Below are 71,120 nucleotides of genomic sequence, written 5' to 3' on the forward strand. Positions count from 1 at the left end.
AGGGAGGGAGGAGGAGCAGGAGGATGTATTGAGACCACCAGAAGCTTCTTCTGAATCCTTAAAGAGGGGAGGAGCAGATTCCTCACGACACCAACACTTCTGACGTCTGCGCTGCATCTTCGTCCAAACACAGGATGCCTTGTTTTCCTGAGTCCAGACCACAACACTGGAAAATGTGCTGCCCGTTTCTTCATTCAAGACAATAAAAATCTATTCATCCCCAATGGAACAAAGCACTTGATACATACTGTACTGGAAAAGTACTGGCATCTTTGAACTCATTCTGTAACGAAGGGCGCTTTTTTTAGGTGTTACATTCAACCTTTGGTGCAGATAAGGCAGCAATGGCACACAATTAATTAGCTTATTATTCCAGGTCTGTCCGGCAGTAACCTATATTTTATTATTAAAACATCCCATCACAACACACAATATTAACACATGTCTTTTTCTTCATAGTTTTTACCTTCCTCAGCATGTCTGTGACAGCATCCGCACGGTTCCTGACTTTTGTTTACTTATTTATTAAACGATCGATCGAACTGGATCAATTAAATGATGATCGGTCCAATGTCACAGATGCAAAGTGATAAAATGAATACCTTTTGCCAGTAGTGAGTGATAGCGTGAGCATATTATTGTCCTATAAACTGTTAATTCAATCATTACAAATCAAAACACAGAGGAGAAAAGTATTTGGATCAGAATTTCCTACAGTAGCTTGTGTAATGGCACAGAGGAAAACATATCAAGCTTTTTATAAAATACTACTGATTCTACCTGCTGTATCCTTTCATAGTAGCTGAGATAAACAGCATTTGAAGTAAAAGCAAGAGTCCTAAAATCTTAAATGAGGGGGAAGAAAAGCTATCATTTTCCATATCTATATGGCTTGGCACTGTGAAAACAAGAGCCCTAAGTGCAACCCTTTCAAGCCTCTTTGCAACCACGCTGATCGCAATCAGGCTCCTCGTGCTTGTTTACCATGGTTACCTAAAGCTTGGGCTTCATGCTCAGTAAAATCCGCCTGGATACCAAAGACAGGTTCATGTAGAAACAAAACAACAACACCACAATGAGAGACAGGCAGAGGGCGTACTGTTAAATAGAGGTTTTCTTTAATAAAACATATTATAGTGTGACATTCAAGATGAGCTGGAATGATATTGCGTCTGTTGTTGACAGTACAGCCCGGCCAGTGTGTGTTACCACAGTTAGACAGCAGTGTGTCACCAAACATACAAATCCTCTGGAGTCTCTTCCGTCGGTTAATCTACATTCAAAACCATTTACAGTGAACAGAAACACGACCTACGATGGAGAGTAAGAGCACAAATGGACGGACTTACACAAGCACCACACAATAAGATGAGGCACCATCACACAGGGACGAGGGGAGGAGATATTCTGAGTATAGGACATGCGGCAGGAAGGGACTGAGGCGAGGTACAGCCAGGTTAAGTGGGCCGAGGAGTGTTTTCAGAAGCCTTAGATACCATGCAGAGATGGGCACACTGGTGGCCATTTTTGCTCCGTTACAACAGCCTGTAGTTTGTGCATCCTTCCTAAATGTTTGCTGCCATTTTATAGCTACGCTTGATCTTGAGTTTAATATAAAAACCCTTCAAAAGCATCTGAAAGAATGCAGTAATCTGGGTTTGGTTTAGCCTCATATCTGCGTATAGATTATATTATATAGAGAGGAGTACTGTAGGGAACGTAGAGGGGGGGTGAGATAAGTAGTGGTAGTGAATGAGAGATTACATAGATATTCATAATATCTATGGGAACAGAGTGTGTGGGGGGGGGTTTGTGCATGTGTGTGCCCAGAGGTTTGTGGGGGTGGGGGTGGGGGGGGGGTCAGTGTCTACTTGAATTGTTTAAGGGGAGGGGGCACCTTGATGTCCTGGCCCTTCTCCAGTCTCTTCTCACACTCGATCAGGTAGTTCACGCCATCGATCACCGTCTGCACCAGCTGAACCTGAGGGAGGGGGGGGGAGTTGGTAACGTTTTAAATACTCTTAAATAAAAATATGACCATCAATGGAAACAAATTTTGAATCAAAGCAGGGGATTTTTAAAATTGTATACATATTCTTTTGTTACAAATGCATTCTTATTTCGATGATGTCCGTCCTTGCACCACTCTCCTTCTATCCCTCAACAATAGTCTCCCAGCATATCCTTATGTCTTAAACTTGTCTTTATTTGATTTCTAACAACCTATTTTTGCCCTAATGAAGGGTTCAGGAGGCAAAGCTTTATACTCTCTGTAACTGCAGACACAGAGCAGTTTGTAGCACTGACATCTGCAAACCTCTCACTACTAAAGTAAGGACCTTACTGGCATTACCAAATATCAACACAAGCAGTCTGCACTCTTAACCAAGCAGCATGAGAGCAACAACAAGCGGCCAGTAACCTTTGAAGGAATGCCTCCTCCAAACAGAAGTCAAAAGTAAAACCCACCTCTAAAACAGAAACGTGCCTGCTGCTCTCATTTAAACTGCAACATCTGTAAGGTTTATAAACTGTGGTTGCAGACTATGTACTCACACTTATATAATCAGGTTTTTATTTAAATCAGTCCCTGTACAACTGATGTTCTTTATTGCAACTCCTCACTGAGTCAGACCATCATGAAAAGACATTTCTAAGACTCTTTTCCAAAGTTGTTCCACATCCAGGACCCAGCCTCTGCTCTAATAATTATTCTCCTCCTCCTCCTCCTCTTCCTCCCCCTCCTCAATTTGCTCCACCTGCTTTATCTATTCCTGCCTCATTTATTGCTTTGTTGACTCCACCTTCAAAGTGCTCCTTTCCTAAGTGGAAAACATCTGAATGATGGAAGACCAAACAGAGACTAACAAGTCCACTCTCTCAAAAAACAAATATCTTGGAGTCAGACGGCTGCTTCATAACTTCTAACATTAAGACTTCTCTAAAAGCGCTAAATTTAATCTGCACTGATAAACAGCTGCTTGTGTTCGGTCAATAACAAAGACACATCTACATGTATTAGTAGTTACTGAACACTCATCTGATCCCTCCACTCAGAGACAGTGAAGAGCCATCTCCTCTCTCAATGTAATCAGAATTAAATAAATGACCACACACACACACACACACACCACACACACACACCCACACACACACACACACACACACACACACACACACACACACACACACACACACACACACACACACACACACACACACACACACACACACACACACACACACACACACACCAATAGAGAGCTGCTCCATTGTAATGTATGACGGCATGAACAAGGACATGACAAATACTAACTACATGTACAGAGTGTACAAGAACACTTCTATCTTCTTCCTCTCCCCCTCTACTTTGTCTCCCCCTTCATTCTTCTTCCTCTCCTTCTCTCTTACTCTACTCTCTTTATCCTCTCATCTTGAAATCTGTGAAAAAACAGATGTAGCTTCCTTTGCTCCTCTAAAACAACAACCATCTTTCTTCTGTGCAGAAATGTAATCGCTACTATCACTAAAAAATCCTTGGCACAAAACATTCATTTGGCAATGGTCCAGTTGTTTTAATATTCATTATGGCTTCAAGGCAACATGGTTTCTGATAAAGCTGACACAATACATATTGGATCTGTCCACACAGAGGATTAACTGAACAAGCATGCATATGTCCTGCAAATTACTGATATATATCACCACATTCTATCAGAACAAATCTGTGCCCCAGTGCTATTGATAAATCAATCGATAAATGTAAATGAGCAGAAACATGCTTTGTGCTTTACCCACTAGATGAAAGGTAGACGATTACTCGCACCTCTCTGTGTATTTTTTCTAGCGGTTCCTACCTCAGACAAACCCAGGCGGTCCAGGTTGGAGATGTCGTACGTGCCGCCCACAGCAGCGGTGTCCACGCCACCGGTCCCGCGCTTCTGCAGACGCAGGTTGTCCAGGATCTTACTGAGGCGGGGATCCTTGGGTGTGGGGGAGAGGAGTTATTCTGTACATCTTCACAGCACTTTAATTACCATAATTCTCAATTTGCTATTATTAGTCCTGAGTAAATCTCTGGACTGGCTTTTAGTTGTTGGCGAGAGCCTCCTGCATTAACAGACAGACGCTGAGCTGGCCTTTCGGAGCAGTAAGTTATATATGCGTGCTTGCTATGACTTGTATTCCTGCAGGTGCTTGATGTTTGGCTGTGTAAGCAAGGTTCTCCATTTGTTAGCTTTTCGATTATGTAATCATGACAATGCAGCGGTCCATATTCTGAACAGCAGAGAATTGCAGTATGACATTGTATGTGTTCCTAATTGCAAATACACAGACTGATGGTGTAACAACACATTTTACACAGTAGAGATGTTGTAGTTAACAGGCATGTTGGAGAGAAATCTGCAAATAATGTAACAAAACAAGAGAAAAACAGAACTAACTCATACTCATCTGTAATGTACAGCACAGTTCAATACGATTCAATGACACTTACAATTTCAGAACTTATTACTTAACACCAAAAGCTCTGATTTTAAATGCGCAAAACAAGTTATAAAGTGGCACAGAAGCTGCCTCATGATCTACTGAAATATGAATACAACATCGTTTTTCTTTCCATTGCAACTGCTGTGTTTACCTTGCTCAGCAGCGGCAGCTTGACGTGCACGCCGGCCCTCAGGCCTGTGCCCAGGTTGGAGGGGCAGGTGAGGATGTAGCCGAGCTTCTCGTTCCACATGAACTCCCAGCCTCTCTCCTGGATCAGACGCTCCACCTTAGAGACAGAGGATGAGGCAATCAATTAGCGTGTTTAATGTTGTGCCACATGTGTCGTTAGCATGGATGTTTAGTGTTCTCATTTTCTACTTTGTTGTTGAAACACCTCAAACAACATGCTTTGGCTATACTATGTTTTTGATATGGTCATGCCAATAAAGCTCCTACGAATTTGAATCAGACAAACACAATGAGTGTTAAACAGTCTCTGACTTTTGGTACGTTTAATAGATGTGTACGTATTTAGATTCTTAGTAGAGTTGATTTTGTGCTGAGAAGTTGAATGAACTCTGGTGGAAGTGGACTGGCACAAACACAGGCATAGTGTAGGAGTTTAATCCACTTTATTGTACAGCGCACTACCAGATGTTACACTGTTTGTCCTTTCTCTCTAATGGGGAACTTGGACTGCTTGGGTAAATAATTTATGTTTGCACGGCCATGTTTGGACAGTTTCATTTTGGTGCATTGGTCTACAGGCTTTATATTGACAGCAGGGAAAGTATAAGCAGATTATTTTAGCCTCTGCCAGCATCTGTACCTTAAATCCTAGACTACACACACTTGATATCTAGGGATCTTTTTTACTTTCAGCTAAAACCTTCACTAAGACTATAACTTCTGAGCTTACAACTTTATAGCTCCCCTCATGAGCTATCTATCCATATCAGCTTAGGCTTGACAGGGCCTCTGATTACTATAGTAAATGGACACGCCCCATAGTAACTGCCTTATCATTTTAGCTCTTGATAACGGCTATCCATACCTACTTAGCGCTGGGGATATTAACATTGGGATGTGCACCAAGTTTCAACTGAAATGTCTGTGTTGGTCCTAAAGAGACATTTTGGCTGTTTGTATTAAACTAACACGTCCCCCAAAGTGGAGTGTAAGACTTTTAATCCAGGTAAATACACTCCTTGTTTACGTGCGACATCCTGAGATGCATTTAATAAAAACCTTAAAATAATTCAAAGTACCGAGTCCTCTTTCTCCCTCACATTCACAGCCTCTCTCTCCCCTCTCAACATCAACAGTCCACACTCTTACACAAACACAGCTTTACCTCCTTGAGGCCTTTGCAGAACCTCTCAAAGACCCGCTTCATGTTGCCTCCCTTCTCCATGGAGATGACCCTGGTGTGATCCTCCTCATTCACCCAAACCAGGAACGTGTTCTCGTTGTTGTGCCTGAACAGAGAGAAGTCATGTTGAGTTTTACCATGTGAATCCCTGTGGGTTAGGGTTATCTGCCCCATTATTACATTTTTACATTACAGCGTTCATGGACAACTTAATGTTACTGATTCCGAAAACAAACATGAGGCTTTTATACTCATATCAATATTTGAAACATTTTCCCGAGACAAAATCATTCATAATGTCATATTCTGGAAGGGGTCACTGCACATGAGGGTGTAGGATAAGTTAACAATAACTGATGGAAGATTGGGTTTATCTATCAAAGGATCAATAAGACATTGATAAGTATGGAGGAGGCCATCAACCATTGGATATAGTGCTATTTTCTGCCGCAGGTCATTGACAGCTGGGTTGCTCAAAGTAGTCTGCAAGGCTGCACGGTGGTTATAAGCCTGGTACTTTGGTATTGATTTAATTCACTTTACTTTGAGGAAGCTATGTCTCAATAAACAAAAAAAACAAAGTAAAATGTCTTATAAAAAAATACACTGTGAAGAAAAGAGAAACGCTTAAGAAAAAAGACATTTTTACTTCTGGAAATATTTGAAACAAGTCAATATACGAGTTTATCTTTAGCCACACAAGCAATGGGCCTTTATGGATGGTTATAAAACTGTGGGTTGGATTTATTTTTGCAGACATTCACGTTCTTCAGTTTATTCCTAAACCCCTGAGTCTTTATTTATAACCCTTAGCAGGTAAGACATAGACATGTTGCACATTACACACTCAATATCACTGTCAAGACAGAGTACACATAAATGTCTTAATTTAAGGGACAATTTGGCAACTTATTGGAGGAAAATATTTTGCTGAAAATATTCATGGCATGCAGTACAGTTCTGACCTTTCCTAAAATGCAAAAGTAGGGCTAACATTTCAACTTGCAAATCTTAAATAAAAATGAGGCAAAGCAAAATGACATTTGCTGAACATGCACCCTAGAGGAAGCATCCATTAGATCTTGATGAACCGATGACCCCTCCGAACATCAATGTAGGGTCAAGAACTTTTTATACATGACATTTTTAATTGTGAAGTGCACATAGCCACTGTCAGCCACTACACAGACTTTTTGTCCACACTGACCTACTTAACATTGTTAAGGATTTAATGAGGTAATGATAGGTTAAGAAGACAGCCGGTTGGGGAAAGGAAGAGAGGAAGAAGAGTTAGAATAAAGTAGTACAGGATGACAGGAAAAGAAACATGACGAAGCAGAAGTGTGGGGGATGATAAGCATAAAGGAGAGAAAGTAGAGCATGACATATGGGAAGTTCAAAAATGAAAGCAGAGAGGAGGGGAGACGGAGCCAGAGAGGGAAAGAGAAAGCTGCCAGTAGACCTGAAAGAAGAGATGAAGGAGGGATGAAGTGAAGGTGAATTATTGAGGAGAGGCTGGCTGATACGGCAGGCAGGGGGGAGGAGAGGGAGCTGCTGATTGATTTTGTTTGGCCGACACGTTGCATTGGGCTATTTCTGGGCACAAGCCGAAACTCAGGGCCGAGGGAGTATTGTCTGCATTGCTAATACACCTCTCCCACAGCTTTAGCAATCAGGACATTACTGCTGCAACACATTAAAACGTAAAGCTCATTAAGTGCCGAGAGGCATTACAACTGGTACATATGAAAAACTAAACAAAGGTTCTTACAAATCATAGCTGATGTCAGAATTACAAATCGTTCAATTTAAAACACAAAATTAAAATGAAACGCCCTCCGTCTCTGATTACTGATTACTTTACTCGTGTCGAAACACAACTGTCATAAAAGCAACAGCAGCACCTTTCGAGAGAAAATGGTGGGGGAAGTGAGCATGCTATAAAGAGGAACTTCTACAAAAGTCACAAGGTTAAAAAACACATAGAATAGCATCGATTTGTGATCTGTAACTTAGTTTGAACTTCCAGGATCTCCTATGTTTTCATTGAACGTTTTACATTCTTTGAAACAAACTTTCCTGAGGAGTTCCACAAAGGTCAATCCTGGGACCATTTACAACAAAATGATGATGAGCTGTTAACTTCAGATCCAAAGTCTCTGTATTCACATCCCAAACTGTTTCTGGAAAAATGGTTCATGCACCTATCACAGGTCACGCATGCTCAATGGCTTTAGTAGCAGGTTTAAGTGTAACACAAAGCACTTTGAAATGCAAATAACAACAATACCCTGCCTTGTTTTGCCTAGTTTTAGAATAATTAGATTTGCTCGAACAGCCGGACACTATTATAATCAGGTATTACTTACCAGATACCACGAGCATCTGGCCAATCACGAGCCATGCCTGCGCAGGTCAGGAGGGGGGACACAGGCTTGTCAAATAGGAAGTGATCCTATTGTACAGATAAAGGACATTTTAGTCTTAAAGTGGCAACAAAGTCAGATGATAACATTGGTTATTACTATCAATTTGCAGGTTGTTGTTATCATTTCTGAGAGTGTCCTGGCATGACCTTCTGACAGGTCATGTTTATTTATTGAATGTATTAAAACACGGCAAGTAAAAAGATGGTACCTCCATAATGTGCAACATGTTCATAGTATGCATTCAGTGGCCTCCCTGCTTTACTCACATCGATGAGCTGTTGCTGATCTGCGTCTGTCATCTGGGTAAGACTAAAGTACTTTCCGGCCAGGTCGTCCTTCAGGCCGGCGAGGGCGTCCACCACCACCCTCTCCACCTCCCTGCGCTCCGCCCGGGTGCAAGCAGGGGGAAGGCTCAGCCCTCGGATACTGCGGCCCGTTCTCACCCTGGACGAGAGCACGTAACGCGGGTCAAAGTTGCCCGAGTGGATCTGAAACAAGGGCAGGAAGTTAAATAGAGTAGCACTGATTGTAGTTTCCTGAAAATGAGAAGTTCTGTGTGGCAGTGAGATAATACCTTGCTGGAATCCAGGTCGGTGGGGTGCGTCATGGTCTGTGGGTTGTAGCCGTTGTGCCTCTCTTTAATGATAGGGTCCAGCAGGTCTCCAAAAACCTGAAACAGACCCATCATTTAAGATTTAACGTTTGGTCATTTTAGTTGGGATTTACCATCACTCATTTACACAACTCACGAGTTCTGCAAGGTAAATTCACTATCTGACTGCTGTCTAGTCGTTAAGCGCTTAAACTATTCTAAATGTGGCTTACACTTAACTCGGTATGGATTTTCTGGGCCTCTGGAAAGCATCCAGTATGAGGATGACTCTTGGAGATGTGCATGCGTGTGTTTGGAAACAATGATATCTGACCTGGTAGGATTCCTCGTCTCCTGCCACCATGCCCACAGTCTTGATGAAGGGATGCCCGGGGTTGTCCACGCCCGTCTGGATGGCCAGGTCCAGCGTGTACCCATTGGGAGTGGCCTTGTCACACAGCTTGGCATAGATGGCCGGAGTCAGGTGAGAGGCCATGCAGTTGTTGTGTTTGCGCAGGTCAGGGTACTCCGCACTGCACAAACACAAAACTCAAGATAACATATGGGCTGCATTAATCTTTAAAGGAGGAAATGGGGTTTTTTTAGCAGTGTGGGCATAGGGCTGTGTCCTTGGAGCAGGTGCCTAGTGAGTGAGTCATTCAAGGACACTTCCACATGGCACAGCTCACTGTTCCTTCCAACCTGTTACCTTATGGCTATGGGACACCCTGCTGAAAATGTGTCTACTCACTTTATTTTAGGTCATGATAACAGTGTAGGTTTTTTTTCGGCTGAAATACAATACACTCCACCCTGCATACAGGATTCTTATACAAGGTGATGCGAGAACAATGCTAAAAGAATAATTCAATATCCAAATGACAGCTTTTTCTCTCTGCTTAGTTCGGTGTGGTATAGGCTCAGGAATAGCCAAACCCAATAACACACATATACTTATTAATATCCATGTCAAGTCTTTTGAATGCACAAACTGAAGGAACTATGATCTGATCTTGATTTATAATAAATCAAATCAATGCCCTCTGTGAGCTCTTAGAGTTTTGCATCTGTTGAAACCAACTTTTCTGAGGAGTTCCACAAGGGTTAATCCTGGGAACCTTGCAATTAGTACAAGCTTGAATGTGGTGTGTGTCTAAATGTATGTTAAAGAAGACACCTGAATGTCTTACATATTAAACATTTATCTTGTTTCAGTAAATTAATCCTGCTGATGAAAACACCGGTTTCTGATTCTATCAGGCTTTACATTAATTATTTCGTGTTTAGGCAGGAAACAAAAAGACCTGCTGTCAAACACTGGCTTTTATCCAAACACAACGAGAAAACCCTCTTAAGGCCAGGGCTGGAATTAAATTGGGTTTGGCATGACAGAGACTAAAGTTGCCGAAGCAGCGCAGACTAAGTAGCTTATGGGTTCCTGTTTCCGGTTGTCTGCCAAAAGGTAAGTAAGTCTAAGATATGCAGATTTAAATTATCCCCAAAAAACTGTAATTGTCGCACTAATATGTGCAGGTAATACAGTATGCATTGGTGTACTTTTTCGTGCATGATTTCATACTGATATATATCTGCCGTCTTCCGGGTCAATAGTGTTATATTTTCCCATTAGGAACAATGGATGTATTACTGTTCAACACTGAATTTCAAAACTAACTAGGCGATTTGCAAAATGATTATAGCAGTTATCAATCATAAATATATCTGCTATATAAATAAACCATATACATATTTGATGTTAGTGCTTTATTAACAAAATGATTCATAGCCATAAATGGTCATTTTTTTCCTCAGGCTTCTCGTTTCTCTAGCACGACTCTACGTTTAATGATTAATGTTAACATGGAATAGGGCGTATCCGGCTGGCAGGACTCGGGTTATGATGTTAGATTATGATTATGATGCCTGGTAGTTGTGTCAATAAGGCTTGATAAGAAAAAGGCATTAGGGTCCGTTGGGTAACTCAGACAAAAGGTTGGCGCCTTAAATCTCTAATCCAATGTCCCTGCCTTTATAGTCAGCGGTGTAAAGGTAACTGAGTATATTTATATTCTACATATGCACACATGTGGGGTACTTACTGTACTCGAGTATTACCATGTTATGCTACTCTATATGTTTTATCTGTACCACATTTTCAGAGGAAAGTATACCTTTAATCCACTACATTGGAGCTAATGACTTTAATTGGAAGAAGGAACCCTTAATCGTCCCACAGAGGGGAAATTTACATTCTGCATTTGACCCATCCTACTGTTTGGAGCAGTGGGCTGCCATTTATATTGGGCCTGGGAAGCAATGTAGGGAATGGTGCCTTGCTCAGGGACACCTAGGTAAGCACTTGGTCTTTCGGGGACTTGAACCGATGACCCCCCGGTTTCCAAGCCAAGTCCCTACGGTCCCCAAGTCAAACACCGCCCCAAAATGTTTAGATACTTATGTTATCCAAATTGAAATCTTTTTATCAACAAGCCATTGCAAATGAGATAAAAATGTAAAAAATAAATCAAAATAAACATTGTAGATATACATACATTAGACAGACACACAGCAAACACACCCTCTTACACTGCAGGAGCTCTTTCAGTGTGTTATGCAACATTTTTGGCAGGGTTCTCTATCTGAGCAGCAGATAACATTTTATTTACCTTTTATTTGCACCGCTTTATCATGCGGCATGTAGTTGGGCACGTACGCATCACCCATCCCATCAGTATGCCTTCCATACAGGCTATAGCACACATTTTGGGTCATATGTATCTGACATTAGCAGGTTTTAATACATTATTATAAAGGGATGGTTATAAATGCATCTTCTGGCCTGTTTTTGCTCGCACTTAATGAGGAATTTAGACGTGATTTTCCACATTTGGTCCCCCAAAATCCCTATTGTACCCCTACGGGACAACAGTCATACAGCTATCGATGTCGGTTCACTTAAGGTGACCGCTAGGTGCCTCTGAGTCATATTCCTACCTTGAGAAAATAACAATAATAGTAATAATAATAACAGGCAAATAATAATAATGCTAACAACAATAACATATATAATCTTACAATTAATAAAGTATTCGAAAAACAAAGAAACAGGCAATGGTTTTCCAACAATCAAGTGTTTTACTTTCATTAATGCCATGTTTTTAAGGCTGTTGGGTGGTGCATTGTTTTTGTTCATATGGCAATATTAACATTACTTGGATGTCTCCCAGCCTTCTTCACCAGATTTTTAATTAGGGCTCTATAACTGTTTGTAAAAAATGTCAATAAAAATGTTACCTGGCGGGGTAACTCCTGCGGACCGGAGTTCCAGCCTTGACATGTTCCCGGTGCATCAGAAACCCAGCCGTCACTGAACCCCCCACCGCAGACAGGAGACCGATTTTCCGGCGGGTGGTCAGGATTCTGGAGAAGCTGCTTGCCATTTTTGTATATTTTTTTCTGTTAAATAAAACGTATGATTCCCACGGTGGCAGCAGAGACAGGTGATGAAGCGCCTCTGATGGAATGACAGCACAGGGAACCGGATTAACCGAAAGAGGCGCAAAGTTGCATGGAGAAACACAGACCGGAAGCGTATCCTTCAAAATAAAAGATCATTCATTTTTCAGGTACTCTACGGTTCCACTATTTACTGCACGCTGCATAATTAAGGTAATGTTTGCCAGAGGTGGGAGAAGTACTCAGATCTTGGACTTGAGTAAAAGCAGAAGGACTACTGTGTAGGGATTCTCTGTTACAAGTAAAAGTCCTGCAGTCAAAATGTTACTTGAGTTAAAGTACCAAAGTATTACAATCAAAATATACTGTAGTTATTAAGTAAAAGTACACGATTTACCTCTGAAAGTGGGGTAGAAGTACGAATTAACAAACAACTGAAATACTCAAGTTAATTACAAGTACCTCAAAAGTGTACTTACATATAGTACTTGAGTAAATCTACTTACTTTACACCACTGATGTTTGGACCAATATGCAAGAGTGTGAAGGCTGTAGGCCTCACAACCAACAGCACCTCTTAAAGGTTTCCTGATTCTGTCTAACATCATTCAGCCAGCCAGACACTTCTTCAAACCAAACTTATTTGACTAGATTGAGTGCACGCAATCTTGTCTAACTCAATAATTGTTAATTGTGCTAATCCATCTATAGTCAGTGTCCAGCAGCTCAATTTTCTGGCAAAAAGCAGAGCTGCTGAATCACCCTTGCCTATGTAGATGTGACTTCCTGGTTGGACTCTGCCATTCACCTAAACCCAAGGGGTGTTCAGCATACTTCTTCATCCAAGCGACCTGGAGAGCAATGTTTCCGCCTCCCTGCAATCAACTATGGGCTGGCCAGCTGGGTATAAAAACCTGCAGTGTGGAGCAGAAGGCAGTGTTTCTACGACAGAAGAGCCCTCAACATGGTTTTTAACATCTATGTTAATTCTGTTACACATAAACTCTAGAGCACTTCTCAAAATTCCGTTAGATGGCCCTTCACCTTTTCAAAAAGAATATGCTGAATGGGTAATTTTTTACTGAGAGATGTCCATTGATGTTGCCCAGAAACCTAGCTCATCAACATTTTAAATTCAATATTTAATCAGAATGTAATATTTAATCAGACCAAGAACTTCTGTTACCACAATTTACTATTTTAACCTACCTTGCGTATGTGCAAAAATTATGGATTGATGGCAGCTAGTCTTTACAAAAAGAGCCTACAGGACAGTGCTAAAAAATAAAATATTCAGAGTGTGAATGAATCTAATCATACTTAAGAAGGCAATGGTTCAAATAGTATTTTAAAACATTTCCGTTTTTCTATTTTTGCATTGTAATTTAAATGCACACACTAAAAGGTGATGAGGGTTTTATTTTGAAACTTGCATTGTACCGGAAGTCACGTATCTGAATTTGGCGGTTGACAGTGGCAGAGAAGTGCGTGGTGTGAAAACTGAAGGACATCAGTGAACAGGGCTCCTTTAAAATGCGTTATATCCCGCTGAGGTGTTACCAACAGGCCAAAAACACACAATGAAGTCACTCATGAAGTCATGAATTGTTCCTTTTAAGAATAAGTCATCTTTCTCAGCTTTACAGTTTATCACAAGGTCAATCCGGTCATCCTACTGGAACTTCCTTATGAGTCATGGCTGATTTGGCTTTACTCTCAGGGAGAAAGTAGAGGCACTCACTTTTCTTTTTCCAAAGTTCTTATCACTGAAAGTAACACAAAGTAGGTTAACTATCTGTGACCTCCAAGCAACCATACGCATCAACAACAAGTACAACATATTTGGTGCTTCCCCTGATCTCACATTCGTCCTGATATGATTCTGAAGTATTACAAATGATGGGCTGATAAAAAAAGATCAAATAGTTTTAGACAGTGACCTGGTCTGGTCTTTTTCAATCATCCTGCACTTTTTGCACGTATGAAACTCCCACTGAAACTTTGAATTAAAAAACTGCACATGCTTAATGAAGATATTATCCTGTGTTGATTTATTACAGTCTAACGTGTTTCCCCTTTATTGTGGATTAATTGTGTATTCTATGGAAGCTCTATATATACTGTATACAATAAATGTATCTTTGAACTGTTGATATGTATATGTGATGAAGGCTGTTCTTTGTAAGTTCAGTTTGTACTTAGCCTGCAGTGTATGTATATATTTACTTCTCACTATATTGCTTCTTCTTCACTCCTGTACAAGGATTTCTGTGGTAAACATTTTTTTCTTCTATGTGGATCAAAACAGTACATATACCATGGGCATTTTCACAGCTGCATGGTGATATAAAGATTTAATGTGCCTCTTCTTTGTAAAAAACACTTTTAAAATGAACTCATTGGTCAGTTACAGGTCCACTTCAGGCTGTAGTTTGCAGACAGAGGCCAGACTGTTACACACTGAGCGCCTGAGCTCCTTATGTTTAGGAGTCTGTGGATTATAGAGGAAATAGTGGGCATACAATACTCAGATCAAAGTTCATAACACAGCAGGGTGTATTTGAACAAATGATGAACTACTTTACTGGACTTCAACTACCTACATGATAAAAGATGTAACAATATGAGGGAATAACGTGCAGTGCAGGATTTACACAGCCTATGAAAAGGATTCACCTCACTTGCACTTGCTTTATTGTTTTACGACACTGAAACACAGGAGAACTACCTAGAGGCGTTTGTTACAATGCTAAACATGAGTAATACATCACGTTTATTTAGAAAAAGTTTAACAAAAAGATCCTGCATTTACAAAATAATATTTTTGAAGCAAATGGTCGCAATTAAGAAATGAACTTAAAATAAGCGGTGAAATAAGGGAGTGATAAGTGATTAATGTTAAAATACATCTGCATCTATTAGCTGATCCACTGAATATCCCTCAGAGTCGGTACGGTCCACCATAAGGAAATGGTTAGAATGTCATAGAAGTACAGAGCAACAATGTTAATGTTGTAGAGAAGTCAAGAGCTCAGACCATAACATAATCCTTCATATGTGGCAAGATTTTAAAGCTGCTGCTGCTGAGTCACGGTCCTGTTTACGACATCACAGAGCTCAAGCTGTTTCGTTTGCAAGGGTGGGGGAAATGTTCAGCTTTCAGATCTGCAAAGTAGAGACTAAACTCTGGACAAAGGCCAATCAAAGTCACATTTTAAGAGGAGACACCTGAGCAGTGACATGTTTTCTGTTTGCATTTCTGCAAAGTGTTTCCCTTTGTCAAATTATCAAAGCAACCGGTAGAAGCAGACTTAATTAAGAAAACAGATTTTTATTTACATAAAGTATTTGCAACATGAGATATTTACAATACAATACCCATCAATCATCAGGCACTTACCTTTCACATAAAAACCAAGATCATGACAAAGACAAACTAATAAATAAACATGAATATTCATAGCAACACATTTGGGCTTTAGACTTGATTGTAAAATTGCTTATTAAAAAAAACACTGATGACATAACATCACCATTTCAGCTTCAGAGAGACTTGGACTTTGATAAAATCATTAATAGGAACAATTTTAAACATCTTGAAGAACCGTTAGCTTTACAACTCACAGCTAAACATATCTATCATCTTAAAATCTCCTGATTGAAACAGAAACATCTGGTTAGGACAGAAAATATGAGGGTGGAAAGTGTTAGTGGAGACAGAGAGGGACATTCATGCTCTTGCCTTTCAAGTGGCGCTTGAAAGACATCCTTCAGATCTGCCATCAAAAGCGCTCGCAGACAAAGGCTCATAAGTTCACAGTGAAACAGAACGGACGATGTTCTGCTTTGCTTCCAGACGGTTCTGAGGCTCAGTGCAGCAGCCTCTTCCTGCTGTAGGACCGTCCTGTGTTTGAATGTCTGATGGGCTGGCTGAAGGGAGAAACCTCCACTGCTTCAACCTCTATCCTCCTCCCTGATGCTGCTTCATCTACAGATATAAGGAAAAAAGGAGGAGTGTTTGGCATGTAGTATAAGAGGAATGTCAAATTCCTTGGATTTATCAGGTTATTTCTTCATTTTTGCTAATAGGCTCGTCAAAGAATGCTAAGGCAATGACCTACGGGCTCACCTCAAGTAAAAAGTACATGATATGACCAAGAATATGTGGTCAGTCCAACATATCTTACCAATGCTTCATTAACAATGAATTATGCAATGACCTTTGTCAGTAAAATGCCAGAAAATAGAGAATAATTGCAGTTATATTTCCACAGAGGTAATGTATTTACATTTTATTAACCCCAAAGATCTTCAATTTAATATAGATAATACAAAGAAAAGCAAAGAAAGGGCAAGTTTGAGAGGCCAGGACCTTATTTTTGGGGCATTTTCCACTTCAAACAATAATTTACTGAAGAATTTGTTACCAAAATAGTTGATGAGTTTTGTTGTGATTTACTTATCCATTTGTGACTGTTTCACGGTATTTTTATAAATTCAAATTAGTAGTTGCTTAAAGAAGTGATTTCTAACTGGTTAGTATGGAAAGAAGGAACAGTTCCAGTGAGAGGATGGGCATGTCAGTATAGTTTTAAGATGACTTTATACACTCATATGTAGGTGAGATTTGTAAAGATGTTAGAGGGGTGTTCAAACCCTGCCTTTTATTTTGTAGATGTGAGACTTTGGTTTGTTACCATGTCAGAGCACTGAAATCATACCTTTACAGTTTGGTGTCCTCTTACTAGCAGAGCCTGCTTTGCCCTTGAACAACAGCGGAGAGTGAGTGAGGGCCAGAATCCCACTCGCCGTCACCGGCTTCCTCGCCGTGGAGCTGGGGGGAGTCGCTACTGTCAAGATGTAGAAAACAGAACTGGTATTACAACGGTTTACAGCACGAAAGGAAAATGTGTTGACCCGGTGCACCGATGTTACCCTCCAGAATGAAAGCATTGAGGTGTGAACAGAAGCTTACCTGACTTGACATCTCCCGTCCCAGTGGCCCAGAGGATGTCTTCGTCGTCTCTCTGAGGATCAGCACCAGCCAGCTTCTCAATCCAGCACAAGCCTTCCATCGGAGACAGAGGAGAGGTATCTGCTCCAGCTAGGGGCGACAGTCTGGAGGTCAAATCGTCGTTTGGCGGCTCATCCGTGTCTTCAACGTCCTGCAGTCTGCTAACTCCGAGCTCAGCTTCCTCTATCAACTCCGCCAGCATAGGCTCCATCTTCAGGCTCCGATCTTTGCCTCCACCCACCCCAACCTGAGCTCTCTTCCTGCGGGGCCAGCTGTTCAAGTTGTCTGGAGTGACTCTACCTCCGCTCTGTGGTGAAGGAGTGAGGGGAATTATGTCTGCCATTGCCATTGGAGACATTGTCCCCCCAGGATAGCGTGTCGGGGTGTAGGACTGACAAATGAACGTTTGGACGCTTCCACCTTTTCCAGGCGTGCTCTTTGCCGGGGTGACATGAGTACAGAGCGAGGGTGAGACACATCCCGGATCTCTGTGCTTAGAGAACAAAGCCAAGGTGCTATCCAGCTGGGGAGGTTTCACACCGACTATGGGGCTCCAAGCTCCTGATCGAGGGCCTCCATCTGAGGCCGATTCGCCCGCATTCATGGAGTCTGTGCGTTTGAATTTGAGCTTAGGAAGTCCCGATGTTTGCATTTCCATTTCTACCTGGTAAGTCTTAGGGTTGGGAGTGCCCGTGCTCTTTTGACGATTATGTTTTGATGGACCTCTTGGGGTTGAAATTCGAGCGGATTCATTTCCGTAGCCCAAACGAGCTGCAGCTTCCCTCTGTTGGCGGTCGGGGGTCTGCCGGAAACCGTAACTCTGGCTCGGTGTAACCGGACGTGATTTAGGAGACGACATGTTGGACAAAAAGTCTTCCCCGGACTTTGAGGGCTTTCGTGAAAAGCTGATGTGCATCTTGATGCCTCCACTGAACTGAGTCTTGACCACTGCAGCATCGACGATTTCTATACTCTCATCGTCTGTGGATGCCAAGTTAAAACGTGAAGAGTCGAGCTGCTGTGAATCTGCGTGGGGACTAGAGTCCGTTACAGAGGTTCGTGAAGGTTCTGCTTCTACCTCCTCATTTATATCGGACTGCATGTCCTTTAACACAAGCTCACAGTTTAGTGTCGAGGTAAGATTCTCACCAGACTTGGATCTCAGGTTGTGTCTGGGGATTCTGAAGGACTCTACTGGACACTTTCCTGACGTGTCTGGTCCTTCTGAAATGGTAGTACCTTCTGCTGGTGCAAAGACCGGCTTACATGGAGATGAAATGTTTAAATGTTTGGCTGGAGTTCGTCCAGAACGAGTCACCATGTGATTCGGACTAGGACTCTTGGATTGAGTTCTAGTGTTGGGTTTTGGTGATGCGTCGCGGTTTTGAGGTGGTGTGGATTGTGGAGGAGGCATTACTTTTCCAGGTGTTTTCATCCTGTTCGGTTTTTCAGAGGACATCAAAAGTACTTTACTTGGACTTTCAGACATCCTTACCAGGCTCACCTGACAGTTCATTTCTGGAGTCTTAAAAATGTCTCTTTTAGTGTTTGTGCTTTTGACCGGACTGCAGAACATGTTCGGTGTGTTGCCCAGTCTCGGAGAAGAGCGAGATGCAACGCTAGGCGACTCGGGCACCTTGAAGGTACCATTGGTCTCTGCCACTCTACATTTTCGAGGAGATGGAGACCATGTGACGCTTTTCTTGGGAGTATGGTAAATTGGGCTATTCAGAAGATGCAACCCGGAAGAAGATTCACCCATGGTCTTGATCGGAGTCCTGAGAATACCCTTCAGCGGGCTCCTCAGCGGGCTCCTCAGCGGGCTCTCTAACACCAGAGTCTGTTTGGCTGGAGATCTGAAAGGACTGCCTCTCAGAGCCATACCCACTTCCCGAGAGCTGCCTGCTACAGGGCTCTGTGCAGCAGGGGAAACAAGCATCCTGAATCGAGGTGGGGTTCTGAGGGATCCTGGGGTTCGAGGGGTCTTAGGAGTTCTGGGTGTCGTGTTCCCATGCGTGGTCTTCCCATGTTTACCAGGTGACTTAGTCGGCGTTTTATTTGGACTCTAAATCAAACACACAAACAAAAAGGTCAATAAACCTGCAATAATCAACACCTCTGGAGGCAGTGGTAACAACAACCCCGACATATAGTCACCTTTGTTAATATGAACTCAATATCCTCTTGCCAAACAAAACTCTCCCTGGTTATTTGAAAGAGAGAACTCACCTCAAAGACACTAGAATCTGTGTACAGGCGGGACCTGGTGGCCCTGGTTGCAGTCGGCTGGTCAGATAGACGACTGGAGGACGCAACCGCCCCGAACAGAAGTCTCATCGGGGATCGAACCGCCTTCACATTTATTCCACTGATCTTTCCATCGCTGAGAGAAAGCTGGGAGGCAGAGAGAGCTCTTTCCAGGTTACGGGAGCGAGGTTGAGAACTGGAGTAGAAGACGTTCGACTGTCGTTGAGCAAACTTCTTTATCCTTGGGCTCCTTCTTAGGTCTGATGCAAAAAATAAAATAAAAAGAGAGTAAGTTATGGTACGAGTATCCAATTTGTTTTATCCTAATCATAACTAATCTTAAATTGTTATACACAATAATGAGTTAATAGGTAATGTGGGTAATTGTATTTCCAGGTATATTGGATTCAGTTTCTGTTTATATCTCTGATTATTCTTAATTTCAAGAAACAACACACACTTTCTTTTGTTCTTAAACAAAAGACAACTACAGGATATACTTCTTACTCCATGTAAATATACACTGTGTGTGAAAGACAACTATTTAATAAAGTACCATCTGCAGGTTTTACAGGCGACTCTTCCACAATGCACTCCTCAGATGGGACAGATCTCCTGCAAACCAAAACATTTTAAAGATACGATAATTAGCAATTTCAGATCATTCTTTTAGTTACAATAAAGGCAAACTGTTCATAAATACATACCGTCCCATTTTCTGCCGGTATAGGAGGCGGTTTGACCCTTGCTTGTGGTGCGGTGTTTCACACACTTTCTTTGTCATAAGTTTGTGGCGCTCTGAAAGGGAAGATATTGCTATGAGATAAATAACTGAACATTTAAACACATCCAAGGTCTGTCAGACTCCTATAACTGAAAAAATAGACTAAGAAACTGTTTGTCTTTTAATCTAGTAGTGTTTATCTGAACGTTAAGGTTAAATGCATGAATACTGAAATAAAAAGGTTGGGATACCTCCAGATAAATATTCAGCTTTCATTAAATCTTTTACAGCAGATGTTTTTTTATTCAATTTGCAATAACGCATTAGTTTACCTTCAGATTCTGCAGATCGTTTGCGTTTCAATCCTTCCACTGCAGACACAGACTTGCTCCTCGGCAGCTTGGCTTTCTTTGAGGGGGAAACCATCTCCTGATTGAACAGGTTTCTTCTCACCTTCGTCACCTCTGTGGACAATCAGAAATAAGGTCTGGATTTAGGACTCAATCTTTAAGTAGAAAACAATCATGCCCTGTCAGCTTGAAAAGAAGACCCTCGAGAGTCTTTCTAGTTTGCGTCACGTGAAAAAAAAAAATCTAATTTCAGCAGGAATTTAGTCTGTTAAAGATCCTTGTCCTTCCAAACTACTGGACAGTTGTTGAGCGGGTTATTCTGCATGAGGGGTTTAAGGTTTTAGGATGTTTTAGACACTACTTCAGGACATTCTGGCTGTCCACAGTCCCTGTTCTTCATTAGGAAGCAAGCTACAAATGCTCAATAGCGAAACAAACAGGTGCTTTTTCGTTCAAAAGCCTTTTGGTATAAGAGAGGAGTTGTTTTTAAATGAGTTGTAAAACCGAACATACCTTGTGTTTCTTGTTTCTGAGGTGGAGCTGGAGGTTGTGCAGCAGGTTTCTCCAAAGCAACGCAGACCTTTGATTTGGACTAAAGAGAAGACAATAAAGATGGTCAAATAATCTGGATTAGAAAGCTATAATAATCATGTAACATATGAGCAAATGTCCTCTGAGGTCTCTTAATAGTGATGGTCTTCACACAGGAAAACACAGTTAGCCTACGATAATTTCGACCACCTTTGAAAGTTTTGACTTTAAATAACACCTAAAGAACCAGAGGATCTGCATCTTTGTGTGTAAAAATTAAGCATTTGTTTAAGTAATAGATGTTTTTATTTAACCATAAACAATGTTTTCTATATGTATATTGTGTTTGTGCTCTATACCATGTGATCGGGGTCCTTGGCAGCATGAAAATAAAGACAGTTTGAATGAAAAGAAATGACAAAATAAAACAATATTTTAAAAAACATTAGCAGATCAAAGTTGTGTATCAGATTCATTATCTATCATCATCTTACAGCTCTTGTCGTCCTTTTGGGGATCTCTATTTGGCGAAGACTCTGTGAGGATTCAGTCATACTGCGGTGACGAGTCAGCATCCCACTCCTAAAATTTCAAAAGTAGTAAGTCATGGTTTTATCATAAAATTGAGCAATTACTGTTTCCATTCCAGTGACTCGAATAGCAACATCATCATCTTTACTGACATTTATTTAAATTCCTGAATTTCACAACTGCTCAAATGTAATTTCGGCAGCCTGCCCTCACCTCCTCTTGCCGGGGGAGCGATTTCTCAGGCTCTGCAGGTGATCTCTGCTATCTGAAAGCAGGCTGTGTGTGGAGAGGGGAGGGGAGGAGGCCGAAGGAGAGACGCTGTCCTTAGTAACCGACTCGTCGCTGAAGAAGTCCGCAGGCAGAGAAGCCACCAGAGCCTCGGGGAGCTGAGTGCCCAGACTGTGGTAGACGTCTGCCAGCACTCTGGGGACAGCGGTCAGGAACCTGCCAGGACACAGGAACACCAGAGTATATAACAACCACAGAGGAAAAATCCTTGGATTCAATTTTGAAGTGTTAACCCTAACTCAAACATTACATTTTTTTAACAGTCATGATTTTAAAAACTAACAATTTATGGAAAACAAGAAACAAAAGTGTGTAATAAAATAAGTTGCGTGTACGGGAATTCTAAATAATGTTGTAAATACAAATACAGTATCTCTTAAAAAGGACAAATTGCTACTATTTAAACGTTGACTTTAACTGTAATTTGAGTCTGCAGCCCTTCACACTTACCCCGGCAGGACTTCGTCTCCAAGGAACCTCTCTACGACAACTGCGTCTTTAGTAAGGGAGATTATCCTGAGCATGTCAGCCACCTGAGGAACAGGACGGGTCAGAGTGCAAAGAAATCTCTACTGTGAAATAAATGCATTTCAAATAAATAAACATTGCAAAGCAGTCATAAAATGTATTATTCTGTGTTGATTACGTATGCAATCAATTAATTAGGGCTTGATTCCATTGACATGATTTCCACACTTTTAAAGGCACTGTAAGGCTTGCAAGATTAACCTCAAGAATCTTACCTCCTCTGCCATCTGATCAACATCCAGTGAGTCAGACTGCTTCGCTGAGAAAAGTCTGCATAACTCCAGCCTCAGTAACGCCTGCAGCTTGCACCTAGACGACACAACCAGTGTTACTGACACATAAAGAGTTCATTTGACTTCAGAATACAATCGCAATATGGCTTATTTCCAGTACCAGACAATAACACACTTACACAAACCCAGAAAAGAGCCATTATAACCACAGAAAGGTGTTTAAGTGGCAATGAGCTGAGTTTGACACCTTTTAGATATCTGAGATAAAACACAAAGATAGAAAGCACTCACTCTATGATTTTGCTGTCAACATCAGCAGCCGTGCTATACAGCTGTCGGATGGATTTGCTGGTCTTGAGGAGATGCTGCTGGACAATCTGAGAGGTCTTTACCTGAGAAGACAACATTTCAGATATGGAAATTAACGACTGTCCAATTGGACTTCAATTTCTTTTATGTGATGCACTGAATACTTTTAAGATCTAGATAAGAGGTTTTCTTTATCCTGTTATTCCTACTGTGGACATGCACACTGTATCTTGATAAAACTACCTATCTGACTGTGTACCCAATGTACTAAGGAAATGACCAGCTGTTAAGATGAAAGTGGGTCGGGTCAGAAGCTTAAGGCTCATTTAAAGCAACGTGTCTGACCTCCAGGTCGGACCCTGTCCCAAAGAAGGATTTCACAGCAAACAGGAGCTGCTGGACACCGGTGAGAAGGGACGAGTCTCTCTCTGCCAAAGCCTTCTCGTAACTGCTCTTCAGATGGGACAGCAGCTCCTCCTCACTAGTGAAAGCTAAAGAAAAGGAGAAGAGACATTATTTAATTTAAGAACCTAAGGAGATATGCTTCTCCCCAACATCAGGGTGATATTTGAGCAGGAGAGGTGACAGTTTTAACACTTACTGATGGTGTTCACTCCTCCAGATTTGTTCCTGTTACTGGTCCTTCTCTTCCCCTGTCTGTCAGAGCCCTTTCCCTCGGCCCCCAGCTGCTCCTCCTCTGCCTGATCCTTTTGGGCTTTGACATTCAGCCGTGCCACATTCAGCATCTGCAGAGAGCGGCTCATGGTCTTCATCTTCTGCTTCACCGGTGTACGCTGGGCGCCACCTGTAGATCAGAGACGGGAAATGATGAGAAAAAGCTGCTGCTTTCCCTCAGGTCGAATTCTTAAAAAAACTGGAATTATTTTTCTATTTTCTCTGCTTTTACAAATATCACACATTTGATCAAAATATATGCAAAAAACTGAGTTGAGGTTTTCTCACGTTTCTTCTTGCCCCTCTTGGCATCTGCCCCCCTGGATGTTTGATACAAGTCAGCCAGACCACCGATCAGCTCCTGCTGTACGACAGACAACTCCCCCTCTTCTTTTGGCTCTGGCACTGCATCCAGCAACCTGCAACAAAGAAGGTAAAACATCAGGACTTACTTTGTTTCAAGATTGAATTTGTTTATTACAATTATTCCTTCAAAGCACTATAAACAAACTCTATAATTAAAGTGAAGTCTTACCTCATCGACTCCATTAAATGGGAACTCACTCCCGACTGGTCTGACTGAGGGAACCAACACTCCAACACGCCTGTTGTCAGCGGGCAATGGCTGACTTCCTGCTGAGCCCACTCAGGTACCTTATGATCCTCAGGTAGGTCTGAGGAATTAAAAAGGGCAATAGAAATGAACAACCATGCATCAACTGGAGGGGACAGGCTCTCTTCTTTCCATGTCAACCTAAATAATCATTTTCTTTCCTCACCCTCAACAGTGTCACAATCCTCCGCCATGATGTCATACACTACACCCAGGACACTGCTCACAACATCGGGCAGTTCAGCCAAGGTTTCTGCTGTGGCAGGGGCAATGATTTCACTGGTTAGGATCTGCTCGTTCTGGGCGACTCCAGACTGGAGAATGGTGAGCAGAGCTGTAGTGTGAGACAAGGGGGAGAGGACAGCCGAATACACCAGGCCGCTGTCTTTCACTTCGGACAGCTGGAAGAACAAGCAAAAGATACAAAAAGAAGAAAAAGTTAATTATCAAATGGCCACAGATTCAAGTTTTCTCCCAACCCCTGTATCTCTACACCCTTTAAATCACAATTATTGTGAAATGATGATATTTTATTTTGACTTTGTCCTTAAACTTGTTCTGATATCAAACAGGAAATGTAATTAATGCATTTCTTCCTGTAATGTGTCAAAGCAAGACAGAGGACTAGTGATTTAGTATGTTCAAGAAAAAGATAAATACAAATAACTGTTTATGGAGACCACACTTGTGTATGACAGCCCTGTGATCTCACCATGTGCAGAGCACGAGACGACAGCTCCATCAGGAGGTGCTGGAGGGCAGCAGCAGCTCCCTGCTCCTCACTGCCGCTTGAGCACTGAAGCAGCCACGACTCTGTGGAGGTCTGCGTCAGTGAAGAGGCATCCCAGTCCTGCAGAACTGCTTTCAGACACACTTCCACCCACTCTGGGAGAAGCCGGTGTCTGCGAGACACTGGCTCAATCATGACGCCACAACTCTGTGTCAAGTCACCTGGTCGGGTTAGGAAAAACACAAAACATGAATAATTAAAGGTCTTTCCTAACTTAAGTGTACTCATTTGGACTATTTAGAGCATGTCTGAGTCATACAGATGTTGCTAGGTTTCCATTTCCATGTTACCAACCTTGCTCCCACTGCATAACACCACCTGTGACGGGAAAAGCCAGGCGGTGGAGCCTTTCAGAAGACAGTAGGTATCCAACGTTGGACTTGAATGCAAAGGTCTGTCTGCTGAAGCCTGAGTCTTCCTTTTGAGTGTAGCAGAGGTTCAACAGAGCAATCACAGGGATCACTCTGCCACCCAGCTGAGCGAGGACCTCGGACAGCTTGTCAGCGCCAATGTGATCCTCACACCTCATGACCTTCAGCAAGACAAAAGATCAAAGGTTCTATAGTCAGTGGAAAAATTACATTTGTGTCACACTGGCAACTATGATCTTAGAGTAGATTAATGCATCGATCATGCAGATTTTAAAACATATACACTGTTTATCCCAACTAAATTCAGGAATCCTGTGACATGAGAAGGAACCTAACTTAAATCCTTTAAGGTGGGTTTGCAAAGGAAAAGTCCAAATAAACAAAATTTTTATCCAAATGATTTATACTTACTTACTGATTTACATGTATTGTGATTTTGTCAAAGTTGTGCACTTCTTTTTGGGGGGCTTAATGGTTATATTTTTGACTTCTTCAGCACAGTAAATGTACTCACCTGGAGATGAGATCTACTGTCAATCCAGTGCAGCACAACCTGTCGCTGAACCAGCATGTCGTACAGGCCTCTGGGTAATATGTGTTCCGTCACATCTGTTGGAAGGTCCTTGTTTCCCAGAGAAAGATAATCCACAAATTGTGACCTGGATCGTGGACATTCCGAAACAACAAACACCAAATTCCTCCCGTTGCTGGAAATCTCATCCTCCTGTGAAACACTGGGCTTTCCAGCCTGGATCGACTTCCTCGGCCTGAGAGACAGCTTTGTGGGAGAGGTGATGTCTGGTCTGTCCCATTGGAAGTCCAGCAGGGTTTCTTTGAGTGCATTGTGAACAGAGGCAGAATGATTGGATTTCTGCTTCTGCTGCGACAGACAACATTTATCCTTCACGTCAAACTTGGCTTCAAACTCTATTTCAAAGTCCTCAAAAGTCTTGTGGCGGAGTTCCTTGAAGTCTGACCCCCTTGATATGAGGCTTGCATTGCGGCCAGTCTTGGATTGAAAGAATTTATAACCCCAGCGCACTTTGTCAAATCCATATTTGTATCCGAAATGCAGCAGAGTTTGTAATATTCCTCGTTTCACCAGATGATTGTTGACATCCAGTTGCTCTCCTGACTCGTGATCTCCATAATCCACATCGATGACAAAAACCAAGTTTTGTAAAGCCATGACTTCAGATGAAGTGTGACAGAGTCCTTTTACTCAATCATTAAAACAATTAATGTATTGGTCATTTCGTTGCTAACGAGGCACCTTCATGTCTCCTGCTATTATGCTAATGTAGCTAGCTAGAGTAACAACAACATTTAATTTCCCATTAGCTTCCGTTAGTGTGAAATACAAGTAGCGCCCGCCGTTAAATGAACTAACCGTGCCCGAAATGTACAACTTTAAACACCACTGAATCTAAAAAGCTTTCAAAATTGCGTAAAGATTAAAATATGACGTTATACCCGTAGAAAAACCCCTCCATATTCGCCATTTTCTCGTGGCCGTCTCTGTCCTTAACCGTTCGCGCTCCTTGAACGGGAGCCCACCCCTTCGTTGTGATTGGTTACATGTCGTGATAACATCAAGCTTATTGGTCGAAACAAGGCGTAAACTACACGGTGGTTCGCTACAAATCTCATGTTGACTTTCTTATTTGGGGACGGCACTGTCAATCAAACCTACACCGTATGGCAAATGAACAGACAACACAACTGGCATTTAACTTCTAAAAGCAAACATTACTTGTTGGAAACGCGTTGTGTAGCCGTCTTTTCGATATGTGGCCTGTAACTTTAGGATCAATTAAATACTTCTGCCATTTTTTGAGTTAGAAAGTGAACTAATATAGTTATATATTTATCTAGCATTGTGTAACACTGTTGTATTCAGACCATATACTGTATGAAATAGATCCAGACACACCATAGTGCAAAGACGTGTGAAGACATTTTTCCAAATATACACTACAGATTGGACCAGATATTACCAGCTATAATAAGAATGGAAACATCAAGGTAGCTAAGTTGAGACGGCTACATGTCAGAAGTCAATAAGATAACACATTATTATTTTAATCATGCCAAAGGAATTTGTTGTGCAGCCGTTGCAGTATAATGTAGGAAAGAATAAAGGCACCAGTCAACTATTACTGGTACAAATATAAAAAGGTTAAATCAAGTCTTCCTGCTCCGGGTGTTATTAATAGGAAAGAGATAAAATAAAAATTGGGTAAAGGACTCAGGCAGTTATTTTTATAATGTTTGTTCAAATATGAATAATCACATGCTATATTTGCCAAGTAAAGCAATGCGATAAAGAGATTGGCATCCTCAACCATTCTGTGTCACTGCCTAAAATGGAAAAACAGTCATTCAGAGCGATGTTTGGCTTTGATCTGGAGGCCTGGGTCTTCTCACTGGGGTTTCAATGTTTTCTCATGTTTTAAGCAAAGAATGATGCTCTGAGTTTGACCAGAAAAGAATCATATTTAATGTAATAGTAGTTGGTCTACAACTTCAACAACATATATAAATATAATAAATGAAATTGAGTATGAACTTTCCGAGTGTATAATGAAAATGTTTGCATCATAACAAAAAAAGCAGTATCATCTGAGCTACACTGAGTTTTTTTCAGGACATTTTGTCAAATCACATGGACAGGACAAGTGTTTCATCTTCCACCAACTCCTCAGGGCTGAAGGGCAAACCATAAAAAGAAAGATTTCGGGAAATAGAACACCGGCAGAGGAGGTATGTGGGTCACCTTCTGTTTTGCATCCATATTCACCTCTTTTCTGCAGCACCAGGGGGAGATGAAGAGCTGAGAAAAGCTTTGAAATAGAGAGAGAGAGACAGGGATAAAAGAAGCTGAATGTTCCAGACTCTGCTTTCTGTGTCCTACCACACCAGACACCCCCCCCCAGTCATGATACCAGGATGTAGGTCAGGGATGCTTTGAGGAGAATGCTGCTGCTGCTAGGACATGAATGCACAAATATTGTGTGCATAAATTTGCATACATACACAAACACACGCAAAAGTAATCATTGTCAGGGCCAGGGGTCAAAGTGTGCAACGTAACTGCAATGAGAGAATTTTCACATTTGCACCACAACATTTGTCCGGGTGTTTCTCCTGTTTTCACATTTGTTATTGAACAGTGACTCCTGAGTTCCAGAGAGAAATGTCTTAAACAATGTTGGATGTAGTGCCCTTCCTGCTGCCCAGAGGATGATTCCTAATAAACTTCCAACATATCTATGTCTAAAGTATTTAATCAGTGGGTAAATTACACTCTCTATTAGTAATAGTGGCCATGTCGAGTTGTCCAATAATGTATTGTCCATCATGACATCAGAGTCCTGGAAGTATAGCTTGAAGAGAAAACTTAAGAATCATCATCACCATCATTTATTTATTCCCAAGTTTAAATAAAAAGTAAATCACAAGACATAATGGAGACAGTGAAATGCGTCATCTCGATAAGCTAAAGAAAGCTTGAGAATAGAGGCCAAGAAGCTGTGCCTGACAACCAAAGAGCGATGTCCCCTTAAATGGCCAACCACTGTACAGATCCAACCTTATAAGCAGCAAAGTTGTCTCTTGTTCATCCATCATTTATGTTTGCCCTTTTCTTACATTTTCGTGTAATTCTTAAGAAGGTTTAAACATATTCAGCAGGTCATTTTGGAATTAATTGCATACTTAAGTTGACAGTGACCAGGCAAGTGGTCGCCATACATCCACTGCTATATCAACAGATTCATCAAATTGTAATTAGGGTAAATGTGTGGTGAATTGTGGGACAGAAACAGTACAAACACGCAAAAAAACAAACATGCTGCCCTCCATAATGTTCTTCATGCTGGTGGAATCACTCAGCAGATGCCATCCTTTGGCAGAAAGGATTCTTTCCAAAGCAAATATGGTACCAGATATTTTATCATACTGGCCTGCATATCTGTGCGCATTGCTAGAATAGCCGTGCCAAGATGTAAATAAAGTCTTATTTACGTCACAGAAGTGGAACATTATTCATTCAGTGCCATCTTGAAAACATTTTTCTGATCTGGTCTGCCGGCTTGTGTTTGTATTACAAACAGGGCAGAGAGCTGGCTTGTTTTGGGGACATTTTCTACTTGTTCTTAGGACGTTTTCCAATGACGTGGCCCTTATTTAGTGATCTCCAAATTGTAGAACCTGGTGCAATAAATTAGATGCCGAATACAATTAAAAAATACATATGTTGACGGAGACAGAGAATAAAAAAGACAATATAAAAGCTAGATTTTACTATTCAAACTAGAATAATGAGAGTGGGGGGCAAATTAGATATTATTTTCATATTTGATTTAAATGATTTTAAAAAGTTCTAACGTGTTCTTCCTGCTGCTGAATTTTGAAACTTGACTCTTTCTTAGTTGCAGGTGTTTCCAATTCCTATTTTATGTCCCTGTATCTGTATTATCATTATTAAAACATGTTTTGTTGTCTCTTTTATTTACTGATTACACACAGCTCATGTTTAGTGGGTGTTTCCTTGATGCTGTGAAAAAAAAACATGATACAAACAACTAAAAGAAAAGTGTTGTGAAGCAGAAATCAGCAACACATTATGGTCCTAGTTTTTAAAGGAAGCAGGAAAGTGGTTTAGCTTAAAGAACAAAACAATGGCCTCAAAGCATCAACAAGTAAATGCATTTCATTTCACTAACTTTTAGCATGTAATGCAAATATATGGTGATTCATGCAGACTATGACAAAGCACTTCCTATATATATTTAGTGAATTTACATCTGTTGATCCAAAGTTAAAAAGTGTGCACTTTTGTTTGGATGAAAGATGTTTGTCAGACTCCAGCTAACACACTGCCATTACACTAAAAGTGCACTTAAAGAGGTGACGTTGCGTTTCAAACATCTTGGCATCCCACCTGCAGGGAAGGAAAAATATAGGCACTTCAACAAGATTACGTATTTTCTCCCTCGGACATCCTGATGCTTTGACGGCTGGTACAGTTTGTTCCATGTGTTCCATGTTCTTTTTAACACGTTTGCCCTTTTATGCAATCATGTGTCCTGTCATGTTGTTAGCAAAAACACCATGCACGTCTCAGTAACATGACCTCCTCTGCACTGATTTTTAAACATATAAAAGCCTTATTGTCTCTGCAGCAGGATTTAATTTTGAGGTGTACAGTCAGTGACACTCCTCACTTGTCATTTGAAACACATCGGGACTATAATCAATCATTATGATAAATATTTCACGCTTTAGGACTTTAAGCATCTGTCATGCAGTTAGAAGCCGACAGTAAAACGGATTAGGCGGGAAACATCCTCATTCATTTTGATTTTGTGCAGAAAAAATAGTGTTTGATTCATTACAGTGATGCTTTAACACACTCCCTAATCTGCTTTGCAAAAAACTAGGTTGCTGGAGGAAGAAGGTGTGTACGCATGAACCGGATCAATCTGTCACCCTGACAGATGACAAATATGTTTTTCTCCCAACTGTCCAACACTCCTTTAGCAGAAATACGTTGACGCAAATTCTTCCAGAGTTGCGTCGTCCCATGTGAAACAGGCAGTAATTCTGCTGTGGAAGTGGTATACTTAAGCATGACAGCTTTACAGGCATCAGACAAACAATGACTAACGTTTGTTCTGTGTAGAGATGAGGAGAGAGGTCAGGAGACCTATGTGCCACCAGCTGGTGTTTATCTATCCTCCTCATTGGCTGGGAGACAGGAAGTAGCTGTTGTCGATAGAAGTCGTGCTTTGCTTTATGTCAGATGGAGCAGCAGGGTCAGAGGATGGTTTGCTTTACTTGCCTCTTATTTGCATGATAGTTGAAAGAATTGCCAGCAGTATGTGATATTTGACTTATTGTCACCTAGATAATTTTTGCATTGACTCCTATTTAATATTCTTCTGTATTCATTGTTGAAAACACCTCAAAGAGATGATGATCAAAAAATAAAACAAGGACTAAAAGTGAGACCAAATCAACTACAAAGACATTTTTAAATATGACAAAGAGACACTTCAAAGCTAAACAATGACCACAATAAGGGGGAAAACAACTACAAAAAGATGCTTACCAACTAAATATCCTTTGTGTCTTGCCACTATGTACTGCTGGATAGTTTGCAGGACATTTTGCATGTTTGTGTCCAGGGGCTCAGGGTCAAATGCAGACTACTGTTTGAAGAACTTACCGTTTTTTATAAAAAGAATCAACATATTTATTTCTTGTTTTTGAGGACTTGCAGAACGTCCTTTGTTGGAACCAATGGGCTTGCGTCTATGTGCCACAGACAGGGTATAAGGAACTGAGAAAGTGTTGTTTAATCCTTTTCATGGGATTTGCTGGGAATAAGTAAAACCTGTTTCTGCCTCACACTTCATGATCTCTGCAGTTTGTGTACCTCTGGGATTCTCCATCCAACACTTAACACTTAAACACTTTAACCATCATACGTCTGGAGATAACGTCTCTCCCATCTCGCAGATTTACTCAATCAGAGTTTATTCTTCCTTAGTCCAGCCTCATGCAACCCAAGCTGAATCTCAACTCAAGCCCCATGCAGCATCATCTCAGTCTGCAGCAAGCCGCTGACTTGCTCTCCGAGAAGTCAGCACGCATCAGTTGTCTCTGAGTGGATTAGGAGAGTAGGAGTGTAAACTACAGGAGGGAAGTCTGCAGAGGGCTCTCCTCTCAGCAGGACGGTGATTTTTGTGGCTGAGTTCACTCATGACATCGTGACATTACTGAAAGTACGTCACCAGCTCAGCAAGCATGCAGTAGACGCAGCTTAAATATTGAGTGTTCATGGGTCAGACGTCAGCTTATTTCAACAATAACACTCAAGATGGAGAGCCAGTAAAGGCTACACATCACCGCCCACTGTCTCCTAACTTCCTCTTTGTAATCCTGAGTTGGTTATATCCCTTTCTTATGTTCCTTCACCAACAATGTCTCTCTTACATTACGTGGTTTTTAACTTCCGCTTTTATCATCCACCCTAATATCATCGACCTGCCGAAGGGAGCGATTTGAGGTTAAGTGTCTGGCCCAGGGATGCTTTGTCATGTTGGCCACAGAGACTGGGTTCAAACCACTGACCTTCTGATTCAGAAACTCCCATGTACTCCGTGCACAACGAGCTGCTGTAAAACCTTTCAGGATCTGTATTTTAACATGTTGTTTTTATTCGTATTCTCTTGGATTTAAATTTTCCTTTAATGCTTTAATGGTGTTTTGAAAGCACTTTGAATTTCCTTGTTTTTGAAATATGCGTGAAATAAATGGGCCTTTTTCCAATCTGTTTCACTGTAGTTGACTGAGTTTGAGTCAGGTTGTATTTGTCAGTGTATAGGATAACTCATGCCAACTTTTTTTTAAACAAATGCAATTCCTTAAGAGTAATTGAATAAGAAATGGAAACAGAGAATGACTCAATATACTTGAAAATATTTATTAAAGTACAGATACCAAACATTGAAACATACATGTATAAAGTAAAATAAAAATAAAGTATAAAGGTTATGATTTTCTTTGAAAGTCGAGGAGACTTTAGAAGTCAGTAAGAGCAATAAAGTATCACATCTACAACTCCACTTGGTTATGAACAAAACAAGAGAATAAATAAAGACATTTAGAAAGGCATTGTGTTTGCTCTGTGGACAGCAGACAGTTCAATCACTGTGGAAAGCAAGAGCTTGAACTCCTGAAAAAGCTTTGTGTTCTCTACTGCTTCAGTGACAGACGGGTCACTCCCAATTGCTTACATTGCTTAGTCAAAGTATTTACCGTGTCGAAAGTCATAATACTAACCGAGCACTCCTCTCTATAGTGACCTGTCAAGTAGAAAAATCTGGATTGAAACAAAAATACCTATACATCTTTAAAATGGAAAAAGATCTCAACCAGCTTTCATCATTCAAGTTTTCCTTGTAGACGTCTACAGTAGAAAAGGAATACATTTGAAGAGTGTGTTCAACACAGCGTCACCTGCTACTCTCTGACTCATCATATCTATACAGCAGTTTAACCAGTCTGTGGCACAGGTATCTTTACAGATGTGCATACTGTATGTTGATATGTTAGTATATAATAAATGCAGGCAGCAGCAGCAGCAGCAGCAGCAGCAGCAGCTTACTGCAGGCTGCTAGACAGGCCAGTTTGGTTCAGTTCAGTTGGCCTCCTTTGAAGCGGCGTCAAGGTGAAAGGGAGGAACATGGACCACCACATCTCAGTGGGTGGAGTCGGAGTCACTGGAGTCCATGCTGGCCTGTGTAGGAGTAGGGGTGCAGCTGTGATGGGCAGATGGCGGGCAGTGGAGGGTCTGTGTGCTCCGCCTAAGGTTCTCCAACGACTGCAGGAAGGACCGGCGTGCCCTCTCCTCCTCCAGGGGGGAGGAACCCTCTTCCTCCACCTCCGCAATCTCAGCAAAGGTGACAGGTTGTGTTTTGAAGCGGGCCTCACGGGGTCTCCGGGAGCGGCTCTTGCCCCTCGCTGGGCCCTTGGGGACAGGAAGCTGCTGGGGGAACTCCTCCATGGCCGAGGCCATAAGGTGAGCTGGCAGGACGTGGAAGCCAGAGGCCTCCATAACCATCTGACGCACTGCAGCCATTGGTGGAGAAGAAGCCCAAAATTGGTAGGAAATTAGTTGCAAGAAAGTGTGACAACCTGTGCTGGTCTCAAAAGTGTCTTTCCTTGCTTTTTCCTACTTCAAGTTTTGCTCAAGTCAAACAAAACTCCTTAAACCTCCAAGTCGTCTGAAGTCTTGAGCTGCTCGATGATATTCTTCTGTTTGCCTCCGCTGCCTGATGTCTCTTCTCTTTCTTGTTTGTATGTGTGACTCTCAGTCTGCTGAGGTTAATGCCACCGACAGCTCTAGCTCTCTCTTTTATAGCAGCTCACAACCCACTCACAGTCTCACTCTCTCTCTGGCTCCTCGTTTGCCAGGTCCCTCCCACTCCCCTCCCTCCCTCCCTCTCCGTCACTGTTCCGGCCTTCGGAGCAGTAAACCAGTCAGAGTCACTCCACCAAAATAAACATATGAGGAGAGAATATCTGTGTGTATGCCTGGGCGAGGAAGCGCTGATGAGCTTGTAGGGGTGACAGAGGTTTAGAGACAGAGGGAGGGGGAAGACAGCTGAGACAGAAATGGAGAGAGACAGACAAAGAATTAGAGCAGCGAGAAAAGTGGACCAAACCAAAGTCAAGGTGGAAAGACTCACATAATATTACACGTGTAAATCTCTAGTGGGTTCTTCTCTGCAAGATATATAACTGCTTAAAGCTGAATCAGTTACAGAGGTGTGATATAATGTTGGTATCTGCAGGGTTTAGTGTTTTTGTGTCGCACTGCATTATGTTGGAGGTTCTTATTGTCTGATTTGACATGTTTTGCCCCTAGTTTATAGCAGATTCAGTAAATGTTTGCCTGAAGCTTAAGGGCCTGGCTGAGAAATAACCAGCCAAATTTAGATTATTATTTAAAGTTTCAATTAAACAGCCTCAAAAGGATAGGGATTTTTTCAGAATTACTGACATACTGGAGCTGGATCAAATCCAATCAAGTCTCTGTAGATCATACAAGCAAATCATGACTGAATGAAAGAAAAATGTATTTGCAACGTAGTGAATGCCATAGAAATGCTCCAATTGTCAGGGTCAAATAAGTTGGATGTCTCCCAAACGATCGACTAGTCATTAAGCCCACAGCCGAAACAGAATTTTGTTTTGCATGTTCTGAAAAATTAGACACTCGCTGCAGTGTTCATAATGTAAACATGACTGTTGATGAGATAAACAATGTCAGGAGGTAAATACAGTCCCTGTGTTGATACAACCAACTCATCCCGTATGTGTCTAGCCAAACGAGTACCTGCAAACGTTGATTAATATAAAACTGATAAAGATCCACCTGCATTGGATGGATTGGACAGTAGGAAGAATCTGGAGCACGCTGAGGAAAACCCGACACACTGAATCTGGATTTCTTTAGCAGCACAGCTGAATCTAAAGAGTTTCCTGGCAGGACAGATGGAGTTGGACGACATTACCATGAGACATTTGGCATCCATCACATTCAGAGACAACAACAAATTACCAAGAGAGTATGTTGTGTTACCAAATGAAGACTATGAATAAATGATGTCTACTTGCTCTTTTTTTAATTGGATGGGTTATGATTTTCTCCCATATTAATGCCCTAATTAATGAATGAAAGGGAAGTTAGTAATAAATGCCATGGAGGAAGAGGTCATTTGCCCCTCTAACAATCATACTTTTCTTCAAAATTAACCTTGTTTTCAAATATGATTTGTAAGTAATTTAAAATGTACGTGTAAAGTATATTATAAATAAAGCCATATTTACTTTTAAAGCAACATTTTAAAGGCGGTAACTATCTGTAAATGATCCGTCCAAAATACCTGTCGTCTTTAACAGATACATCGTTAATGCGGCAATGAAAATAAGCAACTTCGGTCTGCCCCTCACATGGTCAAAATGAGGGTGAGGGGCACATGAGATCAGACAGATTTCTCCCCGTCACACACAGTTAAGTCATAGACTGACGCACAGAGCGGGTGTGACGGGATAATAAATTGCCGGTGCAATTTGAACAAGACTGGACAAATAAAGTAAGAAAAATATTCTTACAAAGTTTATTTGGACCAGGGTTCAGGGAAAGAGATAGTTAACATTGAATTTCTACTGATGTGATAATTAGAGTGATCTCTCTGATTAATTATTGAGCAGTTTCATTATTTTTACCTTCAGGATGTTGAAAGTTACACTGTGTGTGTGTTATGACTCAAAAGATATAGCATAAATTCACTTTCCAGAGCAGTAAAACGCTGACTGATAGCATTTATAAACCTTTCATCATTTCGTGTCTGAATAGGCTTCAAATTCACGGAGCTATTATTAAATCAGCGTCATCGTCTAACCAATTCCTGAAACATCACACCACTACCAAAGAACGCAGGCTGTTTATGATCTAAATACCCCAATATACTTTATGTTTCCTTAAAACAAACAGTGTAGCTCTGAAAACAGATTCAATATAGAAAATAATAACGTGGAAAGTATTCGTTGAAGAAGGATGTAAGGATCTGTATATCAGCACATAGACATTATTAGGCACTACGGTTTCTTTATGTAACGTTATAAATGCACATCGATGATAGCAGGGGGATGTATAGGTCAAAGACACACACCTACAGATCATATCATAATCCATATTTGCAGTCAGGGTCACAGTAGGCAAGGCAACACATACACAAACACCAGAAACTCCGGAGGGCAAACCCCAGTGTCATCCATAGTCAGTAATATCACAAATAAAGTTACTAATGTTACATCTGCAGTTACTAAAATTAACTTGTAGTACCGACAACAGTGGCATGTTCACCACGCAACATACCATCAGTCTCACTGAGGTGACAACTTTATTGCTTTTCAACGGCTGACTTCATGATCTTTTCTTTCCCACATTTGAGTTTTCAGGAGTGACAGCATGGTCTGAAGCAGCTCCACAGTTTCGTCATGCATTCCTGGATGTCACCTCAAGATGGTGGGACAGGGATCAGTTCACCCTCTGTCTTGTCTTACACACACACACACACACACACACACACACACACACACACACACACACACACACACACACACACACACACACACACACACACACACACACACACACACACACACACACACACACACACACACACACACACACACACACACACACACACACACACATTCAGTGTGGTTGTAAGACGTGGAAGTGAACTTGCAAATACCTCCTTGCTCTATTTGAGTAGAAGGTCACACGTGATCAAGCCAGCAGCTGCTAGTCAAGTGACATCACATGTCATTCCTGTTCAACCATAGGTGTGTGTGTGTGTGTGTGTGTATGCATACAAGCATGTGTTTGATTGATATTTCATTTCATATCAACCCCCGTTTGATTTAGCCTGAGTGTTTTGTTCCTTGCTTGACGCGAGAGAAGTGTTTTGAGCATGCACTGTGTGTGTCCTTGGGGACACTGTGTTTTCCTAAAACAGTTGGCTGAGGTTGCACGTGTTGTTCACAAGGACATCATTTGGCAAAAACAATTCACAGAAAAAAAAATGTGCATTGCGTCTTTTAATAAGGTTGTTAACCGCTTGATTTAAAATGAAGAGGTGGTGAGACATCAATAAATGTTAGCAGGGCCATGCGATATGGGAAGCCTTTTAATAATATTACTCCCTCTCTTCCATTGGATTATTAATTAACAGTTGCCGGGGAGAGACATTTTGAAACCCTTCACAGAGGGGAAAAACGTAACAACATTGATGTGTTTTAAGCTACAATATAACATTCTGTTGGTATTTACACCTTTATATATTACAGTTGATCAATGCATCACTACTGCCTGTCCTCTTCCCGACATCCTAATGGGAATTTGGAGGATATGATGTGGTGGGAAGTGAAAAGCCATTCATTTAAACTACTGTAATGTGCTCGAAAGAAGTGTAAGTGGATATGGCTATGTAAATGTCTCTTGAACTTTACTTTAAGCTCCACTTTGTAATATTTCTAACAATAATAAAATGAATCCATGCAAAATGACTGAGGTTTCTTGCACCCGTGAACAATTATTAGAAAATGTTTTAGACTGTTTTAGCTTGTTTTGTTTTTACAGCATGTGGTTTAGTCTCAGAAAGAACAACAACTGTGTAACCAACCAATCCAAGCATTTAACTAAAAAGGCCATCAAAAACTATGCCAATATATATCACTGCTCACAATTAAGCTTTAAAAATAGAAGCGTTTGTTATGCACATGCATAGGTGCTTGCAACTATGAGACCTTAAGTTGAATATGAGCCAGAGTCAGTGACATAATATGCATATAAATACTAGTCCTGGTTATGAAACATGGTTGGAAACAAGGGCATCCGCCAGAGGAAACATATAAAGTGACATTGTAATTAACAAGCAGGTTCGACTTTCACTATGTTCCACTTCATTAGTCTAAGTGTGTGTGTGTGTGTGTGTGTGTGTGTGTGTGTGTGTGTGTGTGTGTGTGTGTGTGTGTGTGTGTGTGTGTTTGTGTGTGTGTGTGTGTGTGTTCCTCATCTGTGAAATATCTCAACATCTACTATGGATAAATTCCCACAAATAGATCTGCATTAAATGAACACATTGCCTGTCCTGGATTGTATCACCAGTGTTTGTTCTTATTTTGGAGGGACCTTTTCCTGTGTTTGAAACTCTTCTTATGTGTGAGTTTTCACAAGGTGGATTTCACAGCGAAGGAGTCTGGATCTGAGTATATTTAGTAGTTAAATCTATTTTCAAAGAGGAAATGTAGAATAGAGGACACTAAACTACTTTCAGCTTCATAAAGTAGTCCAGTTCTTATAGTCATTGTTTGAATATAGAATAATTCTAGTAGCCTATTCAGTTTTAATTTTTGAAAAGGGAGTTTTGTTGGTTTGCTAACAAAAAAACCCTGAAAATAATATATTTTATTTATAAAAAGGTCCAAAACAACGACTTAAACTCAGTGTGCATAAGAAGAAAATGAAAATAATGAAAGAGAGCAGGAGGGAAAGTCAAAAAGTCAAGGAAAACCCATCATCTACGTCCACGGGTCAGGAGGTGAGGTACACGCCACAGGCAACATTCCCAGACAACAGATCGCCCTGTACCCTCTCAATGGGATGCCCCTGTAACCGGGGAAACCCAAATGTCAGGGGACACACGAGAGGGGGGCAACCAAAGTTGGGAAGTTACATAAAATCTCAGGTACAATGTAGATCAAGCAGGACACATATTGTGCAATGATTTGAAGGGCCATTCTCGCTTAAGTGTTTACTGTTTCAGGGGTGCAATGATAGCTGAGTGATTTTCGAAAATGATCAAAACAAATAACAAATCTCGTTAGTGTCCGCTATGAGTCAGGTAAGCCTGTCGAAAAACCGATCAACGATCACAAATCTCTGACTTTGTTCATTTGTTGCCCACGTGCTGTACTGATTTCATGGCTGCCTGCAACTGGTGTAGCCAGGACGAGCTGGAACAAAATAATACTTTGAAAAACAATCAGAGAGTGCAACATTTGTCTTTATATGAACGGTCACGTTTTCTTTCTCCTATTTTTTCGTGAAAGGCACCACAGATTCACACAATCTGGATTGTAAATTGAAGCCTACCAATAAGTGGGATGCTTAGGTTGCATAGTATAATATATATAATGTTTGTATTTGTAAAGCACCTCTTACAATGTGTTGAAAATATATGATTTTGCATTACCTTTTTCTTTCTTGCAGCAGAGGTGCCACTATATCTGTATGACACATGTTTGTATGTGACACTGTGCACTGAAGATCTACCTTAAGGAAATATAAAATGTTGGGCACCTACAGACCACGGTACATAAAGTATAGAGACAACAGTATATGATGCTTGTCCACGGCTAATAATAACAATAATAAATTATATTTGTATAGCACTTTTCAGGAACTCAAAGATGCTTTACAGTGTGAGGGAGGGTGGACAAACAAGGAAGAGCAAAACAAAACAAACAAACAAACAAACCATAATCAAAAAAACTGAAAAACCAAGTTACCTCTATCGGCCTGGCTTGTGTAGCATTAGTTTGGTGGCTTTAAAAAAATACCAACACATTTTTAATAAATACAGAAACATTTAAATTACAATACTACACAATATTGCATCTTTATTCATTGCAGTATGAAGTATTTGACTAATATCAATCTATGGTGTTTGTATAAAGAAAGGCAGCTTTTAGTTCCGTTTGAAAATACACGAGACAGCAACAGAGGTGGCGTTCGTGTAAACCAATAAGCACGTCATTCCCTGGGGTTGGCCTGGTTTCCCTGCTCTCCCTCTGCTGAGGCTGAGTCAGGAAGACGCCACAGGGACGTTATTTATAGACTTGGAGACTGGGAAGGATTCCCATCCCGGGACCACAGTGTCTGTTTACGCTGAACCACCACATGCATCCACGGATAGTCAATTTAGTCTAGTGTCACATACAGAAAATAAAGAAATCTCTGTTGCTATTTGCTTGTATTTTAATTCAGGAAGAGTATACATGTATACAAGCCTTGTTCCTACCTGGATAGTGTGCAGTTTTTTTGATCTAATCACAAATGGACAGCTTTAAGTTAAGGGGTGAATGCATCCGAGTAGCATTGAGGACACAAAGAGATCACATCCCTCGGATCATATTCAGAGGGATCCTTCATAAAAATATTTTTTAAATGTAGTCTGTGCTGCATTTGCCCACATTTCTTTTGCATTGTGTATGCACATATGTCCTGGTTCACATTAAAGGATGTCCTCTTTGTAGGTAGAAGCCAGCGCTCAATCGCTGGAGATCATATTTAGATTTTAGTCAATGCTTAGGACGTGAAGATGTGCAGGTTTTGCTACAAAAGCAACGCATGAAGTCTCTTTTAAATGTGTTTTTAAAAAAAGTATTATTGATTTGTTTTGCAGTTTGTTTGAATTCGTTTCTGCACTATCAATTTTTCCCCGACCCATTAAATGTAAGTGGACAGAAGATTAAGGTCAAACTGGTTTGTCAGGGTAGCTGTTCCTTCATTTTCAGCCAGTCCAACAAAAACAATTTGTCTTTTTCAGGATGGGAAGGCGGTTAGAGGCAATGTGTTCTCTTAACTACAAATTCCTAAAACTGATCATGAGAGAAACAAAGGTCTTGAAAATAATAAATATGAGTCTTCAAGTCTAATTGTGTTTAATGATCCTTTACTAAGAGCGTGCTTTCAGGGGACCCATCGCTGTGCCAAAATTGTCCTGAAATACTCTCCCTGTATCTAGCAATCATAGCACAGTTCAAATGTATAGCTTCTGCATTGTTTTCTGTAGCGTTTCCATATTGGTGGTGCATTAAAATCAGCTGTTATGCATCAGGATGCCACGCTACAATGACGTGAGGTTAGTGTCAGCCGCTAGAAGTCACACAGGAAAGACGTGACCTCACAGGGCAGGAGGCGGATACGCAAATCTGTGGGAGAGACCAACTGTGGTTGAATTTTCCATCAAATCCGAAATTAGAACAAGGCATTTAAATAGAAATATGAAGGACTGACACATAAAAATGCTACCGTTTTCACCGAAAAACGAACAGGAAAGATGAATGTAAAGCTTGTTAGTTTGACCCCAGAACATTCCTGTAAAAAACAAAACAGCAACAACAGATAATCCAAATAGTGGGATTAGATTTATGATGCAAAACATACCTAATGTACAAAATAGGCTATATTTGAAGGTTTTAAAAAGGCAAATATGTTCAAAAGGCTGAGAAGAGGACAGAAGAGGAGTGATGGCTGGAATGGAGGCGGAAGAAGAGCTTGAAACTCCTAACAAACAATGTAATTATCATCAATAACTGGGATGTCTCTAAAGCCCAACAGCAAGTCAAAACATTTAGAGTCAGGACGGACCAGAGAGAGGCTGCTGTACAATGACCTGACTGACAGAACAACTCAACTCAGCAGGATAACGAGAGGAGAAAAGGTGATAGAAGACAGGGATGAAGAGAGGCAGAGGAGGTCGAGTAGGAGGAAGAGGCACAGAGGAGAGTCAACTAAAGTCATGAAGCCCGGTGGAGGGGGGAGGAGAGAGGGGAGCTTGGAGGTTGAAGTGAATCGGTCAACTCGTTCCCAGAGCAGCTTCCCAACAAAACACAGCATGACTTTAACTTCACAAAAGGTTATTAAACACACACACACACACACACACACACACACACACACACACACACACACACACACACACACACACACACACACACACACACACACACACACACACACACACACACACACACACACAGATGTAAAACTAATTACAAGCTTGTAATCTTGCAGTATACATTTGAGTGACTAAAAGACCACTTGTTATTGTTATTGTTGTGTTATTGTTATTGTGTTCAACTTTAACTCTACAAAGGAAGACATGACTTTGCTGCAAAAAACAAACACGATTTATTACTACTCCAACACCTGCAGCTTTTCCACAATGAAACATGACATGACACCTGCAGTGAGTTGAAAACCTTCAGTGGAAAACAAACTCTGGTAATTGCTAATTGCTTTCATAAAGTGGTATAAAAGTTCCCGATTGGGAGAAAGAAAGTGAACATCCCCTAGAGCTGGAACAATACCTGAGAAAGATTTATCAACGTGTTGTTTGAACATCTTTGCCGCGTCCATGTTGTTTCCACATTACGACTTAAAGCTCATGGGAAAAGGCTCATTCAAGGAGTACTTGAATGAGCCTTGGCGGCGGTCGGTGCCTTTTTCATTTGACAGTATGTTCAACAAATTGTACCATATTTAGGAATAGGCTAAATAAGCTGGTGCATTAATTAAGAATCATTATGCCGGTCAATTTGTAGCTAATAATAACATCATGTAACACTGTCATGGTCAGTGGTGGAGGGAATATTTGGATCCTCTCTAAGAAAAATTACATTTTGAGATTAGTGTATTTTTATGCACAGCTTGGTTTCACATAGACATAATTAAAAAGTGTTTAGTTACTGTCCACCGCTCTGCATGCTATATATTCGCGCAGGATTAATTTAAATCAGTCCTTCAGATTGCACACAGCCTAGCTAAAGCCCTGTAGTGAAACATGATCTATCGGTTTACAGTTCACTGTCTGCTGATGTTTGACCACAGACTGGCTGGAGATCAGGCGGCCACAGTAAACTGCGAGGACAGGAATACTCTGGACCGCGGCCTAATCAGGTGTGATCCATACAGTGGCTCCAACAAAAGCCAAAAAGGAGTTAGCAACAACCACAGCTCCCTTAAATCCAAACCCCCGAACAGGTGTCGGGATCTAAACCAGCAAACGGGGGGTTAACGCAAGAATGCAGGCAGCTTGTTAGCTAGCTATCGAGTCACATGCCAAGTTCCTTTCCAGGCAGAGTGGAAAACATCAACAAGACTAAGCTGGGGAAGTGTTGCAGATACAGGAAGACAAGCTCTAATTCTGAATGTGTAGATCATAGGTGTTTTTACATCTTACATATCGGATTTATTGTTTGTTGTTTCAGTAATAATTAATAATAATACACTTTATTTATGTAGCCCAAAGTGGAGTGGAGAAACATCATTAAAAACAAGGTATGAACAAACAGAAAGAGGTATATCATACAACAATAAAACAGGAACAGTGATACAGCTAAAATTACAATTCCCCTAAATTAAAAGCCAAATTAAAAAGATAGGTCTTTAATTTACTTTTATTCCAAAAGAGGTTACTGTTCTTAGATCCGATGGGAGGCAGTTCCACAGTTTGGGGCCATAAAAACTGAAAGCAGCCTCCCCTGGTTTCTTGTAGTGTACTCTAGGAACTTCTCAAAGTAGAACATTGGAGGATCTGAGTTTCCTTGCAGGTTGATAAAATGAGAGACAGTCACTTAGGTAGTTTGGGGCAAAGTTGTTTAAAGCCTTGTAAACCATTAGTAAGACTAAATGTGTGTGAGCATTTTGCAATAAGCATTCTGCAGCATAAATACCAAATTAATTATAGAAATGTGTACAGTTCTAGGGAAAAGTGTAGTGCTCACACTATTTCTATTTGCATTAATGTCACTTTAAAAAAAATGTAAGTAGTAACGCTAGGTAACGCTGTAGGTTATAGGAGATGTTTTACTAACTGCAGTTACCAGCTTGACGCGAAAGATTAGACCAAAAGGTTTCCATAAACGTAAAAATGTAGATTAAATCATAATTTAATATAAATAAACAGCATGATGCAATATAAACACATGTTTTCAATCACTGTGCATCTTCCAGGAGCAATAAACAACCACATTTAAAAGAACATGTCGTTTTATTCGTCCTATTCTCACTTGAATTGTTCTGATTCTGAAACTCCACATCTATCAGAACAACCTGTGAGCAGGTGCACAACCACAAGAAAGCATTTCCCATAAAGGCAAAAACACTGTCTTGATCATAAGGCAATGTCCCGAAACAAATTAAAATGTTCAGCACGGAGCGAATCAGTGGAGTGCCGTTCCCTTTCGGTTCAAAATGTCCCAATCTGTGCCTCAGGAGGCCCCCACATCAAGGAGCCATGGAAAGTCGGGCACAGCATGGCACATTTCTCACCTCCACTGCAACAACAAAGTACTACAACCTGCTGCACACACTGTGGGACGCCCTCATTAACACACACACACACACACACACACACACACACACACACACACACACACACACACACACACACACACACACACACACACACACACACACACACACACACACACACACACACACATTTATGATTCTTATTGAATATCGTGGAAAGACTATGTCGGGCATGTCAGACTTAAGAAGACTGAAGTAAGTCAGGTGATCAGGAAGTAGTAGTCATGGTTACAGTGAGTGCTGCACTGATTGGGTTTTTTTTTTTAAATCGTATGTTACATAACTATCGACTCGACTCCCAATATTAATTGAAATTATTTGATTGACTCAAAAATGATCGTATTTCTTCCGCTAAGCAAAAACGTCACACCAACAGCTGGAACTGCGACAACAACAACAACTTTACGGCAGCACTGATCGAGTTTTTTTTGTAACTGTGCAAGTCTGTTCACAGTTTCTGATCCACTAACAAGTCCTCAAACACTGCAGAGCCCATACCGTGTTCCTGTTAGTGTTTACTTCCTGTCCGTCTTCTTCTGGAGATTTATCTGCCGTCCAGCGCTCCGTATTTATCCTCCTTAACAACGGTCAATATAGTCTTTGACAGCGGTCTGTACTACTGGATTAACAACGTGTCACATGTTCTGAATTGACCAATCAGAATCGAGTATTCAACTATACCATGTAATAAGTGCCGTTAATTGATTATACTTTGAATGTGTCCTGTTTCCAGCCTTCAATGGTCCATGCAAACGTAGATATTGGAATTTTCTGAAGTAAAAATGCAGCCTTGTTGACCAAAAAAAAAGCTTGTAATACTAAGATTGCAAGGGGTTCTAAAGAATTACAGTGTATTTTATTTACAAAGTAATGGATTGTGTCTGCTTATGATATAAGGCTTGTTTTCTACCTGCATATCTCATACAGCCTGAGCAAAAAACGCCTATATTTTGTTCCTGTTTATTGAAAGTGGAACATGGGCCAAAAACTCATTTTTATTTTGCCATGGATGTGTACCTACTTTATTCTAGTATAACAAATGTGTGCTTTTGTTCTACAGTATGTACAAATATGTGAGCTTATTCTGTGTTATTGCATGCCTTTTTTTACCTGCCACTTTTGCTGTCACAAATGTAATTTCCCCGCTGTGGGACGAATAAAGGATTTCTGATTCTGATAATAACATAGAAGATATCACCCAGACCCTCAATCATCATCCTCAATGACCAAAACAGAAAAGTTAACTATCCGCAAAAGTGACGCTCAAGCAAAAACGATGGACATACACATTATGTCAGTATATTAGTTCATCCTAACACTGTGAGCAAATATTTCGGATCTGTGGGACATGATATATTTAAAAACAACATAATAATCAAGCACTGTTTTTCATGAAACAACCTAATCACACCCTGTGGTTAAAGTGAAAACAAGAGTTGTGTAATCTACTAAAGAGCTTTTCACTGACCCCTGTATTTTGCAAACATTATGCTGAAATTGCAGTACATATCCTTGACAACTTCCTTTCATAACACAACATGTTGCTTAAACTCCTCATACTGAATGCAGTTACAGCGGGGTTTAAATTCCACTTTATGTATTTAACAATGCATGTTTAACTAACAAATATCAATTTTTTGGAATAAAGGACACAATAGAAGAGAAGTCAGAGAAGTAATTGTTTATTTCCAAACAGCAGGAACCAATAACAAGGAGGTGCATTTATTCAGTGTTGCAAAACAAACAGAATCTCCCATCATGCGGGCGGTTAAAGCAACACCCCCTTAAACATGTCTTAAATTCCCATAACAATGTCCTATACGAAAGGAACTTAATTAGCTTTCTCTATTAAAAATAACTTAGAATCTCCACCAAAATGACAACAGTTATTTAACGCTTGAACAAAATCCACATTGCAGGAAACAAAAAGCCTAAAATCATGGTTTCTTTCCGAAACGCTTTACATTTGAATTGTGTTGGTGTCTTTCCAAAGAACACTAGTCTTTCCCGTGAGTTTATCATGTTTACTTCAGGTTGTTAAAACCCCTTTATAGCTGTGGGATTCTTCGGTGCTTTTACCACAGTAGTTAACATGTCAGCCTGAATCTGAGTCTGTTTGATGTCTCCAGGTTGATGGGAGTTTATGCGAAGCCTTCTTGAACAGTCGTACATTATTGTAGGCATATTTTTTGAAGTGCTTATCAGTTGTTTCAGGTACACTGCTGTCTTTAAGTAAACATTTCATACACAATAGTTTGCCTTTACTGTTATAAAGTCATATTATATTCTGTATATTGTGTTCTCTATAACATTTAGCATCCTTTTCCTCTTCCTGCAGCATATATAACTTGTTGTATTGTCATATTTGTGTATTTTAAATGATCCAATACAATTTTAAACTTAAATATATGTTGCTATCCAGTTGAAAATGCATGCCTGTTTTGCCACATAACTCATACCTTTGTGCAAAAGCTATCTCAAAAAACTTGGGTTACCACATTTTAGAGAACTTGAATTAATGTGCTTCTTTAAAATATACACGAGAGGTTTTTTGAATGACCTAATTGACAATTAACTAGTTCCAGTCGTGATGGAGTTTTAATTGGCTTAAGTGGCCACTTTACTTGTTCCTTCCCTTTTAATAGCGACCGAGTTCTCCGGCAAAAAGCTCCTGAAGATAAACAGGGCAGGGAATCTTTTTACATTTGAGGTCAACAGTGAAAGGCTGTGCAGTCAGTGGGACACTTTTCTTAAGGGCGAGTCATTAGTCTGGCGAACTGACCAAAGATTTTATCAAAGTAATTTTACGGAAACAACCGTCTGTGCTGAACAAATAAAGTTATATGCAAAGCTAGCATTTCATCCAGCCTGTATACCTTCATTATCACCCACTTTTCTGCTTAGCTTCTCTGAATACGCTCCTATCTGATAGAGAAAACGCTCGTCACGACTGCAGAGTTATTATGGTTCAATTATGCAACCAGTGAATTCAATTGGAGCTGCAAATCCTGTTTAAACTCTTAGTCAGACTGGCAGTAATGTGTTTACAAGACTTGATTCAAGCTTCACACCCGACAACATCTCTCCATCAAACATAAGCTTCAAGTTTTGTAGAAGTGTGTGGATCGGTATTTTAGCAGAATAACTTCTAGATAGTTTCCTCAGCCTTTAGTACAGGACCCTGGGGGGAGTTTACGGTTGTTTGGGTGTGAATCGCAGCTTCGTCCCCGGCCTGTGTCCCTCCGGCTCGGGGAAGATCGTTCTGAAGGTCAGGTTGATGCGTGGCCCTCGGTCGTGGTACTCTTTAGCCACTTGATGCTGGTGGAGACAGATAACAGATGTGCTTTATACTTGTTTGTCAAAAATGTATACATTAAGTTGGTCTTTTATCCAGAACATTTATATAAAAGGAAGGAGGTAGTGGTTTAGCACACTTTTCCATGTCTAATATCTATATTCATCAGTCGCATTTTATTTAAAAAAAGCCCATTGGTACATCACAAGTTACACATTTGTCTGGATATCATCTCTTCTTAAACAACTAAGCTGTTTATAAGAGGTTTATATGGACAGGATTCGCTTTATCTAGCCTTCTAAAACACATAATTTAAAACAAATATTCTCCTAAAGGAAGACAAACATAGCCAACATGTCTCAGCAACACTACTAATCTAACAGTATTTTTAAGGGTCAGCCACATTCAAACATTCAGAGGTAAACTAAAAGTCAATCTTTCCGCAAAAAGTTTTACTTAGAGCATTTAGAATAACTATAGATATATTATTCAAGTTTGAAATACTTGATAATACTCAACACTCACTGTAGAATAAACCTTGATGTCAGATTGTCAGAGCTAATACATCGTATTGGAGAACACCTCGTTCCTCCCATGACATCAGATCCAGTTATTTTGGCTAGCATGCGACTGATACCGATCTTGTTCTCATGGGCTGTTTGCTCTTGTGGACCCAACGTGTGACTAGCTGAAGAATAATGTGTCAGGTCATATGTTTTCTCAGCAGAAAATGAGACCGGTGCAGCAGTCTCATGGATTTCGGTTCAATAGTCATCAAATTAACGTTTCATATCAAAGGATTTGTATGAGACAGAAGAACAGGCTGTACTTTGTTCATCTTTCAAATCTAGATATTGTCTTGATATTGAATGAAGACATTACTCAACTAAAAGCAATACAAATAAATATATATTTTTAGTCACAAACTATATTCTTATCTGGGTAGATAGCACTTATCCAGAGGGACATTTATACATCCCAACATAGATTATAGATAACAAGAATACTAAGATAACCACACACAGATGTCACTATAATAGAGTGTGTGCTAGTGGAGGACATTCACATGACAGGTGATAAGGATTAAAAAGTAAGAAATGTGCAAGAATTAAGACATCTGTGCACACTACACAACATGAACAACAGTAAAACGTGTGAAAACAAGCTGGTGTTATCAGGCAAAAGAGAGACAGATTCAAAAATAGAGAAACCAAGGAAAGAAGATTTTAAGGACTTTCTGAAGCACAGCTCTGCACTTCGTACACAGATCAACTACACACTGTGGAAACCAGACAGCACACACCATTTCTTACATGTGGGGTAAAAGGCACAGACACACATTAAACTAAATTATGAGTTACTATCAACCTTTTGCATTTGATAACCATTTCCCCTTGTGACACACACTCCTCCTTCACCGACATCTCAGAAGGAGGTGAGAGGTTTGCGTTTCCACAACAGTGTCAAAAGACTTTGGAAGAAATAACCCGGCATCCTTTGAACAAATGAAGTACTTCAGCAGGATTGGCGTGTTTAGTTAAATATTTAGCACTCGCATCCAAACCTCTCCAGGAGGTTTTATAAGGCAGAACCAGGGCTGCTGTGTCAGAGGAGGAATTAATGGATGTGATGTTCTTTCTCTGGCAAGATCTTTAAAGGACAGATGAAACCTTTGTTGAGATACTCTGGGAGGTGTCACCATAAAACACCTGTGACCTTCTCCCCGTTTTATTTTAAAGCCCGAACCTCTTTCACTGTCTCTGTAGATTTCCCTCACTTTATTCCCCCCCTTTTTTCATCTTCTCTCTCCTTTTTTTAAAGATACTTTCACAGTATTTGCTTTATTAGCCAATAAGAGCTTGGAAAGCAAGGGAAAAGAGAGCGCTGTTGGCATGAAGCAATGGCCTGCAGGTTGGATATTGAACCTCTCCCAGCTTTCTTGGTGCACCCAAACTGCTTTCAATTTCACTTTCTGGCGTGACCAGCTCAATTTTTCCCACAAGAAATGTATAAAGTAGGTAAAAGTTTTCCTTGTAGTGATTTTTAGTGTGTTATATAGGTTTTTGTTTATGTAAAAGCTGCCTGTTGCTCAGTGCAGGAACAGGAGAGCCTTAAACACGGGCCTACCCTCTCACGTGTGTTAAGTAAATGCACACGCACACACACACACACGCACACACACACACGCACACACACACACACACACACACACACACACAAACACACACACACACAGTGAATGAATGAATGACACACAAACACGTGCAGAGCTGCCGGTCTTGACCTTTCAGGAAGTGTTTACTGTAAATCTCTAAAGTTACAGATGTAGTCTAAATAATTAAATGGGCAAATTCATTCATGGTTAATCCCGAAGTCATTTTTGCTAACATTTTAAACGTTTATCGCCTATTCTGGTGTGTAAGTCCAAAATAAAAGTTCTGCAAAACATTTTGGCTCAATTTAGCCAATTGCATATTTGTGATGTTATTTTTGGACCCTTAAAACCATTTCTTAAATCTTCCCTTAGAGCAGTAAATGGGTTTACAAAAGTGAAAAAAACCCTCAGCAAAACAAGTTACACTCCTTTTAAAGAGGTCTTCTATTTATACCTGATTCTGATCCAACCCTGTGGCTTTTATAAAGAGGCCATTTTGCCTGTACTGGCCCTTGCATTTGATTGGTGGATCCTACCTGCCAATCATCCTGTGTGGCTCCGTCCATGAGCAGGAGCGTCCCGTGACTCAGAGGAACCCGAATCCGCTCCACATAGGTGTAGTCTCCGTTCTCCTCCTAACACATTAAACATAAAGAGCACAAAGCTTATCATAATACACACATGGTAATGCACAAAGGAGGAGCAAAAAGCTTATTTAAAGACCCATTCTGTTAACTCTTCTACATCAGGCCGAAAGAAGCCTGTCTCTTAAGAAGTGTATACTTTAACACTTAAAATAACAGACAGCTTTTAAACACAGGCATATAAATCCTGCGCTGAGTCTAAACACAATACCTGACTCAAGCCTTCCTCTGTGTGCCCAGTTTTTCACTACCTCACATTGGCAGCTGACTTACAGTCTGTAACCCTTGGTCATTTCTTTCCATATTAAAGATTTGAACAGTACTCTTTTTTAAGTAGCATGCAGTGCAAGCAGGAGATGCCCTCTTTGTCTTTGAGCCAAGTCTTACCACCAAACTAACTCAAAAAAAGAGTGTCTGCAGGATTTATAGACCTCTTTAATGAATACTCGCAGTTGGATGAGTAAAACATATGAAACCTTCTAAACAAACAAAACAATTATACAACTAGTGTGAGAGCAGCATAGTAAAAGTGCTCCAAGACGTTCAGTGTTCAGAAGCAAAACAAACCAACAACTGCTTCTTAGTCCTGGTGTAAGAATGGACACCATTGTTCATGCCATCATCTCACCGGTGCAGGCTGCTTGCGGAGGCTGAACACTCGCGTGTCGCCCAGACTGAGGGAGGCGATGGTGGGCTTGTTACCCAGCGAGGCCTCGTCGTCACTGTGCCAGCCGATGCTGTCGTGGCAGTCCCGGTACATGTTACAGAGCAGGGAGTTAAAGCTGCAGCCGCTCGCCTGCTCCACCGCATCGCGCAGCGTCAACAGCAAGGGGTGCCACTGTGAGGGGAAGGAAGAGATGTTTCAGGAGATCATTTGGAAGAAAAGAGTAAAATAATCAAGATAAGACGCAAGCAATAAAAATATAGTTTTTGAATATTTAAAGTGGATAGAAACACATCAAACAAAGTATATCTACAAAAACTATCAGAAAAAAGATGATGAACTAATAATTAATACAGAAGTGGGGAACTGTCTCCCAAAACACAAAGACTGAACCAACTTCTCCATGTTCAAATAACAAATCAAAACCCACCTCTTCAGATCTGCTTTTTCACGTGTGATTAATGTTAAAGATGTTTTCATTCATTTGACCCTGCTTCAGTAAAATATCTTTGAGTACCTTTGATAAATAAAGATATTATCATGTGTGCAGATTGCTTGTTTTGGTGCCTTGGAGGTTTAGAGAGTTTGTCTCACCTGCGTGTTAGCATCCATGGTGGAGCGAGCGTACGTATAGGGCAACTCTCCGAACCAGCAGGTCAGCCTCGGCTCCTCGTACGCCTCACCTGGACCAACACACACAAACAAACACACGAAAATAGCAACTTCAGACCGGTGTCAGGACATCTTTTGCATATAGTTCTCCAAATGTTATCCCATATCACATCATAAAATGCCAAACTGTTCAATACATCTATCCCAAACTGAATTTTTAACACAGCCAGCATCACTTATTCAAATATAAATCAGGAAATATTTTTGCTCTTGGATATAGAGGAAAAAGTCGGAATTCAAAATCTGAATTTTCTGACACATTTGAGTCAGTACTCAAAAGTATCATGGTTGGACATCCAAACCTAGAGGTGATATCTGAAGATTAAAATGGTTGTTATTTTACCAACTGATGAATTTAAAGAAGGCTAAACAGTTGGTACTCATGTTTAAGTCCAACTTCATTGTCATGTGTACGTAAAGACAATGAAATGCTTGTGCTCAGTGGCACTTTCTGACTTACACAAGAGGCATGCATCCTCAGACAGCAGCAAGGGGAAACTACACACCATTTAAAGTAGACAATAAATAACATCAACAAAGTGCAGCCTGTACGGTATGTAAGCATCAAATACTAAGGATGTTTTGGGATTTCTTTTCACAGCATTTGGTGCAATTGTTATGAAGTTGTGCCATGACCTCCCTGCTGTCTTTACAGTCCTCTGAAGCCGTCTGAGATGTGTATGGCAAAGAAATTAAACCTGCACTTTCAGTAGATGACTCACTGATAAAAATCAGAGCGTGATTTTGTCTTTTTTAAATCATTTATTTTATGTTATTGACATTTGTTGACACCCGACAGCCTAAAACACACTGGTAAAATGGTCTTCCTCAAAGCAGCAGCTGTGGCCACTTTCTGTCCAATCCATCTCTATATTGCATCAGTAATTGGGTCAAGGCATTTCTACTTTAAAAAGGAACCATCTGTTTTCATTACTACCTGTTATTTTTGCTGAATGACAACCATAAGTAGGGCAGAAGCTGACACAGTCTGTTCTTAATGTATTCCTTTATGGCATTAACACACGTGTACACTGAATACATTTCCAAAGGTTCAGTTCCTCTCTGTTTGTCTTCCTCAGTTGTTCTTTCTTCCTCTAGGAACACCAAGATCTCTTCCAGGAACCAATTTTCTGCCATTAGTGTATTTTGACCCGGCTCTCTGGTACAGAGCCACCAAAACAAACTGCTCGAAACAGCCATTGCTTTTATGGCACTGAATTATTCAGGGCCACTGGGAGCTAATACCGTGTGCGATCGTTTGTCAATTTTCAAAAGCCGTACTCTTTCCATTACAAGATGCCATCAAGGGGAAGAGATTAGCAAAACTCAATCAAAAGGATCCAATTTAGAGTCGTGAGTAACGGTTGGAAAAACAAAGTCAAGTTTTTTTTTTTTTTAACAAATCAGGATAAGTGACAGAGAGTTAACGGGTGAGGGGGTTAACATCCGTTTTCCACTTCTTCTTTAACCCAAACATCACATGGTCTTTGTTGAGAAAGTCTCAGGAGTGATGGATTGAGATTACACAACTTTATGATCCGTGTTCGGAGATGATCTCGCTCCTTATCATGCTGTAGGAAAACACACGATGCACGAGAGCCAACTGAGTGAGAGAGGACGTCTGATTCGGAGGAAAAGTTTGGCTGCGGCTCAACTATCGCTGTAAATAGTCTCTCTGGGTACAAAGTGAGAGTTATTCTGTACTTTTTAAGGGGATATTACGACTGTTTTGAGAAGGAAAGCCATTGCACAACTTAGACACTTGCAAAGAGTCTGCAGTTTTTGCTTTTGTCATCAATCAAAAACAAGATGTATTGTACTTGCTTGGACAACCAATAATACATCACTGAACAAATCCAGCTGTAAAATAAAAATGTAGAGGGTATGTAGCCTTCTGACCTTCTTGAATACGTCTAAAAATGTCTAGTGGAATAGTTCAAATATTATGCAATAATATCTCAGTATCAATATTGAAATGTTATTACCAAAGAGGTTTATGGCACATATGACACTGAAAATCACCTTTTTTCTCAAAGAATACCCTAATTCTCTTCCGTAGGTGTAGTACGGTTGAATAAAATCATCAGAAATGTGAGTAAAATGACTTCAGGGAGTAAAGACAAATGAGAAAAATAACAAAATGATATCCTATTACTCTACTGGTGCCCCTAGACAAAAAAACAACACATATTACGATATCCAAAATCTAACAGGATCTAATGTTGATCTGTTGCCCAGCACTAAAATAAACTAGAACACACTTGAACCCAATATGACACCAGCTGCAGTGAGGGAACCCTGTTTACTTCCAGGGTGCATCACAGTGACACATTTCCCCCCCCGAGACATTACTCACCCTTATCTCCCCGGTCTGTACCCACCCTGTCTGTAGTTAGTCTTCTGGGACCAGGGCAGCTCTGCCAGCAGCTTACTGAACATCCAGTCCGCCTCCTCTGGGGGAAGAAATCCTGGAAGCAGCCGCAGTCTGGACCGAGAGCAAGACCAAACACACGCGTGTACAAACTGCTCATACTCTAGGAAATGCCTTGTAGGTTTAGGAATGATCAAAAGTCCCTGGTTCGAGTCCTTATATAGAGGTTATCATAGTTATTATTACCTTAGATTAGGTTAGGTCATTTTAGTTTTGACTAAGTGATTTCATTTTAGTTCAGGGTTCAGTTTAGTTAAAGTTAGTTGTCAGTGTGTGCAAGTTATGTTTCAGTCTTTCAGAAAAGTCTAGTTTTTCTACATTTAGGTTTAACGTTGGTTCAGCAGGTTTTTGTTGATTCTACGAGACAAAAGTTTTCTCCTTTTACACTTTTTTTCTCTTACGACATAATAAATCAGGCACAGGCTCAAATAATTGATTACAGATGATTAACTGTGCAGTTTCTATATCCTTGAGTCTTAGTTTCCTTGCGCTTGTTTATCTTTCATTGCTTGGCACTAGATATTTTATTATTGATAATAGCATGAGCCCAATGTCTAAAAACTAAATATACTTCAAGATTCAGTAGGCTTTCTAAGCACATGTTACAACGTATTCAGAAAAAAAACATGTCTCACTTTCATCTGTGGGCAATGAGGCAGGAGGTATGACATTCACAAAGGGCTTTATACACTCTTAAGGGATTACTGCCATCTAGTGGACTTAAAACTCGATCACAGGTTTGTTTTCATCACTGCTTTGGAAAAAGAAAAAAATCACATCATTGTTTATTCCCTATTTATCCATTCATCAATAAAAATACAATGTTCTCACCTGGATACTCCGGAAGGTCCATCGCTGATGTCATGAATACCTGCCTGCCTGTTAAATAAGAAAAGATGAGTGTTAGACAACACACAATGTTCATAGTATACAAGAACAATACAAAGCCCCAAATACCAGGAGAAAAAAGACAAGAGACGCATTTAAAATAAATGAATAAAAATACTTACTCTATCACCTTCTCTGGTGGGACAGCTCTAACTGGCTGTGATGTAGAAAGGACAGAACAGAGACTAAGTTAAAACCCTTTCCAATAGGCAGAAAATGACCAACTTGGCCAAAAATTCAAAGGTGACTTCAGTGTTTGCTGTCTACCATGGTGGGCTGATGAAACTCAAATGTCTTGGGAGTTTTCTGGGGACCACAACCCCACGAAGTAGGAGCTGGGTTTTCATTTTTGGGCTGTTGGTTGATTTGGACTGCAACTAGAAAAAACGAAATATAAGATGTTGGCTCCATATCAGTCGTGTAAATGGACTGAAAATCTAGCATCCATGTCTTGTAGAAGTAAATATATATTGGTATTCTCTTTAGGTCAGGATCAGACAGAGGGAGCCACAAATACTACCAATATAACATATTTACATTAACTCCTAATTTACCCTTTGGTGCAGAGTGTTTTGGAAGTTGTTTGGCCCAGGAGCCCTGGACTCTGGCCCGCTGACGCTTATCTGACATCAAATCACATCTGGGGAGGGACAGACAAGATTTCAGAAACAAATTCTCCATGAACCCGAAATAAGGACACCTCTGCTTCGGTAGATTTCTCCAAAGCAACCCAAACACTTTTATTAACTTTAAACCCAGAGCTTCCCGAGGAAATAAAGGAGTCTTTCTTCTGTCATAAATTATGACAATATATGTTCTTAACTTGATTTATTTTAGGCAGTGTTTTCGTTTTGTAATGCTAACTGAATTGTTTAAGGTAGTGGAACTGTAAAGGTGTATTTGACTTTATTCTGTATTTCACTGCACAAGCTCTGATGTAGTTTTACCGATCTGCTTTTGGTCTTGATAATTAACGTACTGATAATTGCTTTCCTTAAGATGCATTTCAGTGGCATGTTGACAGAACAGACAAAAAACCCATTTATAACTTGACTTAATAGTTAATTCGTGAAGATAAGTGTTAAAGTCTGACTGGTAGGCTCAGAATACACGCTAAGTTAGCTTAACCTGCTCATAGTTATTTAAAAAATACACTTTGTACATTTCAGAATTAAAAACAAATAACAGGTTAACTCATGTTGAACCACGTCTTTAAACTACTTACCAGAAAGGCTGCTAAAACGCAACACTACAGCCTATAAAGAGAAGAGAAACTCCACATGAGCTAGGACGTCAGTTGACAGCAGCCATGGATATGTGTCACAACAAAATAAATCCGACCCGGGACAGAGAGGCGCAGTAAGGTTCCGCCCTACTTCTCCTTTTTTTATTTCATTATGTTGATTGGGAGTAATATGCAATTAATTAAATACGACAACAGAGCCAGGGATTTACCACATTAGACAAAAATAAAATATATATTATAAAACAAGATATTATCACCTTTTTGTTAGTCAACATTTGAAAATAGTTAGAGATATTGCTCAACATATTTTAGGCATAAACAGAATTCGTTTTTGTTTAATGCTTGATTTTACATATATGAATAATTTATTTTAGCCAACAAAAGTATTCAAATATTTTATAAATGACAAATCGGTCTCTCATCCATTTTTTGGTGTGTGTCAAAATAGGTTTTAACGGTTTCTGAATATTTATCACAGAGAAGCAACTTTTGTTTGCCTTTAAATGCAATATCAAGGTAATATATATACAGTGGGGCAAAAAAGTATTTAGTCAGCCAAGTTGTGCAAGTTCTCCCATTTAAAAAGATGAGAGAGGACTGTAATTTTTATCATAGGTAAACCTCAACTATGAGAGACAGAATGAGAAAAAAAAATCCAGAAAATCACATTGTAGGATTTTTAATGAATTTATTTCAAATGATTGTGGAAAATAAGTATTTGGTCAATAACAAAAGTTCATCTCAATACTTTGTTATATACCCTTTGTTGGCAATGACAGAGGTCAAACGTTTTCTGTAAGTCTTCACAAGGTTTTCACACACTGTTGCTGGTATTTTGGCCCATTCCTCCATGCAGATCTCCTCTAAAGCAGTGATGTTTTGGGGCTGTCGCTGGGCAACACAGACTTTCAACTCCCTCCAAAGATTTTCTATGGGGTTGAGATCTGGAGACTGGCTAGGCCACTCCAGGACCTTGAAATGCTTCTTACGAAGCCACTCCTTCGTTGCCCTGGCGGTGTGTTTGGGATCATTGTCATGCTGAAAGACCCAGCCGCGCTTCATCTTCAGTGCCCTTGCTGATGGAAGGAGGTTTTCACTCAAAATCTCACGATACATGGCCCCATTCATTCTTTCCTTTACACGGATCAGTCGTCCTGGTCCCTTTGCAGAAAAACAGCCCCAAAGCATGATGTTTCCACCCCCATGCTTCACAGTAGGTATGGTGTTCTTTGGATGCAACTCTGCATTCTTTCTCCTCCAAACACGACGAGTTGAGTTTTTACCAAAAAGTTCTATTTTGGTTTCTTCTGACCATATGACATTCTCCCAATCCTCTTCTGGATCATCCAAATGCCCTCTAGCAAACTTCAGACGGGCCTGGACATGTACTGGCTTAAGCAGGGGGACACGTCTGGAACTGCAGGATTTAAGTCCCTGGTGGCGTAGTGTGTTACTGATGGTAGCCTCTGTTACTTTGGTCCCAGCTCTCTGCAGGTCATTCACTAGGTCCCCCCGTGTGGTTCTGGGATTTTTGCTCACCGTTCTTGTGATCATTTTGACCCCACGGGGTGAGATCTTGCGTGGAGCCCCAGATCGAGGGAGATTAGCAGTGGTCTTGTATGTCTTCCATTTTCTAATAATTGCTCCCACAGTTGATTTCTTCACACCAAGCTGCTTACCTATTGCAGATTCAGTTTTCCCAGCCTGGTGCAGGTCTACAATTTTGTCTCTGGTCTCCTTAGACAGCTCTTTGGTCTTGGCCATAGTGGAGTTTGGAGTATGACTGTTTGAGGTTGTGGACAGGTGTCTTTTATACTGATAACGAGTTCAAAAAGGTGCCATTAATACAGGTAACGAGTGGAGGACAGAGGAGCCTCTTAAAGAAGAAGTTACAGGTCTGTGAGAGCCAGAAATCTTGCTTGTTTGTAGGTGACCAAATACTTATTTTACCGAGGAATTTACCAATTAATTCTTTAAAAATCCTACAATGTGATTTCCTGGATTGTTTCCCCCATTCTGTCTCTCATAGTTGAGGTATACCTATGATAACAATTACAGGCCTCTCTCATCTTTTTAAATGGGAGAACTTGCACAATTGGTGGCTGACTAAATACTTTTTTGCCCCACTGTATATATATATATGTATTGATGAGGAAGCATTGAGACCTTTCAAAAGATCATTTACAAAAAGGTTTACATTTTTTTGATTTGCCTCTGATGTTAATGTTAATCCATAACCTCCACTGGCTCCCCGTCCACCAACGAATCAACTTCAAAGTCCTCCTCATCACCCACAAAGCCTCAACAACCAGGCCCCCTCCTACCTCACAGACCTGCTGAACCACCACACCCCTCCTATCCATCCCCACCTGCGCCAAGCACCCAACCTGGGGGGACAGAGCCTTCTCCGTCGCTGCCCCCTCTCTCTGGAACTCACTCCCACAACCCATCAGAGACTGCACTGACCTCACCACCTTCAAGAAACTCACAAAAACGTACCTCTTCAAACTGGCTTTTAAGGTGTTTTTGTTGTTGTTGATACTTTGCTCGATTTTAATGCGACTTTTACTTTATTTATTGTTGTCTTTCTGTATTATGTACCTCTGTAAAGTGACTTTGAGAACCTGAAAACTATTAATGTGATCTGATGGAGCAAAAAACAGTACACATCAAATCATAACATGTATATAGTGTCAACACAGCGCCTTAAATCAGACTATAGTGAATAAGTAGTCATACTTTTTGACGATTATACAGTATATATGCATATATGACTTTACTACTAACCTTTTTAAATACATGACGTTCTCACCCCTAGTCTTGTGACACACCTAATCTTCATTTAAAATAGAAAAACTTTTGCTTCCGAGCCGATTACAATATACAGCAACCTCACAATCTTAGATATAAAGGAAAACAAATACATAACCCTTTCGCTTTGTGCCAGAGCTTTTATTAACAAACATCAGTTGCCACTTGCCAGTGCACTTTACATTTAGAAATCATTGTTTTTTAAATTTATTTCAAAGTATATTAAAAGACTTGTTACAAAAAGCTTTCACATAACCGCTTAGTAAAGGCACAGGTCAGACCAAGTCATACGGGGTTTTCACACATCAACTGAGTAAAGAGGAGCAGTCCTGTTTCTGAAGCAAACATTTCTTGGCATGTGATACAGAGGCAATGATGTAAAACTTTCACACTTTAGTTTTTACTTCAACGGGAAGGATCTTCGCTCTACATTGAGTCGGTTAAGAGGTTTTCCTTCTTTGGCTAAAGGCTTACATTTTAATTTAAAAAAGGCACAAAATTGAGCAACTGTTTAGTTCACATAGACATCATACCAGTTGAATTACATAACAATACATTTTAACCATTCAACACCCTCTCATTGAACTTGACCATGTTCAGCATTTACTTCAGAAGAAAAGGCACTTCTGACGAACACCGCAGTTATTGTGAAAGACTTTGGTTTAAAGCAAGTGATACATTGGTGCGACAGCAACCCACCACAAAAGCAACATTTTAAACATAAAGCAAACACGCAATGTTATGAAAGAGCCGATGCATGATGATGAACAGTTCAGTATTGCAAGACAACTGACAGAACGCAGATGACGCCATCTTTAAAATGGCTAAATGAATTGTAAACAGGACTAGGTTGAAAGATAACCTCTAAAAAAAAGGTCTGAGTTTGGCTCGTGTGTTCATACAAATATGAAAATAAATAATTATACATACATATAAAAAAGAAGCCCTCCACCATGTTACACTGCTTACAACAGCAGGGGTAACAAATCCCTCATTTATTTTTTGATTGTATTATTTTCACCATTGTGTCATTGACAGTATGGATGAATGTCCTTTGCCAAGAGCAGCATTACATTTTAACTTCTGCCTTCTTCCAGTTCTCTCTAGACGAAAGGACAACAGGGAATAGTTTACTGTTTTAAATGCAAAGTCTTACACATGCTTTGCTGAGGCACATTTTACTAAAGGCACAAATGTGAAATCTCAGGCAACCCTGGAGGATTCACCGCACAGATACAAAAATCCCAATCTCTCCTCTATTTCTGCCCCGGGTCAGAACAGGGTGGCAGTCCACAGATCCACCGGCCGCCTTCCTAATCGTTCTTCAGAGCGTCTCCGTTCCTCAGCTCCCGCATCTTCCTCCTCTTTAGGTACCCGGTGCGCTGCAGACGGTTCATCCTGGCTCCGAAGAAGATGACGAGGTTGATCGGCACCAGCTTGGTAGTCAGCCAGCCCTGGGAGGAAAGAAAAGGATGTGGGTTAAACTACAGCTTTCAGGACTTCATCTTTAAATGGGAATTGAAAGATAATAAAAACCTTTTCCAAGACATCATGAAAAAGGTAGTTTTCATACAAGTGATACAAGTCTTTAACAAAAAAGACATAATAAAACAAAAGGTTTTTAAGGTTTTATTGTCCTATCCACTACAGCTCACGCATAGCTGTTTGCGAAGTACACCTAAAGCCAAGGCTCCTACAACGTAGCAATGAGTCTATATAAAATAATTCACAGCATTAACAATTCTGACAAATTGTTTTATTAAGACTAGCAGCCTGTATGTACATTAGACATGTGTTTCAACTGAATATACTTTACATTAAAGTGCCAATGGTGATAAATCAACTACCGAGCAAGATCGTTTAGGTCTTTAGGACCTACGATAACTAAGATGAGATTAACTTTTTTTGATCCACGTAGGAAAATTCAAGTGTCATAGCAGCGAGCTCAATGAGAGTCAAACACAGGCTAGGAAAGGTTAGGAAAATAACATTTAAGTAACAGTATGAATATAAAAGTGTTTTACATATACAGTTTTGGATGGTTACGGATAAAGGTTGAGTATTTTTTAAAAGGATTCCAGTTCTTACCATGACGGCATGAGGGAAATAGCCATTGGTCTGGCTCTGCAGACCCACAGTGGAGAGCTCAGCGGCCACATAGCGGTCGGGGGTGGGTTTGTCCAGGGTGGGCTTCCTGATACGAGTCATTTTGGTCACCACGAAGAAGGGTAGCACACTCTACATGAGGACAAAGGAAAGTGTGAGATGAGCTCAAATAAAAAAAACACAATTTTAAATCAGTCTTCCTCAGGTTAGCATTGAGTCTTTTTTCTTGATTTGAACTCCTATAGTTTAACTCCAGGTGTGCTGCACAGGCGAGTTCAATCAGGGGCTTTTTTTCACCAATTGTGGCACAAGATGCACTTTCAAAAATACATAAGATCATTTCTGTAGGTTTGTTTGGGGACCTGGCTTTTCAGGTGAAGATGCACTCAGGGTTTGCTGAGGTGAAACCGCTGTACAATCTTCAACCACCAGGTGGCACACCTGAGACTACTACAGGGGAGCTAAAAACAGAACAAACCAGCCTCATGTGGAACAATATATTCAGAAATACCTCTGCAGTATAAATGCATCTTCATGAAGGTTTTTATTTATTTATTGAATTACACTTCAAAAAGGACTGGCTGAGAGCAACAATGTCTATTGAGCTAAATGAGATACCAAATTCAATCAGGGGTCATCAAGTGGACAAATCTTAGATCCCTTTCCACACTGTATACAATTCCTATAAAACAATGGTACGCTTTGTTCTACTGTATCTCAAAGTCAGTGAGACACAATGTTGTTAAGCAGTTCTCTTTCTGGCATCCATGAGGCTCCAAAAAAGCTAAATGGGTGTTGAACATTTAGCAAAAAACATGCACGATAAAGAGGTTGAATCCTATCAAGCCCCAAGCTCACCTGAATGATGATGCCTTGACGCCTGTACTCCTCCTGAAGGCCACGAGAGAAGAAATCCACAAAGGCCTGCAACCAGAAGAGTGAAGGATGGTTCATTTTAACACTCTGTAAAATGATGTTTGTTATCAAAGACTACAAAAGGGGCAACTAAAGGAAGGGTTGGCTGGATGAAACATGCAAGATACTGAACGATATTATGAAACAAATTCCTTTCAATGACAGAAGCAGAGATGTTTACATACCTTTGTGGAAGAATAGACGGTGAGCAGAGGGAGGGGGTACATGCCGCTGGCAGAGGAGATGTTCAGGATGATTCCTTTGGACCTGATGAACACAACAAGGTTGATTTAAGACAAGAACTTTGCTTTATTGTAAGGCAAGGAGAACATTTAGGTCTGCATCAGTCACATTTCCGGTTTGGAATTGACTGTTTTTATGACATGGCATCAGTCAAAAGTGTGCATCATTTTTAAGTTAAGAAAGCCTAAAGAAATCCTTTTGTAACTGATTTTCAGAAGTCCTTTTTTTACCCCCTACAAATTCAAACTTTTAAAAAACATTGTCCATGCCAGTGGAAACCCTGCATCTATACAAATGGGGCAACACAGAAAGTGATGCTCCACACGCACACTAAAACAGTGTGGTAGTGGCCGTGTGTTGCCATGGCAGCCTGTTGCTGCAGTGATGTAGTGGAGCGACGCTCCATCCTCACACGGCACCAAATGTGCTACGCTGCGATTGGCTGGCAAGAGTCACATGGGAGCAGCGCAGCCAATCGGGTGGGAAGAGCACTTTGTGTGAATTGAAAGCTTGTCAGCATTGTGAACAAAGGAGGAAAGGAGAGATGCAGTGATGGAAAGGGCTGGGAGAGGATTTCTTATTCCTCTAACTGATAAAAGAGTTATATAAAGTGTAATATTCCCCCCAAAAAAGGTTGGAATTTTGAGATTCCTGCTTTTGTGTTGCAACCCCTCATTCACAACACTGATGTTTGACTGCAGTCATGTCGCAAAACATGGAAGCCCATCATTCAACTCACCTCTCAGTCATCCTGGGCAGCACCAGACGGGTCATCTAAAAAGAAGATAAAGCACATTCAGCATCCGCAGTCCAAAACAATGATACAACTCATGAAAGAGAGGAAAGAGTTTTATTTAATAAAAGACGAGAAGTTTTAGAGAGAGAGACCGGCAGAGAGAGAGAGTTGCGTGGGTGGAGAGTACAGACAGCGTTGGTGTAGTCCACCGTTGCTTTGGGAACAACTGAGACACTGCAGGTACCGTGGCAGAAACAGCAGAAGAGGAGGAGGAGGAGGAAAAAGAAGAAGAGGAGAACAAAAGGGGGAAAGTGAGCAGGAAAGTGATATGCATGGAAAACTTTAAAAACAAACATTTGATACGAATAAGTAGTTCAGGACTGAAAGTATTTGGAGTATGTCCTTCCTGAAGAGCAGAAATATGCAGAGACGTTTAAAACAAACTAACCTGGCAGACTGAAGTGATGTTGACGTTGATCATGTTTGTGATGAACTGTAACAGAAAGCACCGGTCAGCTAAACACTCACACATTATAGACAGTAAAGATCTTACAAAGACATAAAAAGGAAGCAAATTATTTGGATATTCAATGCAATAAATGTTGCGAAACCGTTCAGGCTTAAGACAAAGAAATGTTTCACATGTTTGAAAAAGGAAGGAGTGCTCTTAACTAGCAGCAATTCCACCTGAAATAATATGTAATAAAATAAAACTCACATTGTCCAGATCGGGTATATTGAGGTAGTACTCTGGGTAGGGGTAGGAAACACCAACATTGTTCACTGTAAAACGAAAAAAGAGGAAAGGTTATTCCATCTTTTACAAAACAACTGGGTGCTGAGGGAAGCTTACACATTAACCACAAGGTGGAAGCAAAAGCAACCAAGACATTTCACTCCTAGTCCACACAGCCACACCTTACCAGTAGGGCACATTTTGCATCTTAAAAAAAAGAACAAAGAGTTCCTAAAATGTTCGACTATAAAGTATGATGTCAATTCTTGGGTGTAGATGTCTAAAAATACTGCAATAGCTGAAATATAAGTGGGTCTTTAAACACACACACCATGAGTTTATGTTGAGTCTCTTTAGCTCAAACTCTAGACAGACTTTGAAAAAAGGAATGCTTATATATCGGATATCATCTCTGTTAGTTTCCACTTGGCTGATACATGTAGTGAAATTCAAGGTAGCTTACCCAAGCCCAAAACCGTTGAGTGGTACAACAAACGTCAACCAAATGGTGTAGTTATTAAAAAGCTACAGACTAGGGGGCTTCTCATGGCACTTAAACACACAATATCATTTAGTGACATTTGCCTTATTCTGTGTTGCTCTCTCATGTCTGCATTACAACCGGTTCTTCGAGTATGTTGACTTCACTGTAGAAGAACAATACAAAGCATGTATTCAAGGAGCAAGGGAACATGTGGCAGAGAAACAAACTTACCAAGAACACCGATCTCCAGTCCAGCCAGCCCCGCCTCGATCTTTTCGTAGATGTCACTCCTGCCGAAGTCGACTGCAATAGTCCCGGTCTCCACTTTGTACTGTTCCTCTGTGAAGGAGAAACACGTTTTCATTTACTATAATATCTTTTATAATCATTATTTAACCGTGAATGGCCAGCTGAGATTAGCTACCACTTATACGAGGCTGCCTTTGCTGGAGAGCCCCAGAAAGTATATTACACACAACAAAGAAATCAGAAACATTATGCAAAGTGAAAGGCAGCATCCAATGTGTTCACCATAATTGTTCTAAGTTTTAAAATGTGGCTTAAGGAGAACAATTAACTTAGTTTAAGACTTTTTGTATTCCAAGTGAGGGGAGCACATTTAAGTCATTATCTATGCATGGCAAAGGACAACAAGTGCTTAAATTGTAGGAATAAAAGTAACATTTGCACAAGTGTTTTGATAAAACTCACTCAGTAGGTTCAAAGTTAATTAACATAGCCTTCACCCTACACTCATACTATGCATTCATGTGTCACAAAGCAGCAAGACTGACATGACATTAACCCGTTTCAAATGAAAGTTACATGAAACCAGTCACTGTGAGACTTGAACTGAAGAGGGCACTGCACACCAACAAACCAGCAGAGCAACCCCCCCACCCCCCTCCGCTACGCCGTCATGTTTGACGTGCCTGCTGCAATTACAATTTATTGTCGAAAGACTCATTTGTCTGATAGGTGGCAGAGGGAGTTATAAGAGGAAAATTCCTCTGATTTGCCTTGACAAAAGACCAGCAGTGGATATTCAGAGTTTAGACTAGGACAGAAAGGGGGGACCTGAGGGGGAGCATTTACAAATAAAGGGATGGTAGCTTCCCTGAAATCTATATCCAGCTCAGAGTATTTAGACATCACAACCTCTTTGGGGTAAAGCAAGGGGGGTAAAAAAAGATCATAAGCTTTGGACATGGTGGCAAAGAAGCAGAAACATCAAGGTGGCCAAATTGGAGGAGTCATTTGGGGTTGCCAGGTATGTGATTAAAAGTGGGATAGAGAGAGAAACTTTATTTTTAATTAAATTATAGGCGGGACAGGGCGGTTCACGCGGATACATGCAAAGGAGGGCGGGGTTTTTATCCCCACTAATCGTGAGGGAGGAGTGCCAGAGTTTGGCACATTGCATCCCGCTCGTGACTACCCATCAGCCCCCTCTGTGGACTTGAAGCACGACAGGGGAAATTGCGCTGTGGGAGACGTCAGAGACAGATGGAAAGAGAGCAAGTCAGGGAGAGGGCACTATTTAAACAAGGGGGGGGGGGGCACTCACCATTCAGACTCTGTTCAAACCTGGAGACGGGCCAGAACGGAGGAGGAAGACTGTTTTTCCCCTTTTACACAGATGCTCATTTTACATCTGAATGAGGAATGCCTGGTCTTGTTTTTTACCCAAATATCTCAGAAACAGGATCATAAAGGAGTCCCTTTCAAAAATCAAGATATTTAACCGGTGCTCCTTCATACCAATCGTGGGGAAGTTCTTAGACACAGCCTGCCTTTGTTAGCTGCACATTTGCAAATCAACAACACTCAAACAGAATGGAGGCACGACTTAGTGGATGCAAAACAAATAGGAAGCTAATCGATCCGCACTTTGTTGCAACAATACAGAGTACAACATAAAACAAACTCATGCTAACTTGGATTTCTTTCCTTAAAACAGTGCAGTGATTATTTTCCCTTTTGTTTTCATTATACATCCTCATGTCAAGCCTATGAAGGACATCTCATCAGGGCCTGGGAAACCCTGTAGTCGACAGGGTGGGAGGTTGCATGTTACACCCTGTCCGTACACACATTCTCATCAGCCCACTCACACCAAATAGCTTTCCATGATGACCAAAAAAAAAAGGAAAACACTTACCGAGTAACCTTGCCACGTCATCCAGCTTGTCCTGGGAGCGACTGATCAACATCAAGGCAAATCCCCGACGAGCCAGCTAGAAAAGAAATACAGTATGTCAGGTAACGAATGCATCATTTAATATGTTGGTGGACAACTTCATGTCAAGTGGAAGTACAGATGGCAGCATAAGAGACAGACAATGTGCCCAGAAATCCCTGTCTTATACAATATATCAAGTCTCATATTCCTTAACTTGTGATAAATATGCTTGGGAGAACAATGTGTACAGAACATCCAAATGTATTCAGTGTCTCTAGATTGATCATTTAGCTCGATCTGCATGTGCTAAATGTATTGGAAATAAACTCCATTAAGGCTAAAAAGATTTACGAGAGCTTTAGCCTCAACTTAGACATCATTTCCTCAATTTATACCCAATTATTTGCGATGTACAATGACTTACAAACAGAAGTTTCTGCAGCCAGGTTGATCTTTGTGTATGATGTTGCTTTTGCACATCATCTTGTGCTCTTTAGATGTTTTGTTGCACTTGTGATGCATTCAAGTGGTGCATTTCTGCCTAAATACTACCACAAAGTATAATACACTGGGTAAAATGGCAGCCTAGCATTGTGTGACAAGCAGCTAGCCCCAGTGTAGCACCAACAGTACGAGTCAAAGGGCCTCCATGACTACATTATACAGCCAGCACACCCACAGCAGTATTGGCCGACACGAGGCAGGGTAGCCCAGATACAACGTGTGCTTGTTACCTCTCGATGACGAACCTGTACTGAAGTGTGTGTGAGGACTCTCTGCCACGCTAACAGGCCCATAAGAGCTCTCCCCTACCGTGGCCTATGAGTGAACACCGTGTGTGTATGCATGAGTCACACCTATGAAAGAAATTAAATAAATAAGGGTCTGGGAGCCTCACCTCCTCCGCATAGGATTTCCCGATTCCATCCGTGGCGCCCGTCACAACTGGAGACAGAAGAGATAAAAAGAGGTTAGTATTGTTTCTCTTTTTGAACAACAATTATACACCATGTAGCAGGTCAGAGGTGGAGTCTATTTAACTAAAAAAGGGAGTAGATGTTCTTAAAAAGTCCCCAAAAAGTTAAAGAAACCAGATCATAAACCTGGAGAATCTGATTTCACTTTGATCTGTGTTCTCAAAACATGTCAAATTATACCAACATCGTTTATCAATCTTTCACCGTTTGTGTTATCTTGGATCTCCTCGACAGTCAAAATGAAACGCGCAAATATGAGCCTCATTGTTCAGAGTTACAACATGCCTTCACATCAGGTTGGACCACTTTTAGTATTTTCAACTCAACTCCAGGTCGGGACTCGAGCCCGGGGCTGTTCACGGGTGATGACGAGTCAGGTATAGGAATCATTTACAAGCAGTAAAGCCATCATCAGCCACACCTTAAAGTACAACTAGACTGCTATCCAGGAAAGCCTCTTTCTAAGCCCTTACATGACAACTTTTTTCAGTCAAGCATCGTTTCTTTTGAATGAAGGTGTCCATTTTCACACAAAAAAGGGAGTGTGAAGTCAGATTTTTGGAGTAGATATGAATATAAAAACAACCAAAGATAAGATAGGAGGTACTACGCAAAGCTACACAAGAAAGGAGATGAAGATTGTATAGCAGTGGAGATAAGATGGTATAGATTAAAGGTAGAAGTATAGGATTCACCTCAACGTGAGGACAATACGATATGATTCTCAAGATCAGGTTTATCCGACTGACATAATCAAGCGTATCTGCAGTTTATACAAAAAGTGGAAGGAGAATGACGGGAAAAAAACTGAGCAATTCTGCAGAAATCTGAGCAAATATTTCATAAAAAAAGGACACCAAAAATGGTCAAACAGTGGGGAGACCGAGAGAGGGAGCTGATGGACTTCCAGTGTTCCGAGATCTCCTCACCTTGTCAAGCAAGCAAGGCTATTTTTAAACACTCACTGCCCATCAACTCTAGCTCCTTCTTAAATGACGGAGAAAAGGGGGAGAAAAGATGGAAGGGGAAGAGAAGGACGACAAAAAGGGGGTGAAGGTTGGTGAGAAGGGATTGGGGTACTCAAACACACACTGAATATATTATTAGCAGGGCTTGATGAAAGATTAATAGAGGTAGAGGACATTCTCTGGCAAAGAGCAGCAAAAAGAGACAAGATGAGAGCAGGGGGGGGGGGGTGCAGGGAGGAAGAGGAGGGAGTGATGACGAACATCGAGCGGGAGAAAGGAGGAGGGTGAAGTGGGGTAGGGAGGATGGGTGAGGAGGGATCCTGGGGGCGGCTAAAAATAGAACTGGAGCGAAGCAAGAGAACGAACGAATGAAGGAGAAAAGAGACAGAAGAGGGGAAGAGAGGAAGAGGGGGGAGAAGAAGAGGGGAGCACAAAGTCAAAAGTGAGAAGAGCAGAATCCCTGGTTATTTTTAAACCTCCCCCCATGTTAAGAATGAAACGCTCCGTGGCAGAAAAGCCTCAATGGGCGCGGGCTGTACCAACTCGGGCGTTAGCTGCAGATGCAGGAGGGGGAGAGGGGGGAGGCGGGAGAGGATGCAGCGCTGTGAAGTAAAATGGCTGAGGGGGGGGGAGACGACAACAACCACCTCGACATAAAATCTGCTTTTTCTAATATAATCAATGGAAGTGAACAAGGCTCATTTGCGTCACGGTTTACACTTCAGTCAAATCTATATCACGCATGCAAAAATAAAGTAGGATGATCGTCTGTATACATCTTATTGATATTCTTCAAAAGGGCCAGGATCTGTGAGAAATGTGCTTCCTTTTCGTTGACAATCATGCAAAATGTGAGCACATCTATGAGTTTTAAAGGTATAAAATGAGATAAGAGACGAGAACAGCGTGAAAATGAAGACGACTGGAGTTGCAATGAAGTTCAAGTTGAGGGTAACATCAGTCCAGCCTCTTGAGACATTTTGTACCAATCGGAAGTAAAAAAACCTGTCTGATAGAAACCACTCGAGGCCTCTAATGCCGTCAAGATAGATATGTCAACTGAAACTTTAAAAGTACCTTAGATAAAAATGAAACAATGAAACCCAACGAGGCGCCTCAGTGCGCCGACCACATTCCCGTCGTACAGGACTGCAGATATACCCTAAAGAAAAACTCCAGGGATGTCGTTCACCTCGCATGACTGACGCTCACTTGCATATACGTGAAAGTATGTGTTAAAATGCACGTATGGCATCGGCATGTGAACTTGAACCTGGTAAAGGAGCTGTGCAATGAGTCATGCTCCAAGGAACACATGACCGTTTTGAACTTGAAGGTGACAGTAAAGAACGTACGGTACTGTGATCCATCTTAACTTCACTTTATAGTACAACTTCTATCACAAAACAAACAGCTTGACTAACGCTCATCATTGAATAAGTTAAATCATTCTTATTCGCAAAGTCTGCAGCAATTCAAAAAGAAAACGAGGTCTTCTGAATTTGAGGAAATGAAGCCGTCAGCCAGACAGGACTTACTGAATATCACTTTAGAAAAACATCTCAGAGAGACCATTTCAAGTTCAAATCAGTCATCATTAGTGCAGCAAATCATCTGTAAAGTAACAGTAAGTTATGGATATCGGAATTATTATCAGCTAGCCTAAATTATTCCAAAAATACATGTGCTATCACTTGCTTTTACACCACACTTAACACGTGAAAGGTGGTGTAATCCTCCACTGTACACTACATACATGTGCAAATACAAATCATACACAGTAAATATGAGTAAATGTAAAAAGACCGCATTTAGCCCTGAACACAAGGTCCAAAAATAGCATTGTTCAGTTCAGTCAAAAACAAACTCCCCGGTGCTCCCAGCAGGACTTAATTTCCCTCACCTTGGACGGACACACACCACACACACACGCGACTGACGCTCAGAGGAAACAGACACCACGACAACAAAGGGTGAAAGTGTTTTGATGTGGCAACCACAAATGATAATGAAGTGTGCAATAATAAAAAACTAGATGATTCTGTAGAGGGCGGGGAAGAGTAAAGTAGAGGTGGGAAAAGTCCTCAGATTACTTAAGTAGAAACAATAGTGTTACAATACCGGGTTACTAGTGAAAGTCCTGGATTGAAAATGTGACTTAAGAAGAAATACAGAAG

The 71,120-nt window shown here is 40.7% G+C and overlaps 5 protein-coding genes and 1 long non-coding RNA gene across 9 annotated transcripts in view; 1 reads left to right on the forward strand and 5 right to left on the reverse strand.

The window, feature by feature from the left end:
• Positions 1-1,096: 1,096 nt before the first annotated feature.
• On the reverse strand, positions 1,097-12,442 carry ckmt1 (creatine kinase, mitochondrial 1). Its single transcript, XM_063911804.1, has 9 exons — positions 12,179-12,442; positions 9,219-9,417; positions 8,867-8,962; positions 8,559-8,780; positions 8,233-8,318; positions 5,846-5,969; positions 4,643-4,777; positions 3,858-3,983; positions 1,097-1,981 (listed from the first exon to the last, which is right to left on the reverse strand). Exons 1-9 carry the CDS (start codon positions 12,322-12,324, stop codon positions 1,868-1,870), a joined length of 1,248 nt encoding a protein of 415 aa, XP_063767874.1. The 5' UTR covers positions 12,325-12,442; the 3' UTR covers positions 1,097-1,867.
• A 3,209-nt stretch (positions 12,443-15,651) lies between these two features.
• Positions 15,652-27,046, reverse strand: ticrr (TopBP1-interacting, checkpoint, and replication regulator). 3 transcript variants are annotated; one of them, XM_063876868.1, is made up of 22 exons: positions 26,059-27,046; positions 25,468-25,705; positions 25,096-25,334; positions 24,550-24,784; positions 24,306-24,444; positions 24,059-24,189; positions 23,697-23,900; positions 23,441-23,586; positions 23,078-23,178; positions 22,769-22,862; positions 22,476-22,558; positions 21,951-22,181; positions 21,701-21,788; positions 21,566-21,580; positions 21,189-21,267; positions 20,658-20,789; positions 20,309-20,399; positions 20,158-20,216; positions 19,584-19,861; positions 17,316-19,419; positions 17,062-17,187; positions 15,652-16,328 (listed from the first exon to the last, which is right to left on the reverse strand). In XM_063876868.1, the coding sequence occupies exons 1-22, from the start codon at positions 26,731-26,733 to the stop codon at positions 16,210-16,212; spliced, it is 5,607 nt and encodes a 1,868-aa protein (XP_063732938.1). In that variant the 5' UTR covers positions 26,734-27,046; the 3' UTR covers positions 15,652-16,209. The 3 variants fall into 3 exon arrangements, with proteins under 3 accessions (XP_063732938.1, XP_063732930.1, XP_063732948.1); XM_063876860.1 differs by having other exon boundaries at positions 17,062-17,190; XM_063876878.1 differs by lacking the exon at positions 21,566-21,580 and having other exon boundaries at positions 17,062-17,190.
• Positions 23,851-25,310, forward strand: LOC134860045 (uncharacterized). Of its 2 annotated transcripts, none has more exons than XR_010165187.1 (4): positions 23,851-24,203; positions 24,295-24,438; positions 24,559-24,707; positions 25,105-25,310. It is a non-coding gene; the product is annotated as an uncharacterized LOC134860045 (long non-coding RNA). The 2 variants fall into 2 exon arrangements; XR_010165188.1 differs by having other exon boundaries at positions 24,295-24,420.
• A 5,970-nt stretch (positions 27,047-33,016) lies between the features above and the next one.
• Positions 33,017-34,459, reverse strand: c2h11orf96 (chromosome 2 C11orf96 homolog). The gene has a single exon (XM_063874428.1). The coding sequence runs from the start codon at positions 34,192-34,194 to the stop codon at positions 33,814-33,816; it is 381 nt and encodes a 126-aa protein (XP_063730498.1). The 5' UTR covers positions 34,195-34,459; the 3' UTR covers positions 33,017-33,813.
• Positions 34,460-46,456: 11,997 nt separating this feature from the next.
• Positions 46,457-56,883, reverse strand: alkbh3 (alkB homolog 3, alpha-ketoglutarate dependent dioxygenase). The gene is made up of 10 exons (XM_063912405.1): positions 56,765-56,883; positions 56,094-56,179; positions 55,807-55,916; positions 55,662-55,696; positions 55,483-55,530; positions 54,602-54,705; positions 52,143-52,231; positions 51,513-51,722; positions 50,777-50,875; positions 46,457-48,108 (listed from the first exon to the last, which is right to left on the reverse strand). The coding sequence occupies exons 2-10, from the start codon at positions 56,167-56,169 to the stop codon at positions 47,983-47,985; spliced, it is 897 nt and encodes a 298-aa protein (XP_063768475.1). The 5' UTR covers positions 56,170-56,179; positions 56,765-56,883; the 3' UTR covers positions 46,457-47,982.
• Positions 56,884-59,716: 2,833 nt separating this feature from the next.
• hsd17b12a (hydroxysteroid (17-beta) dehydrogenase 12a) overlaps positions 59,717-71,120 on the reverse strand; it is an 18,588-nt gene continuing 7,184 nt past the window's right edge. The window contains exons 2-11 of the mRNA XM_063912799.1: positions 67,897-67,943; positions 66,978-67,053; positions 65,048-65,155; positions 64,315-64,379; positions 64,045-64,089; positions 63,600-63,634; positions 62,803-62,884; positions 62,561-62,626; positions 61,685-61,834; positions 59,717-61,050 (exon numbers count right to left, since the gene is read on the reverse strand). Coding sequence (XP_063768869.1) covers positions 60,910-61,050; positions 61,685-61,834; positions 62,561-62,626; positions 62,803-62,884; positions 63,600-63,634; positions 64,045-64,089; positions 64,315-64,379; positions 65,048-65,155; positions 66,978-67,053; positions 67,897-67,943 — 815 coding nt within the window. The 3' untranslated portion in view covers positions 59,717-60,909. The remainder of the gene's footprint in view (positions 61,051-61,684; positions 61,835-62,560; positions 62,627-62,802; positions 62,885-63,599; positions 63,635-64,044; positions 64,090-64,314; positions 64,380-65,047; positions 65,156-66,977; positions 67,054-67,896; positions 67,944-71,120) is intronic.

This window comes from Eleginops maclovinus, chromosome 2 (assembly GCF_036324505.1).
Source record: "Eleginops maclovinus isolate JMC-PN-2008 ecotype Puerto Natales chromosome 2, JC_Emac_rtc_rv5, whole genome shotgun sequence".
In the NCBI taxonomy this organism is placed as follows: domain Eukaryota; kingdom Metazoa; phylum Chordata; class Actinopteri; order Perciformes; family Eleginopidae; genus Eleginops; species Eleginops maclovinus.

Coding starts and splice junctions, on each gene's coding strand:
- c2h11orf96 (XM_063874428.1), bottom strand. CDS start 34,194: ATGGCTGCAGTGCGTCAGATGGTTATGGAGGCCTCTGGCTTCCACGTC.
- ckmt1 (XM_063911804.1), bottom strand. CDS start 12,324: ATGGCAAGCAGCTTCTCCAGAATCCTGACCACCCGCCGGAAAATCGGT. Junction 8,781..8,866: donor CCGACCTGGATTCCAGCAAG/GTATTATCTCAC, acceptor CCCTTGTTTCAG/ATCCACTCGGGCAACTTTGA. Junction 4,778..5,845: donor TCTGCAAAGGCCTCAAGGAG/GTAAAGCTGTGT, acceptor TCTGTCTCTAAG/GTGGAGCGTCTGATCCAGGA.
- alkbh3 (XM_063912405.1), bottom strand. CDS start 56,169: ATGTCAGATAAGCGTCAGCGGGCCAGAGTCCAGGGCTCCTGGGCCAAA. Junction 52,232..54,601: donor GAAGACTAACTACAGACAGG/GTGGGTACAGAC, acceptor GTGTTGGTCCAG/GTGAGGCGTACGAGGAGCCG. Junction 48,109..50,776: donor CCACACAGGATGATTGGCAG/GTAGGATCCACC, acceptor TGTCTCCACCAG/CATCAAGTGGCTAAAGAGTA.
- ticrr (XM_063876860.1), bottom strand. CDS start 26,733: ATGGCTTTACAAAACTTGGTTTTTGTCATCGATGTGGATTATGGAGAT. Junction 24,445..24,549: donor GGATTGTGACACTGTTGAGG/GTGAGGAAAGAA, acceptor TTAATTCCTCAG/ACCTACCTGAGGATCATAAG. Junction 20,400..20,657: donor ACGATCTGCAGAATCTGAAG/GTAAACTAATGC, acceptor CTTCCCTTTCAG/AGCGCCACAAACTTATGACA.